General features: G+C 35.0%; 1 protein-coding gene across 1 annotated transcript; it reads left to right on the forward strand.

The window, feature by feature from the left end:
- Window positions 1-14,932: 14,932 nt before the first annotated feature.
- Window positions 14,933-52,607, forward strand: LOC149527850 (uncharacterized). The gene is made up of 9 exons (XM_089812066.1): window positions 14,933-15,362; window positions 15,549-15,734; window positions 16,201-16,330; window positions 16,478-16,567; window positions 16,723-16,907; window positions 51,442-51,537; window positions 51,709-51,802; window positions 51,937-52,053; window positions 52,179-52,607. Exons 1-9 carry the CDS (start codon window positions 15,246-15,248, stop codon window positions 52,280-52,282), a joined length of 1,119 nt encoding a protein of 372 aa, XP_089668192.1. The 5' UTR covers window positions 14,933-15,245; the 3' UTR covers window positions 52,283-52,607.
- The last annotated feature ends 19,482 nt before the right edge of the window (window positions 52,608-72,089 follow it).

Below are 72,089 nucleotides of genomic sequence, written 5' to 3' on the forward strand. Positions count from 1 at the left end.
ATATCATGTTGAGGACCTATCCATGATCCTTTTCCTAAGTGCGCGAGTTCTAATGTTTCATATTTCTCGAGTTTTATGTCATCCTTTATAGTTCATGTTTCTTGTTGTTTTCATCCAGTAAAGCATGTTGTTTCATTCGACAAAGTTTCCTACACTTACATGGCATCTTGCATAGTTGGGAGCCAACTCCTAACACACATGTAGACCTAACTTTAAGTGTGTGTGATTTTATATTTTCCTTTGCATGGGTTTTGGTTTACTCTTCCAAGACTAGACCTATACTATAATCAAATGCCTGACTAGTTGGCTTGTGGCTTAGCTGGCTATAAAAGAAGCTTGTTTAGATGGAGGAAGTAGAAACTCTTAGATTGGAGGGAAGGTAGAAGATGCGAGCTGAGACTTTGAAATTGTAATTATTTTTTTTTATAAGACAATAACCCAGAAGGCCTCACAACTAGTCATGTATTTGTTTTGTATGTGAAGTTAAATTATTACACCTATGAATATGTTGTATTTGGCCTTGTGGTCTCTATGGTTATCTAGTTTTTGTGTGTAACTCTGGGTAGGGAAGTGTTGATAGGTTGAGTTTATTCCACATGTTTTCACGCTTTTCCCTATTTCTCCATGTGTCAAGTGGTATCAAAGTGAAGTTCTTTCTTGTGGCTTGGATCATGAAAAACCTTGTTGGATTGGTTGCATGGTGCCAAATCTAAAATCTAACCTATAACTTGCAAAAGCTTATGATATTCCAAGAACTATTGTCAAAATAGTTTGTGGTAGAGGAAAATTTGACAATGCTATTATGGACATGTTGAGGTAGATTACAGCAAAACTTAAAGTTGTTGAGACAACACAATGAAGAGGTGTACATATAGAGGATTTTAGTAATGATGAAGAGGCAACATTGAATCCTAATCACGAACCTAAGGTTGAACAAGATGAGGAAAGGCTTTTGAGAGTTTTGTCTAGGGTGAATGTTAGACCTGCAATTGAAGTTGCTTTCAATTATGGAAGACTTTAGACAAATGTTGTATTGAATTAGATCATTGAGATGGATAAATATTTTGAGTATGAAGGTACTCCTGATAACAAGAAGGTTAAGATAATAGTCATAAAATTGAAGGCTCATGCTTCACTTTGGTGGGATCATTTACAAACTGAGAGACAAAAAAGGGGAAAAGAAAAGATAAAGTCATGGACAAAGATGATTGGAAAGGTGAAGAATGAATTTCTCCCTATTGATTACTAGGTGAATTTGTTGAGGAAGATGAAAAGTTTGAGGCAAAAGGACATGAGTGTGAAAGAATATATTGAAGTATTCTACAAATTGGATATCAAATCTAGACATGTGGATGATGAAGTTGAGAAAGAAGCAAGATACCTTAATGGTTTGAGGACATAAATTCAAGATGAGATCAACTATATTAAGATAGTCAGTGTGGAAGAAGCATATCAGTACGTTGTAAAGGCTAAAGAAAGATTGGAGAAGAGACATGATCAAAGACAAAGAGGAAGAGGTGGTAGATTTCAAAGAAGTAGAGGAAAAACATATGGAGAAAGTAGTAAATCTGACAATGTCATGCAAGATAAAAGAAAATCAGAATGGAAGGGAGAACCTACTTGTAAATAAGGTAATTACACTAGAGGTAGCTATACTAGTTACACAAGGAATGATAATGGTGGAAAGAGACAAGAAAGATCTTGGTTAGAAGGTACTTGTTATAAATGTGGCAAAAAAGGACATATAGCCTTTGAATGTACTAACTCTAGAAAGAAGATTGGAGTAAATAGTAGAAGCACCTTGGCTTGTGAAGAAGTTGTTGAAACACCTAATGAACTTGAAAAAAGCAAAAACATAATGTTGAGAAGGATCTTGTGGAATGAGGAAATTGATGGAAAGCCTATTCTAAGAAGAAGTTTGTTCAAAACCAAATGTAAGATAGCTAGAAAATGTTGCAAGGTAATCATTGATAGTAGAAGTTTTGATAATTTGGCATCTGAGGAGCTAGCTATCAAATTATAGTTGTTGAGATTGAGACACCCAATGCCTTATCATGTTGCTTCGATCCAAAAGGAACATAAATTACTTGTAAGTGACAAATACCTTGTTGAATTCAAAATTGGGAATTATCATGATGAAGTCTTGTGTGATATTATGCCCATGGATTATTGTTATATTCTTTTGGGTAGACCTTAGTAGTATGATAGACAATCTTTGCATGATGGTAGATTGAATCAATATACTATTTGGGTACATGGAAAGAAACAAATATTGTTGCCTTCGGTAGAAAAAACTTGATGAGAATCATAATACCATAGTCAAAGTATGTTTGGTTGATGGCAATCAATTTGTTAAGGATGTGAAGGAACACAATGTTTGTTTTTCTTTGATTCCTGGAAAGTTTGAGAAACAAGATGAGTTAGAACATACACTTGAGATTGAATTTTTGTTGGCAAAGTTCTAAGACATTATTTTTGATACTATACCTGATGGTTTGCCTCCTGTAAGAAGCATAAGTCATTGTATGGATTAGATACCTAGAGCTAGTTTGCCTAATAAAGCACCGCATAGATTGACACATGATGAAAATGTTGAATTGAATAGACAAGTGCAGGAGTTAATTGAGAAAGGTCTAATTAGAGAAAGTTTGAGTCCTTGTGTAGTGCCTACTATGTTAGCACCTAAGAAGAATGGAGATTGGAGAATGTGCAGTGATTCTAGAGCCATATGCAAAATAAAAGTGAAATATAGATTTCCTTTGCCTATGATAGATGACATAATCGACAGTTTGAGTGAAGTGAAGTATTTTACAAATATTGATTTGAAAAGTGGCTATCATCATATCAAAATTAGAGAAGGGGATGAATGGAAAACTACTTTTAGGACTAATGAGGGTTTGTATGAATGGTTGGTTATTCCTTTTGGTTTAACTATGCACCTAGTACTTTCATGAGGTTCATGAATTAGGTTATGTAGAGATTCTTGGGTAAATTTGTAATTGTATATCTTGATGAGACGTTGATATTCAGTAAAACTAAGGAAGAACATCTTGAGCATATTAGACAAGTTTTACGAAAATTGAAGGAGGAGAAATTGTTGATTAACCTGAAGAAATGTTCATTCATGGAGGAATAAATTGTGTATCTTGGTTTTGTCATTTCAGCTAATGGTTTGAAGATGGATCTTGAGAAGTTGAGAGTTATTCTTGATTGGCCTACACTTAAGAATGTTGGAGAGGTAAGATCATTTCATGGATTGCCAAGTTTTTATAGAAAGAACATTAGAAATTTCAACTCTATTTGTAATGCTATGAGACTATGAGAGGAGATAAAAGGGGTTTCAAATGGACACATGGGGCACAAAAGAGTTTTGAATATTTTTTTTTCAAAATTGCCTAAACTTGTTTTGCCTTATTTCAATAAAGTTTTTCAAGTTGAATGTGATGCCAGTGGAAGTGCTATAGGAGTTGTTTTGAGTCAAGAAGGAAGACCTATAGGTTTCTTTAGCAAGAAATTGATGCTAAGAGAAAATATTCAATTTCTGACGAAGAATTCTATGCTATTGTTTAAGCTTTGAAGAAATGGAGACATTATTTTATGCCTAAAGTTTTTGTGTTGTATACTAACCATAAAGCTTTGCAATATTTAGGAAGTCCAAATAAGTTGAATCAAAGACACATGAAGTGGGTTGTAATTTTGTAGAATTTTTCCTTTTCATTGAAACATAAGAGTGGATAGTATAACAAGATTGTTGATGCTTTGAGTAGAAGAAGGAATTGACTGACATAAATAATAGTTGAGCTACTTGGTTTTAATGATTTGAAGTATCTGTATGAAATTGATCTCGATTTTGTAGAACCTTGGAAAGCTTGTAAAGATCAGATGGTAAGAGATAAGTGGACTGATTATTTCATTCAAGAAGATATGTTGTTTAAAGGAATTTAGTTGTGTAGACCTAGAGGATCTATGAAATAGAATATCATGAAGGAGAAGCATAGTGGGAAACTTGCAAGACATTTTGGGATTAATAAGATAGTAAGGTTGATTTCAAATAGATACCGAATAGGGTAAAAATGGATCTCCAACAATGTGTAAGACATTCACCAATATTTTTTTTTTTTTTGAGTTGATATGGAATAAGTAATGGAAATTCTTGAAATTTAACAATATAATATACATACCTTGAAATAGCACCAATCTGGAAATACCTGTTTTCTAATGCCTATGCACAGTTTCTAGGAAATCTGTAACTCGTCCCAAATTGGAAATGTCAAGATGGAGAAAACCTAGAAAAAATTTATGCTTTTGAGGGTAGGTCAACCTTGACCTAGTTGGCGGGGCACAATCTTACCTTGGGGCACAATTATGCCCCGAAAAGTTGACCTTGACTTGTACTGCTCTGATGAAAATTTTGTTCGCAGATCTCAGAAGTTTGCCAAAAAGGGTATCCAAATTTGTACTCCAATCTTTGAAACAACACCTGCATATATTTGAAAATTTAGGGTGGCTATATAGGGTTTTGCCTTAGTCAAATCCCTATTTTGGGGATTTCTACCTCCACGAATAGCCGAATATAATAGAATGTGTGTATGTGTATTGAATGTGTAATGCCAAGATCTAATCTACTAGATTGAAACCCTAGCATGAATATGTATGAGCAAGAAACACACAGATTTGAATAAGATAAGAAAGAATACCAAGCCCCCAAGGCTAAAGTACTCCTACCAAACTCATAATCCATAATTGCTACCCCATGATTGTATCTTTGAATGCTTGAATATTGATAATGGCAGATCAAGGAAGATAGTTTCTCTCTTATTCCAAATAGATGTTCACAATGGTATAAATTTTTTTGATATCCATAATACCTTGATCTTATATATCATTCTCTTGCAATCTTGCATCTTCATAGTGTCGTCTCTTGATTCTATTTGTCCTTCTAGTTCTCTTCTTGAGTTCTAGATAGATGCAAATGAGAGTATTTATATAGAGGCTTCAAGGTAAGGCTCCTAGAGTAATGTGAGGACCCATGATTCAAATTTCACCTCGAATTATGGTCCAATCACAATAACCAACTAAGTATGGAAACGAAATAAATGAATCTCAAATTAAACCTCTTGCACATTCGAATATGAAAGCCTAACATTGATTTCAGGACCCTCCGAGACCAAAATCTGAAAAGGGGGATCAAATCCTAAAAAGGGTCAAGGTTGACCTCAACCTTGACCTAGGTCAGGGATGACCTCAACTCTACTCTAGGTTGGGGTTGACCTGGTGGACCTTTCCCTAGGTCAGGGTCGACCTAGGTGTCAAAACCCAATCGGAGCAGAAAGTAGAAAGCCCTGAGGATACCCAAAAACCTAGAAATGATATCAGAGTAGTATTGAATGTCAAGAATAGGCACAAAATCCTATAATGAATATGATGAAAGCTAGGAGGACGTATTCCTAAGACCTACCCAAAAAATAGAGCCATAGAGGAGGGAAATTAAGGAGAATCTTCGAGATCCTAACACTAATTTTATCTAAAATGAAGGAATCAAGTGCAGAATGCATCCTAAATACAAATATATCATGACAACTATTCTAAAAGAGGGTGATAAACCTACCAAGATGGAAGTGCTTCCATTTTAAGATGATACAAATACTTTTAGCTGCATATTTATAAGGATGTGCAAAAGATGGTTGGAAGTTGTAGAATTTGTCAAACAACAAAAGTGACTAGTCAGAATGTGGGATTGTATTCACCATTGCATGTACCTGATAAGCCTTGGGAAGATATCAATATGTATTTTGTTCTTGGTTTGTATAGAACTCAAAGAGGTGATGATTCTATTTTGGTAGTAGTTGACATATTTTCAAAGATGGCTCATTTCATATCTTGTAAGAAGACATGTGACACAATACACATGGCTAAATTATTCTTTAAGGAAGTGGTAAGATTGCATATGCCTAATACTATTGTTTTAGATAGGGATACTTTACTGGTTGTTTCTGGAGGACACTTTGGAAGAAGTCAAATACAGAGTTAGAGTTTAGTTCTACATTTCATTCGCAAACACGTGGAGAAACTAAAGTTGTGAACAAAAGTTTGGGTAACTTATTGAGATTCTTGGTTGGAGATAAGCCTACTAATTGGGATTTTATTTTGGCACAAACAAAGTTCACATGTAATAATTATGTGAACATGAGCACTAAGAGGACACCTTTTGAGATTGTTACAGGAATGAATCTAGAAGGAACTACTGAATTAAAGGATCTAAATATTGAGACAAAAAATGTGTTTAAGCTGAGGAATTTTCAAAATTCATGAAGACTTTACATGAGGAAGTGAAAATGAACTTGGAAGAGAGTAATTTGGGAAAGAAATAGAGAGTTGATAAAAAGAAGAGACATAAATCTTTTGAAGTTGGTGACAAGGTTATGATTCATTTGAAGAAGAACAAATTTCTAGTTGGTACCTACAATAAGATGAAGATGAAGATATTTGGTCCTTGTAAGATTCTGAGGAAGTTTAACAGTGGAAATGCTTTTGACATTGAATTACCTGAAGACATGGACATTTCACCTATATTCAACATTGCATATATCTTCGAGTATTTTGAATCAGATGGTGAGCTGAAAAAATAACTTGGACTATCCTAAGAAGAAGATGTACATCATTGAAAGGATTTTGAAGGGCAGAGTAAGAAAGAACACTTGAGGGAAAGACTACATGGAATACCTAGTTCAATGGAAAGACAAGCCGATTGAAGATAGTTCAAGGATTACACAAGTTGAGTTGGATCTTTATGATTCAAGTTAGGCTATCAGTAATGTCTAATGTGGACATCAGTTCTTTATTAACCCTAGGTGTTTGATGCAGGAGCATCTTGGGTCTTTGAGAAACCTTGCATCAACCAAAAATATTTCTTGATTTCTACACTAGTCTGTTGTTCGTGAAGTAGCCATTGTTGCTTTAGGTTTCCTATTGTGCATAGTTGATATCATGTCAAGGACCTATCCATGATCTGTTTCCTAAGTGTTCAAGATCTAGTGTTCCATATTTCTTGAGTTTTGTGGTGTCCTTTTTGGTTCTTGTTTCTTCTTGTTTTCATCCAGTGAAGTATGTTGTTTCATTTGGCATAGTTTCCTAGGCTTACCTTGCATCTTGCGCAGTTGGGAGCCGACTCCTAACATAACTGTGGATCTGCCTTTAAGTGTGCATGATTTTATATTGTCCTTTGTGTGGTTTTTCATTTACTCTTCCAAGATTGTACCTATATTGTAACTAAATGTCTGACTAGCTTACTTGTGGCTTAGTTGGCTATAAAAGAAGCTTGGTTAGATGTAGGAAGTAGCAACTCTTAGAGGAGAGGGAAGGTAAAAGATGCGAGTTGAGACTCTAAAATTGTAAATCTTATTTTGAAAACAAGACCACAACCTGGAAGGCCCCACAATTGGGCATGTTGTTATTTTGTATGCGAAGTTAAAACAATTACACCTATGAATATGTTGCGTCTGACCTTGTGTTCCATGTGGTTATCTGATTTTTGTGTGTAGCTTTCATGTATAACTCTGGCCAAGGAAGTGTTGGTAGGTTACGCTGAGTTTATCCCACATGTTTTCATGATTTTCCCTATTTCTCCTTGCGTTAAAAGATAAGTTGTCAGTGGCACCTTTTTTAAAACCTTGTTGAAGTATATTCTTATCCAACTTAGCATATTCAGGCCCTAGGGGCTTGTTTGACACCATACAAAGCCTTTATGAGTATGTACACTATATCTGGGTCTGCTGAGAAGTGAATCCTATTAGGTTTATCTATGTAAACTCTTTCCTATAAATACCCATTCAAGAATGTTGACTTGGCATCCATTTGATAAACCTTAAATCTTTTACATCCTACAAAGGCAAGACATATTTTGATTGCCTCAAACCTAACCACTACAACAAATGTCTCTTCAAAATAAATCCCTTCCAATTGTGAACATCCCTTACAAATCAACCTTTCTTTATTCTTTTTCACTTTTCATTTTTCATTCATTTTATTCTAAAACACCCACTTTACTCCTATATTATTCTTATATATAGGGTTAGGATCTAACTCAAGTGTTTCACTTTTTGTCAATTTGATTCAACTCTACTTTTGTTTCTTTCATCCATCCTTCATCCTTGCTAACATCGACAAAGGTGTTAGAATCTACCTTTGGAAGAAGACAAAGTTTAACTTGCTCACTTTATTTTGCAAGTCTTATCCTAGTTTGCATACCATCAATCTTATCAATAATTTTCCAATCTTTTGAGCATATCTGCTAAAGTTTTTGGGAAATCCTTATATTCCTTTTCTTTGTTTTTGTTTTCCTTTTTCTCCTCATCCTTTTCCTCTTCAATGTAGGGAACATCTTCTAATTTATAGTTCTCAAGTTCTTATGTGAGCTTGCTCCAGTCTCTTTCCACCTTAATACATGTGCTTTGAGAAGCCCTCTTAAATTCACCATCATAATATCTACACGCCTTTCTTTTTCTCTATTAACCAAGAAATATTTTTTCATCACTTCCTAAATCAAGGCTTTCTTCATCTCTTCTAATATTAGATTTCCTTCCAAAGATTCTGAAAGACTCAGTTGCTGTAGGTCTCCCATGCCACATCTCATAGGGGGTCTTGACCTTACTTGCACCTAGTTAAGAATGTGGAAAAAATTATGTACTGAATCTTTCCAATGCATATTATACGGGTTAGCATCTTTTAAAATTATTTTATCCATGTCTCAAACTAACCTATTTTTCCTTTCAACTACCCCATTTTGTCAAGAGGTTGTAGGGACAAAGAAATGTCTCTTAAAGGTAGGATCTTGACAAAAAATCAAAAACAAATTAAAGTAAATCCTTCTCCTCTTTTAGACCTAAGACATTTGATTTTTGCATCCATCTTATTTTAAACCATATATTTAAAGGTTTTAAATTTATTTAGTGGTTTTGGTATTTCTTTCAAAAAGGTCACCCATGTCATTCTAGAATAATGATCGTGCATTTCTCTATTTAGTCCTTTTGTCCTTGTAAGTATAAATAGATTGACATATATGCTAGCTCTAAAGGTTTTATTGTAGAATACTCTTTGTTCTTGAACTTTTTCTTTATATGTTTTCTCATTTAACATTCATTACATAATATTTTTGTAGGTTTAATAAATTTTAACATATCTCTCACTACATGCATGAAACTAATCTTCATCATCTTATCAAAATTGATGTGTTACAAAGGTGGTGGAATTCCCATGTTTGACTGCAGATGAGATTACTACTAAGTTTTATATTTCTAATATGGTTGAAGTCGTAAAGAAGAAACAAGCTCAATTTCATGGTAGATGGTGTGAAGGGTACCAAAGGGAGGTGTTCATGAGTGAGCAAGCAAGTTGCCAATGTTTACATCCATGTGTTATTAAGGCAAAGTTGGCGATGTGGTAACAAGTCCATAAAGAAGAAGAAGTAAGCTCGGTTTCCTAGGAAGAAACTCGCATTAGAATATATAGCGACCATGGTGAGTCATGGTGATTATAATGAAGGATGAATTCTAAGTGGAAGTTAATGAGAGTTTGAGAGATATTGTGTATCTCCAAGCGTTGTTCACTCAAGAAGAGCAAAGAGATAAGCCAATGTAATGTTAGGCTAGGAGGCATTTGTAGATTTAAGAATGATTATGATGAGTTTTGCAAAGTTGAGAATTTATAATGAAATAATTTACATCAACTGGTTCACCATATGCTTTGTCAATACGAGCATCACCCTGGTGATATACTTCACCACTAACACAGATGTATGCATAACATAAGAAACATAACTACTTCCTCACATTAACATTTCAAACAAGAATCTGTTATCATTCTTTTGTACGCCACTATCAAAACCCGATAGTTATGGGGGAATACGAAGAAATAACATTAACTCCACGACAATGAACACTCATATTAAATAGAAGAATAATTGTGAAACCAAACTGAAACACTATCTGACATAAACCAAAAACTTTAAACTTGAATGATTACATTCATGCATGGCTCTCTGGCTAAAGGCTAGAGAGCCGACCCTTTCTTCTTACTTGCACACCAAGAATTAGTTATTCCACAATTTTCCTCTATCCCCTCTCTCTCTCCCTTCGATTACATTCTTATCTCTTTTTAAAGAGATTCTAGGGTAGTTGCTATAACTATCCCTCTATCCGACTTTTCTCATAACCCATTTTAAATACATTATAATGCAATCTTTAAAATATTACAATTTTAAACCATTAAACCATTTTTAGTTCCTGCCTTTGGCAGGAAACTAATGGAATCATGTGATTCCATATTAGTTACATAAATCTAAAAAATTGAAGCTATACTAATGTTTGCAAAAGCTATATTAATTTGCATTTTTTTTAAAAAATTGATAAATACAATTTTTTTAAAACTGTATTGGCTCATGATAAAAAAGGTAATGAAAAAATTCAATTTTCTTCAACAAAAATACAAATATTTTCTAACAACTCTATTAATGAATGCATTAATCATAACTTTATCTTTTCCACATTTGTGACGAGTGGACTAACTTTTTAAAAAATAATCATTTTTATCTTCCACCTCACAAATGAATGTCTAATCAATATTAATTATCCCTATCTATTTTCCTTACCAAGTTCAAATATAGAGTTAAATGTTTTATATTTCTTATTTTAAATATATTTATTATTAGTTTTACATTGATGTTTAATTTTTGTAATTTGTAAAATGTTATTCAAATATAGATATTTTAATCAACTATAGAGTTAAATGTTTTATATTTCTTATTTTAAATACATTTATTTTTTAAGATAGTTTATGAAGAAGAAGTCATATGAATTTATAGAGTTAAATGTTTTTAAAGTTATATAATTTAGATATTTTAATCAATAAATGTCTAATCAATATGAATTATCACAATTTCAATTATAAGTTAAATATTTTATATTTCTTATTTTAAATATATTTATTAGTTTTACATTGATGTTTATTTTTGCCATTTGTAAAATGTTATTTTTTAAAGTTTACACCATGTTTTATTAGCTACTCTTTTACAGTCTTGCTCTAATACTACCCCTCAAACTTACTAGAGATTTTGGTAGTTTGAATAAATTAATCAACAATTTATTTTTTAAAATTAAATATTCAACTTATAATTGAATTGGTAGAAATCGGTAATTCATTCATATAATATAATTTCTATTGTTATTTATATATTTTTTAAAATAATATAATTATTAATATTTTTAAAATTCCCTTCAACTCTCTCTATCATTCTACCTTTACTTGTCCTTTACTAGCTATCTTACCAACTTCAAATATAGAGTTAAATGTTTTTTATTTATTATTTTATATATATTTCTTATTAGTTTTACATTGATGTTTATTTTTGACAATTGTAAAATGTTATTTTTAAAAATTTACGCTATGTTTTACTAGCTACTATTTTACAATTTTGCTTAATTGTAACATCTACACGCCTTTCTTTTTCTCTATTAACCAAAAAATATTCTTTCATCACTTCCTAAATCAAGTCTTTCTTCATCTCTTCTAATATTAGATTTCCTTCCAAAGATTCTAAAAGACTCAGTTGTTGTAGGTCTTCCATGCCACATATCATAGGGGGTCTTGACCTTACTTGCACCTAGTTAAGAATATTAAAAAAATTATGTATTGAAACTTTCCAATGCATATTAGATGGGTTAGCATCTTTTAAAATTCTTTTATTCATGTCTCAAACTGACCTATTTTTCCTTTCAACTACCCCATTTTGTCAAGAGGTCGTAGGGACAAATAAATGTCTCTCAATGGTAGGATCTTGACAAAAAATCAAAAACAAATTAAAGTAAATCCTTCTCCTCTTCTAGACCTAAGATATTTGATTTTTGCATCCATCTTATTTTAAACCATACATTCAAAGGTTTTAAATTTATTTAGTGGTTTTGATATTTCTTTCAAAAACGTCACCGATGTCATTCTAGAATAATGATCGTGCATTTCACTATTTAGTCCTTTTGTCCTTGTAAGTATAAATAGATTGACATATATGCTAGCTCTAAAGGTTTTACTATAGAATACTCTTTGTTCTTGAACTTTCTCTTTATATGTTTTCTCATTTAACATTCGTTACATAATATTTTTGTAGGTTTAATAATTTTTAACATATCTCTCACTACATGTATGAAACTAATCTTCATCGTCTTATCAAAATTGACATGTTACAAAGGTGGCGGCATTCCCATGTTTGACTACCAATGAGATTACTACTAAGTTTTATATTTCTAATATGGTTGAAGCTGTAAAGAAGAAACAAGCTCAGTTTCATGGTAGATGGTGTGAAGGGTACTAGAGGGAGGTGTTCATGAGTGAGCAAGCAAGTTGCCAGTGTTAACATCCAGGTGTTATTAAGGCAAAGTTGGCGATGTGGTAACAAGCCCATAAAGAAGAAGAAGTTAAGCTCGGTTTCTTAGGAAGAAACCCACATTAGAATATATAGCGACCATGGTGATTATAATGAAGGATGAATTCTTAGTGGAAGTTAGTGAGAGTTTGAGAAATCTCCAAGTATTGTTCACTCAAGAAGATCAAATAGATAAGCCGATGTAATGTTAGGCTAGGGGGCATTTGTAGATTTAAGAATGATTATGACAAGTTTTGCAGAGTTGAGAATTTATAATGAAATGATTTACATCAACTAGTTCACCGTATTCTTTGTCAATATGGGCATCACCTTGGTTATATACTTCACCACTAACATAGATGTATGCATAACATAAGAAATAGAACTACTTCCTCACATTAAAATTTCAAACAAGAATCTATTATCATAACAAGAATTTGTTATCATTCTTTTGCAGGCCACTATCAAAACTTGATAGTTATGGAGGAATACAAAGAAATAACATTAATTCCATGACAATGAACACTCATATTAAATAGAAGAATAATTGTGAAACCAAACTGAAACACTATCTGACATAAACCAAAAACTTTAAACTTGAATGATTACATTCATGCATGGCTCTCTGGCTAAAGGCTAGAGAGCCAACCCTTTCTACTTACTTGCACACCAAGAATTAGTTATTCCACAATTTTCCTCTATCCCCCCTCTCTCTCCCTTTGATTACATTCTTATCTCTTTTTAAAGAGATTCTAGGGTAGTTGCTATAACTATCCCTCTACCCGACTTTTCTCATAACCCATTTAAAATACATTATAATGCAATCTTTAAAATATTACAATTTTAAACCATTAAACCATTTTTAGTTCCTGCCTTTGGCAGAAAACTAATGGAATCATGTGATTCCATATTAGTTACATAAATCTAAAAATTTAAAGTTATACTAATGTTTGCAAAAGCTATATTAATTTGCATGTTTTTTTGAAATTGATAAATACAAGTTTTGAAAACTTTATTGGCCCATGATAAAAAAGGTAATGAAAAAATTCAATTTTCTTCATCAAAAATACAAATATTTTCTAACAATTCTATTAATGAATGCATTAATAATAACTTAATCTTTTCCACATTTGTGACGAGTGGATTAACTTTTTAAAAAACAATCATTTTTATCTTCCACCTCACAAATGAATGTCTAATCAATATTGATTATCCCTATCTATTTTCCTTACCAAGTTCAAATATAGAGTTAAATGTTTTATATTTCTTATTTTAAATATGTTTATTATTAGTTTTACATTGATGTTTAGTGTTTGTAATTTGTAAAATGTTATTCAAATATAGATATTTTAATCAAATATAGAGTTAAATGTTTTATATTTCTTATTTTAAATACATTTATTATTTAAGATAGTTTACGAAGAAGAAGTCATATGAATTTATAGAATTAAATGTTTTTTAAGTTGTATAATTTAGATATTTTAATCAATGAATGTCTAATCAATATTAATAATCATAATTTCAAATATAAAGTTAAATATTTTATATTTCTTATTTTAAATATATTTATTAGTTTTACATTGATGTTTATTTTTGCCATTTGTAAAATGTTATTTCTTTAAGTTTACACCATGTTTTACTAGCTACTATTTTACAGTCTTGCTCTAATACTACCTCTCAAACTTATTATAGATTTTGGTAGGTTGAATAAATTAATCAACAATTTATTTTTTTAAATTAAATATTGCAACTTATAATTGAATTGGTAGAAATTGGTAGTTCATTCATATAATATAATTTCTATTGTTATTTATATATTTCTTAAAATAATATAATTATTAATATTTTTAAAATTCCCTTCGACTCCCTCTATCATTCTACCTTTACTCGTCCTTTACTAGCTATCTTACCAAGTTCAAATATAGAGTTAAATATTTTTTATTTCTTATTACATATATATTTCTTATTAGTTTTACATTGATGTTTATTTTTGACAATTGTAAAATGTTATTTTAAAAAAATTTACGCTATGTTTTACTAGCTACTATTTTACAATTTTACTCAATTTTTTTTTATACCATTAATACTACCCCTCAAACTAACTTCTCCTTCATGCAATACTACTTCAGTCAACCATAACTAGTATAGACATCTTAAATAAATCTTGTTAAAGAAATTTCGATAGATATCCACTACAAAATAGTTATAATTTAATTTGCTACATCTAAAATTATTTATATTTCCTTTATTTCCATTTATTTAGTTTTTTACTAACTTAAAATTTTTATTTTTATTTTTTAAAAAATGGATGATTTATATTTCCAAATATTATAATTTAAACAAATATTTTATGTGGTATTTATTAAATTATTTTTAAAAGTATATTCTATTTATAATAAGATTTAAACTTTTGACATGTAGATGGTTGTCAAATTTAATACTCACACCATCTCACTCTCCCATTTTGCCATCGTAGAATGCCTACCAGCATTAAAAACATGAAGACATAAACTTTGGTGCATGCGCCCCTTGTCTAACATGATTTCACGACACTCTAATGGTGTAAATATTACAACGTAATGACGCCTGTCATAATGGTCCACGCCTGTCATAATGGTCCATTTGCGGAGTGCCTCCGCACTACTAACCTAGCCAGTTTGATGACAAACCTTTGGTTTTCTTCATAACAGCGTCCATTCAGGCTTCCGTTCTCAACGTCCACGTGTGCGGAAACGAAAGCTCCCACCGCGGGTTTTAGGCGGGTTTAGAATACTGCGATCTTTGCTCCATTTCCCTCCGATAACTTTTTTCCACTAGCGTTCAGAATCTTAAAATGACAGAGAAAAGAGTCTCGGCACTGGACATGCCAGATGTGCCAAAAGGGCAGCTACCAGCTCATCTCGAACTGCAAAGAACCAGAGTGGTTTGCGCTGCAGATGCTCCATCCTATGTACGTGCTTTGTATAAGTCTCTCACTCCTTACAACCTGTAATTTTATTTTATGGGGTTCTTAGATGTCACAACAGAGCTTTATCTTCTTCATCTAGTTCTCGAGTCTGGTCCTACAGTTAGGGTAGGCCATATCCAGAATTGAATGTTGTATTTTTCTAATTGATATTCAATTTTCGAATTATAGACAGAGGGCATCCAGTACTCTGGAGCATATGCATCTTCAGGGGTTGATAACAGTTTACGCCTTAGCGATTTTTGCAAGAACTTAAAAATTGAAGTAAAGACTTTAAATGAGGAGGAGATTGAGTTTGACATTGTTGGCATTGACGCTTCCTTGGCAAATGCCTTTCGGCGTATTCTTATTGCAGAGGTTCGTATTTACCAAGAATAAACATTATTTAGATTCGAATTTTATCTAAAACTCGACTTATAATATTTAATTTTATTTTGCTTGTGTTCTATTTTGGTATGTGAACTGGGTTCTTTACCTCGAACTGTTCCGTGGTTTTGATAATATCGCGTATAGCTGGTTCTATGGTGATGCACCTTGTTAGCTAGGTTATGGATTGTTGTCGTGGCAGTCCTTTTTGAGTTTTGTTACAGCTATTGCTAAATCTTTGTAATCAGCTGCTTGAATGAGCAATGTCTGTAAACTATATCCAGCATATTAAAAAAGAAGTGGATTGGTATTGCTAAAATAGAGGTCCAAGTTGCCCCCTTTATGAGTCCAATCAGTCAATAGTCTTAAAAGAGTTAGATTTATTCCTCCTGTCACGAATGAATGTGACAAAAAGTGAGTCCTACCTCTATTTTTACTTAGCTGTATTGTTTTACAGGTGCCAACCATGGCCTTAGAAACGATTCTTATAGCAAATAATACATCTGTTATTCAAGATGAAGTCTTGGCTCACAGGCTAGGCCTCATACCTATTAAAGCAGATCCAAGGCTATTTGAATACAGAGGAGGTAAGTTGGTCTAAAGATTACTTGCAAAACATTAAACGTGATTTTATCTCATGGGTTAGAAGCAACAGTTTGGTTACTTATTGGTATTATATTATGGATAGAAGTTTCTTAGTTAAAGGCTTTTTGTTCATATTATTGTCTCTACAGAAGGCGATCCTGCCAATGAGAAGAATACAATTGTTTTCAAGCTAGATGTTACCTGTAAGAAGCAAGCTGGTAATGTTGTCAATGCAACAGGTAAAGGTCTTGGTTTGGTCTGATAACGGTGTTATATATATTTTTCAAGTGATTTCATAAGGAATTAAAGGGCTGCTTTGATTAAAGTGGTTAGTAAAACGAGTTCGTGAAAATTCATGTTACTTTGTTATTGTGTGCTTTCCGTCTCAATACAGTAAAGTCAGAACAGCTGAAGTGGCTACCCAAAGGCAGTGAGTTTGAAAAACCTTCTACAGACTCATCTTTGAAGGCAACAACTTATACATCCTTCAACTGTAGTCAAGATTCTCTTCTAGAATTCTCCAACTCAATTGGTTCAAAATACCCAGATATAATTATTTCAAAGCTGCGGCCAGGTCAGGTAAAGGTTTTCTGCCCTTTTTTCCTGTATTTCAAGTCTCAAAAAAATTGATATCTGAATCAAGAAATATGTTACAATAAGGTGAAATGACCCTTGCTATAAAGGTCACTAAAGAACCAATGCTAAACTACAATAATTTGTAAAAACACCTGTCTCGTACTACGAAGATATAATGTACTATGAAATTTACCATGCAAAGGGAAGTATCTCATTTATTCACCAAAACAATAGGTAATAATGCCAATAATGTTTATGAAAGAATCTATGTTTCTTAACCCAATAATCACACAATGACCCAGATTATATAGGAATATAAACCTGAGATTGCCGGCTCCATCAATGATTATGAAGGGCTATTAATATCGAATCTGCCTGATCCCAAACTGATGCCTCTAACGAACTGCCAAGCCACTGTCCCGTCTGAGCTGGTGATTGCTATTCCTGTTGCATGAAATGATCATTGATATGATTTCAGTTCAGCCCTGTATTGTAATCTTGTGTCGGTTCGGCATTGTCCCGGATTTGGCCACCTGCTCATTATTGCTTGATTAATATATGATCGTCATCACTTATAAATCTGCTCCCAATGTATTTGGATCAGTTGAATGTGTACACGTCCAAGATCTCATCTATATTGAGTTTGTAGCAGCCGACAGTTGGATCGACCAATTTAAATCATGGGAGGTCATGTGAAGTTTCTTCCTTTGGCCTGATTGATATGGACTGGTTCAATTGGCGCGAGCTGGAATGAGAGCTTGACCTCTACATACACATCTTCCTTATCTTGGCATATATGTTCATTGCTAAGATCTGCTACAATACCAAGTCGGCTCGATTATATATTCTGATATCAACAACAATGTTAAAATTGTCTTTAGAAGGGACCCCGTACTCTGTGCAAAATAGGCCACCGACAAAGTGTGAGATTTGGGTGTGACCCGTAGTCGATAAACTTGGCTGTTCAGAGAAATCGCACTTTCCCGCATGTTAATCGTTGTCCATCGCTGCCGTCTATACCTTGGACTTCTGTTGCGGGTGGATCCTCAATTGGATCATGAAGGGCCCTGTTAGCTCGACCCGGCAAATTTGAACCCGACTCCTGATGAAGTTGCGTATCAATCCGTTCTAACCCTGGCCAAAATTCACTTGCTAAATCACTGAACCCGAGGAGCACGAATCTACTTTCGTTGCTTGTCAGGAGGACTGGAGACGCCGGGGTGAATGGAAGTCGTTATGCGATCTCTGAGATATCTCCGTTCTCTGCAGTGTTGTTAACGGAAAAACGGAAGTCACTAATGCACTTGTAAATAATCTGATTCCCGTCTTTCATGAATCGAAAATCTTATGTATATGCTTCAACTGCTCCTTCGGTTTTCAAGTCTGATTGCCGTCCTTCGATTCCAAGTCTCTGCTGCTATCAATTGGCTCAAAGATTGTTGCCTTGGCTCTGATATGAAGGATATTCTTACAGGCCTGGTTCTCTTCCTTCATGCAAATTTTTTATTGCTATCGGTCTCTATTAGACTGAATCCTTGAATCTGATGTCAACCAATATCCTGCAATAATTTGCGAAGATGATGATTAATTCTACTTCCACTGATCCAATCAATGAACAGTGATGCGAGAGCCGCAAAATTGGCCTTAGCCACAGATAATCGCCCTGATGAAATGACTGAATGTCACCTCCAATCTGCAATAATTCGGATGATATTTCACACCCTCAAAATTGCGTACCAATTGAGAGTTATTGTTCTCAATGGCCAACTGTGACAATTGCAGAAACCCTAGGTTCTACAATGCACCTGTGATTGAACCACAATCTGAAAATCAAAGAGAGATAATCAACTGCCTGCTTCGAATGGAGCCCCGGGGTGCCTATTTATTCTTTTCCCTCCATCCTCTCCAGAGACTTCTAGAACCTTTTTGATCTTATCCCTCAAGTGACTTTATTAAATATTTTCCAAGTCACTTTATTAAATACAAGGTTATCTTTTAATATTTATTTATTTAATTAAAATAATTAATTAGTCTTCCTTGGACAACCAAATTAATTAAATTAATTAAATCGAACTGTCACCAAAAATTGGGGACATGACATAAGGTTTGGAAATTGTTCTCTTGGGATTGTTGAGGAAAACATTAAAATTTGCATTTGCTTGTTGATTTCATCTAACTGATTAGTTAGACATGCAAATGATTCAATCTTTCTTTCCTATTCCAATTTTAGCAGCTAGAGGACTTCCTTTGGCCTGGAAACCATTACCATGGGGAATCTATTTTTTTTCAGACCTACCTAGGGCTTGCAACTGATTTTGTCTTCTTGAGAAATGTTACAACTGTGAGCATTCAAGGTGAATGGGACTTGCACCTTGCCTTGGTTATAAACTCAATTACATACCTTAGACTTAAGAGTAAGTAAAGCTATGGATGTTTTTGATGCAGCACTGCAAGATATGTCAAGATCACACAATGATTAGCAGTATGAGAAGGCATTAGTGTATTCTGTTTTGTCATAATTAGAAAGAAACATAAGGCAATTTTGGGCAATGTGCAAGAACTCGAACATTAGTGGCATTTTGTTCCATTTGAGGTATTCAAAGCTAGTGAATATGTGTACAAGTTCAGAAATTAAGATCATATCCAAATTGGCAGCAGTAAATAGTTCTAAACATTTTTGTAGTGCTTGTTTTGGCAAGATGTTTTTGCATCACTAGGATAGTACTTTCAATCTGATGGGAACGACAGGCTAACATAAAGGTTGCGATCTTCAACATTTAAAGAAATGTTATGTGTTGTTTCTGGTTCTCCAAGGAAGGAAAGTACACAGAAATGATAAGAGCATATACTGAATTATCTTAAAATGCATCTTGAGGCAGCTGGAAAACAGTACTGCAACACAACAGATCTTACAACTCCACTAAATCAGACAATAAGCTGTAAAAATGTTAGAGAACTCTACGAACAATCATCAACTATGGATTCTTCTTGTCAATTCTTTTCTAAAACTTCTAACAATTGAGCTCTTGCTTTTGAATGCTTATAATTACAAGTTCAGTTGTGAATGCTCAACAATATAATAGAACATGGATAAATGGTGCAGGAGCACCTAGGGTAGGCAAATTGAAACCCTAGTTCTCTTAGGTCAATTTTGGCTTGTAGTGACTCTAGCCAAGTCACTAGTGAATAATAGGACATTTGGGTCCTAGGGGTGTGTTGGTGTGGTAGAGTGATCAATTAGGTGGTTAGGAGGCAAATTGTCAACTTGTGATTGAAAGTTGCTCAAAGTGGACAAAAATTGCTCAATTGCTTCTTAATGTGCAAAATTGGTCTTGGAGCCCAAATGGTTGGAGAAACCTTGGAAAGGGTTAAAATGTGGTAAAAGGTCTAATGTGACCAAAAGGCATCAATTTGGAAGGTCCAAGACAAGTTTGGAAGGAGATGCAAAAAGTTGCAAAAGTTGTCATTGACAACATTTCTTGAAAAGTTGCTTTAAGACCCTTGGTAGTTATGGAACTGTTCCAACTAATGGAACTAATGGAGTTAGTGTATATAAGGTCGTCCATGATCTGTTTGAGGGGTTGGACGCTTACTTGCATGAGTTTGAATAGCAAAGCCACTCTTTTTGTGTGCAACTTTGTCACAGTCATCTTGCAATATGAGCATTTTCATTTGTGTGGATTGAATAGCACTATTGTACAGAATGGATAGATTAGTGTATTTCCTTGCTCTGTGTGCTAGATTAGGAGTTCTTGAATTCATTTATTTAAGGTTTGTAAAATCTTTCCTTCCTGGATAGTTCATTGGTCTGAACAGGATTGGGAAGAGTAAAATGCATCTCCCATAAAATCCAATTGTGGAATCATCACGGCCTGTTAGGACATGGGAGTGCACTCAATGTACTATGTACATATCCATTTTGGGGGTTGGGAAAGAAGGTTTTCTATTTTTAAACTCTTGCCCTAGGCGAGATAGCAGGGTCCCGGCAAGGAGCAAGAGCTATCATAGTTGCTCTTAAGAGCTTGGATGGTTTGGTGGGCATGAAAGTTGAAGCTGGATGTGCTCATGGGTGGTGTTAGACACTAGTGGAAGTGTGAGTAAGGAGATTGGAATTCCAATAAACAAGATTCAGATCCATTCCTAAAAGTGGTTGATTTCCTTTGTTATTTTGTGATAATTTGGGCTAGGGTTGTACAGACAGGTTGGAAACCTAGACCTAGAAAATCTTAAGGTTTGTCCAAAAGGGTATCTGAGACGGTGATCAGTTTTGGGGGTCATTAAGAAAGTTTTGAAGAAATTACCAAAACCATAGTTTTGGAGGCCTAATTGCAACTAGGTCTTGTAGCCCTATTTTCTAGGGATTTGCTAAGATTAGTTAGAAGTCCAATGACTGAGGAAGTAAAACCTATGAAAGATTGTTGAATTGAAATTGACTAACACCTAACCATCCATAGGGAGTCCAAGCTTGAGGTTTGGGAGTCTTGGTATGTGTTTGAACTTGGAAAACCAAGAGAGAGGATTAAGGAGTTGAACTTGGTGGGGAGTTTCTTGTGTTTAGGAGATAGAATTGAGTCTCCTGCGTGGTAGAAGTTTCTAAAGTGACCCCTAGGGACTAAAGAGGTAGTCCTAGTAGTAAAAGCCTGAAGAATAAGGTCTAGAATTGGCAAACCCTATCTAATAGGTTTAGTTTGGAAACTCCCTATCAATAAACAAGATAACACATTTAGAAAACTGCAAGCAAACCTAGAAAAGGAACTGAACATGTAGAGATCCTCAAAAGGGAAGAGACTTCCAAGATGGCAAACGTAATCCACGTGGACTCGTGAGAATCCAACACGAATTCGTCACAAATCCATGCGGACCTAGGAGAATTTGGCACAAATCTCTGTGAATCCCTAGGGACCCGCAAGCCAAATTTAAGTACACACAAATCCATATATAATGCATACACCCACACACGAACCCATACGAATCATAATGGGAAACAAATCACGAATCTAGAAATCAGATTCTCGTACCCGAATTGTAACATACCATTTTTACTAAACTGATAATAGAGAACATATTCTAAGATTATAACTGTTGGGTGGATATTTTGCAACCGACAGTTTTGGGTAAAAATTCAGTCGCAAAATAGGATGACCAACCACAACGTGTGAGACAGAGTCTTTCCTACCTTAAAGGGAAGGCTCCCCCTTCTCACCGTTCCTTGGATCAACTCAAGGTAAGCAAGAAATTGAAAGATTTATGACAGGGTGTTACTATTATCCTTTCTTCTTAACTTTCAAGAAAGGATCCACTTATTCGTGAGGCGAATAATGGGCAAGGTGAATCTCTAATTACACTTCTATCACGAGTTGGAAATAGTGATACTGATGAGTTTTAACTAACTCAAAGGCTAGCCAAAATGTACCAGTTTGGCTCGAAGTCCTGTTGTACTTCTATATGATAAAATCTCTACAATTAAGGCACAAAGACTCCTAAAAGTAAGAACAATCTAACTATTTTGCGAATCAAGATGAAAATACAAGCTATAGGCAAAGCTTCTTCCTATGGATTTTCACAATTGCTCCTGGTCAAAGCTCGGGCTTCAATTGTTTCTTAACTCTTTTCTATCAATCACAAGATACAATATCGATAACAAAATATAGTACGAATCAAAAATAACTTGAATGAATTATAGACAAAGCTTACAATCCATACAAGCAACAATTTCACTTAATCAAAGTTAAGTGTCAAATGCTCCTTTGTATTCACTTTCTTTCAAAATAGTGCTACACAAACAAAGTTCTGCTAGCACAATTTCTCCAGAGCTCTCTTGCATAAAGATAATGATGTTTTACAATAAGGGGGGCACTCCTTTATATAGGCAAAGAAGTTGAGAAAAAAGGGGAGGAAAAAATGAGAGCAATTCAACCAACTTTGACCAAGTCTAACTACAGAAACTAAAGGGTTACATGCAACTACACATGCAACTGGCATTACATCTTTTGCATACATGCAATTTGCATTACATGCAATTACACTTTTTCATGTAATGCATTCTGAACAACTATGAAATAGAAATTACACAACAATCTTAAAGATTGCTTCTTAATGCCTTGAATTTCACAATGACGTCATGTACTGTAGGAAGATCAACAATCTCCATAGTCTTTGATATGGCTTCGATTCTCACTACATTTTCATATGCTGATTGCACAACTTTGGAATTTGTTGTTGTATTATCTAACAAGTGTTTTGTCAAGGATTTGTACAAAATGAACTTGTTCATTGTGTGCGAACCAAAATCTTCGGAATCTACATCAGCATTGATCTTGATTGTATATTTTGAATTCACTCTTTCTGTTGCCAAAAGATTACCAAGATTATTAGTAATACGGCATCCCAATTGCTCCAAATCACAAGTAAGGCTTGTTTCAACTACTCGACAATCTTCAAGAGCCACTTGCAATTTTGTGATCAACTTTCTTAAGGTCTCTTCCTTGTAACCAATGAGTCCTTGAAATTTGAAAAACATTTCACATGATGGAAGAACATCACATTAGACCATAGCATTCAGATCAAACTTAATCATTTCATCCAAATCCTTGAGGATTTCCTTTAGGTTATTTGCCTCTTGAGTCAGAGAAGAAATTAAGCTTAGTTCCATTCTGTTCATCTTTTTAACATGCCTTAGAACTGCAAGTGTTTATGTCATAGCTTGATCTCATTCAACAATGATTTCCTGTATCCAGGACTTAGCAGCTTCAATCAACCTTCTCTCTTTAGATGTTTGTGATGCAACAACAACATTTTGAGAAGATTGCTTTTGGATGATCTCATTCAAACGAGCTATTTCCTGTTTCAACTGATTCTTCTTTTCCCAAAGCTCATGACTGTTTTTTGATACATTTGCCAATGCATCATGAGCATCTTGTGAAGAACTCAAACGAGATTGCTTTCCAACTTCAATCTTAGTAAATTTATAATCAGAGCTAGTGAGTTCTTCAACAAGTTTATCTACTAAGGGCTCAACAACTTCAACATACTTGGTTTTGTCAGAATCAACCAAAATTCTAGAAACAATCTTGTCCTTCAGAGATTTGGATTTAGTCTTCTTCACAGGAAGATTGTCAGGAGGAACAACCACCTTCCTTCTCTTCGTTGTTATTCTACTCAACCATGCAGGTAGGCTGAAACTTTCATCTGTAGAAGCAGGCATAGTGGAGACCATTGACATTGATCCAAATTGTATATCTGTAGTGACTGAACAGGATTCAGTTTGCACTGCTGTAGGCATAGGAACATGTTGTGAAGATTCTGTCATGAAAAGTTCAAATCCTGTCAAAGATGTATCAAGTTGGGAAACTTGACCACTGGTAAGAGTTGGAAAATCTTTAAACATATTTGCTAAGTGTTCAAACTGATAATGTGCAGGAACACGAGGGGCAGTAGATGAAATTGGAAGAGCCATGGTGTTAACCTCCAAGACTGGAATGGAGTGAGTGAAAACAGTAGAAAATGAATCTACATCATCATCAACCTCATGCAAAAAGGGCTCTTCATGTGGAGAAGATGTGCAAGCTCGTGCAGGCTTGGGAGGAGATGTGATTCTAATTTCTCCTTCTTCATCTGAATCTTCTTTCTCGGATTCTGTTTCCAATTCTTCTTTTGATTCTGTCATTGATTCTTGAATTGGTTCAGGAACTTGAGATGATTTAGTTCCTTTTCCGCTCTTTAATTTGAATTTGAGAGTTTTCTTGACATTTGAAGATGAAGCCCCATCTTTCCCTGTAATTTCCAATTGTGACTTCCTGCTAGGAGGACCAAAGCTTCAACAATCCAGACCCATTTTAGGGTTTACTCTTTTTAGGCCTTTACTTTTCAACGACTTGTTAGTGTTTGCTAAGATGAATTGAAACCTATCCATAATAGATGTACCTTCTTTTTGTTGCCATTGAATAGGAAAAGGGCACATTTTATCAAAACCGGCTTGATGGAATTCTGGATCAAGAATGTTGCCATCATCTTCAACTTGGAAATCTGGAGGAATTTCCAACATTGTAAGATCGATTATTTGTTGCAAGGTTAACCTGTAATAATCCATCTTCATAATTTCAAGCTCTGTTCTCATGTCAATCCAAATATCTTCAATGCGATGAACATGTGTATAGGGCCTCTTTATTTGAGAGTTCATCTCTCGATAATCAAAATGAAATCTAGCTTTGAACCTCTTCAATGTAATCAATTGCAACTCTACTTCCATATTCTTCGCTTTAGGCACAAAAACAATTGAATAATTGCCAATAGTTAAAGGTCTAGCTGAGGTGATGCCAAATCCGGGCCTATGTGACACATGCTGATCATTCTGCACATCCATGAGTTGTTTGGCTAACTCCATTAGAATGATTCGGTCTGTAGCATACCTAGGTAAGGTATACGGCTCTCCTTTGAAATATCCAACTCTCAAATATGTGAAAGTAGAAAATTGAAGAAAAATGCAGCCGTACTGGTTTACCTTTTCCCATGTTGCATCAGATACTCTTTTGATACATAATTGTTTGTCGAACAAACACCTGTAATGTCCAAAGAAGGCATCTTGGACTCTTCTCTAATGGTATTTACTATTAGCCAAAGTGATTTGGTCATAGTATTCCCAAATAGGTACTTGAAGACGATCACCTTTGGTAGGAAGACCTGAAAAAGACCCCATGGCAGCAGCAATGTAAACTAGATATGAATTCATGTAAAAAGGTACTGATGTTCCTACATTGCATATTTGCTGACAGGTCGCAGTACTGATAAGCTCTCCCCAAAAGATGTGTTCTTCGTTTTCTGTGATTTGAAACATAAATTTGTACATCCATGACTCAAAATCGGAAGAATCCTTAAGACCACAGATTCTACTGAGAAGGATGATGAGATCCTTGTATTCCTGTTTAAAATTAGACCGATGAAGAGTCTTTGGCTATTTGGAAAAATTGTTTCTCTTCTTGTCTAACTAGTAAAGTTTCACATATTTTTGATAACTGTCCTTTTGCTCATTCTAACAGGCCAATGATGATCCTTTGGTCAAATCAACACATTCTGATTTTCGAGGAACTTTGACGACTTGTTCAATCACTTTAGGATCAAGGCTAACGATAACCTTGCTGTTAGTGTCTTTAATATTCCTTGTCTTTGGAGTGAAGCGCCGAGCACATCCGTAGACAAAATTAGGTTCTATGGCCGCCATGGGAAATGTAGAAACCAAATGGATGTTGCTTCTTTTAATACATTTCATCTCATGTGTAGCTGGAGCTTCAATCCTTTGTAGAAAATCAGCTACATCTACGTGACCAATCTTGGTGTCTAGCACGTTATCAAGAACAAACGTAACTGAAGAAGGAACTGCATGTGCCAATTCTTTGTCATATTGGTATTTCATCTTGCCCTTGGATTTGGAAGGCGAGGACATTTCTTGTGCTCGTACTGCAACACAAAAATCCCAAAACACAAATACGCCATTAGAAGGAATCTCCATGCAAGTGAATACCAGAGCAGCAGTGAAGATTCGAAAAGGAGTGACTTTCGAAGAGAAAGCATATGCATATGCAATGGAATGAAAAGTGAAATGGAATAAACGAAATGTGGTATGAAATGAAATGGAAGTGTGGATATAGAATGAAAATGTGTGAAGTTGACATGCATGGGAATGCGTGCAAAGTGAAAGTTGCTGATTTCAAAAGTGACTTAAAGTTTTCAAGGCTTTATTGAATGAAACATGCGTATGCAATATATAATGGAAAGTGGAAAGTGAAATGAGATGTAAGTGCAAATGAAAGGTACACTTTACGTGTATATGCAGATGCAAATGAAGGGTAACTTGTAAAATATGTTATGAGGTGGAAACATGTATAGAAACATGTACTTATTCATGTAAGTGTGAATGCGCATGAGAAGATGGAAGTGAAACAATGGAGGTGAGATAATGAATTATATAGTCACTTTTGGAGGAAGAAGTCAAAGTACACAGAAAGTGAAAATGACATCTTTTTGTCTTTTCAAAATATGACTTATGATCAAAATCGGACCTTTTGGATGCAATTACACGTATGACATTTTGTGTAATAGTGTTGTGCAAATGGAAGCGAAAAATGAGATGGATGAAGATGGAAGCGGAAAATGGGATTACATGCATGTGCGGATGGCGAATGAAGTGAAAAACATGTAATCGCATTTGTCGGATGAGATGTGAGATGTAATGACATGGAAATGGAATGTGAAAAATGATAATGCTTTTGCATGTAATGAAGAAAAAACAAGTTTTTGGGAAAAAATTTGCAATTCCTCCAAATGGAGAAAAATTGGCAAACAAACACACAAAACCAAAACAAAAGAAAAAATATACCTTTGAAAACAACTCAAAACATGCCAAGATGCAAAGCATTCCAAAGATGAAATTTGAATTTAGAACTTGGGGAAGAACCAAAGACATCAAAATGAAGAAGAAATTCATATTTAAAGGAAAAATGCACATTCTAAGGCAAAGATTTTTACAAATGGCAACATTCAACGATTTCATGCATAAAATCAGCAAGGATAAGCATGAATTAAAATGCAAGAAAGAAGAGGTCCACTTACATGAAAAATATGTACCAAAAATGAAGGAAAAGATGCTCTTTGTTTGAAATCTTCTTCTAAAATGGTGAGAACTTTTCAAATTTTCAAAATTCGAATTATGAAGGGCAGCAAACAAGGAGATTAGTTAGCAAAATGCCAAAACGTGCCCTAGATTAGCTCCTCCTTGCAACGTTTTAAAGATTGCATGTTCTTGGGACGTTTTTGCCAAAACAAGCAAAAAAGGTGATCTTCCAAGTAAAACGTTTTGATGATTTAACACCAAAATAATGATTCTCAAGCAATATAATCACCTAATGAGGTAAAAACGACTTGATTCCATACAAAAACGTGATCAAACTTGGCAGATTTATGGAGTTTATGCAAACTCGTGCCCTAGATTGGGAGTTTCAAACACGTTTTTGGGTGCAATAAATTGATTTTTGATGAGGGCAAAATGATCACCTCTCCAAAATGTTTTAAATGCAATTGATTTCATCCAAATCCATGGAGAAAATCAAAAGTTATGATCAAAATAGGAGGTTTTTGAAGCAAGAACATGTTTTCTTCACATAATAGGACATTTTTATGTTCATTACATATTTTAAAACATGTTGAAAGGCAAAAGGGGACCTTTTAGAGTCCATTACATGTTTTAAAATATGTTTTGAGACATAATCTCACTTTTTGAGACTCATTGCATATTTTAAAATGTTTAAGATTCTAAAATCTCACTTTTTGGAGTCACTTACATATTTTAAAATGTCTCACCTTTTTGATGCACAAGCATAAAAACTCAACTTTTCATGTCATTGCATCAAAAAGGTCCACTTTTATAAGCATTTGATGTAATGACATGAAAAAAGTCCTCAAAATGAGTTTTTATATGCATTAGCATAAAAAGTTTCCACTTTTCATAGTTTTTTACATGCATATGCACTTAAAATGTCCACTTTAAGGCTTTTAAATTATGCATTTCACTTATTTTTATAAAAATGTCAACAATATGGGTCAAAAATAACATTTATACATTATATTAATCAATATAAGTCATAAACATTAAGTTAAAGTGACATTTATATAAGTATTTGATTTAAAAGTCAAAAATTTAAAAAGTAACTATATAGTTCTATAATCACTTTAAGTGAAAAATTAAAAAGTAACTGAACTTAAAATTATAACATAAAGTGCACTATAGTTACTTTAAGTTATAAATTTAAATGAAAAGTAACTTCAAAACATAACAAAGAGTGAGTAAATGTTATATTTTTGAAAAAGTGAATGTCAAAATGAAAATATAACATCATTTTTTAAAATTCGTGCTGTTGCACCTAAAATGTCCACTTTTGAGGCACTAAAATGACCATATGAATATCTCTTGACTGACAACTCCGATCGACCTCTAGGTTAGACCGAATCGAAGGGGAAATCGAAGGGCACGACATGAGCAAATCCAAAGGACCAAAAACAAGCAAACAAAAACTCAAAATCAAAGAACGGTTTGTGAAGGCTTCAAAAATCAAGCAAAGGCTCAACAAAAAAAAAACAAAAATGACTTGACGAAGGCCTTCAATAAAACAATTTGATATTCGAATTGAAATGGATCGATTGATCAACACTAAGCAATTGAATATCAAATTCAAGCTTAGAGAAATGTGAAACTAGCTTGAAAAAGTTTCGTGCTGTTCTCTGCATTTTGTGGTGACAAAATGCAGGACAACAGCTGGCTCTGTCTGGGGAATGTTACTCGTTTGTTCTTGGAAACAAAGAGTGACATAGAATCCAGTTCTCTAAGTGCTTTTATCCACTCCATTGGGTAATAGAGTTAGGCGACAAAAGTAAACAAAAACTAAGCTAAAGACTCAAAAACCAAAACTATGTACAAGGGGTACTTATCTGATAATCACTGGAAGTAATGTTTCAGATGCTGTCCACTGTAAGGTAGTGGCATTGGTGTTCCATCACGGTATGCGAGCCAGAAACTGTTTTCATCCACAATCTGATGAATTGTGAAAGGACCTCGCCAAAGAGAATCAAATTTTCCATGCATTCCTTTTCATTCTCACCTTGTGTCCCAGAGTAAAACAAGATCACCAATTTGAAATTCTCTATATTTGGCCTTCTTATCAAACAAAAACTTTCACTTGTTGCTGATGAGCATGAAGCGTATCAACCACTTCTTTTCTTTGTTCCTCCAACTGCTAAAGAAACATAATTCTCTTATCCAATGCATCTGAATAAGTTTCATCTTCAATAGCACGCACCAACTTGAGAGCGGGAAGCTCTAAAGTTATTGGAATTTCAGCATTAACCCCATCGAACAATTGAAAAGGGGACATTCCAATTGCTCGCTTTGGAGTTATCTCATTTGCCCACAAAGCATCAAACAAAGCTTTGTGCCAAGTTCGCTGATTTGCATCAATCAACTTCTTCATAATGTTCACCAAATTCTTGTTGCTTGATTTCGCTTGACCATTACCTTGAGGGTAATAATCAGATGCATGTGCCAAGGTAACTCCATGATTGAAACAAAATTTAGTAACCTCCTTAGAAGAAAAAAAAACTGCATTATCTACGATAATCTTATTCGGAACACCAAAACGTGAGATGATGTTCTGCTTCAGGAAGTCACAAATAATCTTTGATGTAGAGCCTTTCACCGGGATTGCTTCAACCCATTTGGTGAAGTAATCCGTTGCTGTTAGTATGTAAGTATGACCTTTGTTGGAAGGTGGATTAATTGTACCAATGAAATCAATTCCCCATTGTTGAAATGGCTCATCAATTACTACTGGTTTTAATGGAAGAGCAACAAGTTTCTGCCTACCAACAAATTGTTGACATAACTCACACTTCCTTACCCACTGATATGCAGCTTGAAAAAGTGTGGGCCAATAATATTGTGCTCTCAAAATCTTGTGAGCAGTGACAGGTGCCGAGAAATGTCCACCACAGGCTTGATTGTGAAAAGAATCCAAAAGTCGGATTTGCTGACTTTTATCAACACATCTTAAAAATGTTCCATCCAATGCTCGCTTGAAAAGACCATTCTCCCAAAGAATAAAGCTAGAAGCTTTCAACTTGAGAGTCCTTCTTTCTTTGTGTATCAAGTGACGAGGACATTCGCCATAACTTAGATAATAAGCCATGTCAGAGAATCAATCATCTATTGTACTAACAAACAATATAGTTGGAAGTGAAGAGGAGTTCTCATCTTCTACTTGTAATGGTTCATTTTCAGCCATAAGCTGACAAAGTCCCTTACCATGAACTAACTTGGTAGGGTGTATCTCCATATCATATTCTTGAATCTTGGCAATCCAGTTCCCTCTTTTTGTACCAAAATCCTGCTGAGTCAGGATAGTTTTAACTGTAGTATTCGGAACCAGAGCAATGATATGAGAATTTAAAATATAGAATCTAAAATGCTTCACTGCCTTGACAACAACATAAGCATGTTTCTTCATTTGGCTGTATTTCAGTTCATGAGCTTTCAGAGGACAACTCATAAATGAAATAGGTGATTCAACACCTTCATTATTTTTCTGCATCAGAATAGCAGAAAGGGTATGCTCTGAAGCATAACTATACATAATAAAGCTTTTAGTGTAATCAGGACATACCAGCATAGGAGCATGTGCTATAGCGTCCTTGATTTTTGCAAATGCTTTCCTTCCTTCTTGATTCCAATGGCAAGTAGTCTTGCCTTTCATCATCTCAACAATATGACGAGTAAATTCAGCAAAATCTGGCACAAATCTTCTGAGAAAATTCACCTTTCCGAAGAAAGAATGAACTGCTGTCTTACTTGATGGTAAAGATAGATTTTGAATTGCTAACACTCTCTCAGGATCAATTTTAATACATTCTTTTGACACAATATGTCCAAAGAGCTTTCCTTTCATCAAACCAAAAACATACTTCTTGGTATTCAAAGACACGCCATGTTGCTTGCACCTTTCCAAAACTTGTCGTAAATGAAAGAAATGATCTTGACGTTTCTTGGAATAAACAGTCAAGTCATCTAAGTACACAACAATACTATCATTGATTAAACCATCAAAAACAAGATCCATTGCTCTTTGAAAAGTCGCTCCAGTGTTAATTAGACCAAAAGGCATCCGCTTATATGCAAAAGTACCCCATGGGGTAGTAAATGTTGTCTTGTATTGATCATCCTCACGGACCTCAATTTGATTATACCCAGAAAAGCCGTCAAGCATAGACAACATCTCAGAACTAGTGACAGCTTGCAATACTTGATCCATGACTGGCAATGGATAATTTTCCTTAAGTGATGCTTGATTAAGATTACGGAAATCCACACATATGCGAATTTCACCATTCTTCTTTCTGACAGGAACAATATTGGCTGCCCAAGATGAATGATGAATAGGAAAAATGATACCTGCTTCAAGCATCTTCTGAATTTCCGCCAGGATAGTACCTGAGATCTTAGGATTGTATTGCCTCTGCTTTTGACGGAAAGGAGTTGCACCAAATTTCAGAGGAATATCATGCTGTACTTCTTTAGGACGAAAAGATTTCAGATCTTCATAAGAATAAGCTAGGACATCTTTATATTCACGAAGAAGAGCAATGAATTTTCCTTTCTCTTCCTCTGTGCACCAATTTCCAATGTCTCACATGTTGTGGCTTGTCATCCTATTTTGCAACTGAATTTTTACCCAAAATTGTCGGTTGCAAAATATCCACCTAACAATAACCGAATATCATAACGAAATGACATAAAGTAGTTGAAAATGATTACATCAAATAGAAAGGAAAACTGTCTATTGAATTTATCTTACAAAGATAAATAAGCAACAACTATATCCATTTCATATGAAAGACAACTAATATAACTTTCATAACCAACTTCTACAATTACTTTTTGGAAGAAACTAATAATTTAACTATATTCACATTTATGCACTTCAAAGTAACAAAAAATAGTGATGAAGGGGCTGAGAGGGCATCCTTGATGAAGAAGGCACTGATAGAGGTGTGGATGCCAATCTAGCTTGAAACTGGTACCCCTGCTGTGTGTGCAGCTTTATGTCCAGCTCAATCACCAGTTGTCGCTCCATAGCTGTTTTGACCATAAAAGCAGCTTCTAATATCTCCTTATCTTTGTTTGTTGTCTTTATGGCATTGGCTAGGCGAGTCTCAACCATATCCCGCTTTGTGCAATCCTCCAATTGTGCTGCCATAGCTGCCTTCCCTGCCCATTCTGGGTCCAACTGTGCCATCATAGCAACCCTCTCTCGAGCCGAGTCATCCCTCTGCTAAGAAAACTTTTCCTCCACCTGTTGGAGCTAGGTGGACAACTCCTTGTGGGTGGTCACTACTGCCAGCCATTGGGCCTTAACCCAGATGCCACATGCTGGGTCCTCTTCCACTCATAGTAACTTTGCAGAAGGTCTACTCAATCTTCCTCAGTAATGTTTGGACTTAACTCCTCCACACTCTGCGGAAGGCCCTAACTCTCTAACATATCCAAAGACTCTGTGGCTGGCCAACCTCGAGACTCAAAGCATCGATTAAACTCTCAGGTACAACCCTCACTTATAAATTCCAGCAATTGCTTCACTTGTCGCTCCACCACCATGTGACCCTATAATCGAGCAGTGGCCGCTATTCTTCTAGCACCTACGACCATCTCTGTGATACACTGCACTAAGTCACTCAACTCCCTCAAAGGCTCCAGAATGCCTACATCATGAGGAGTCACTGATGCTTGACTGGTGAACTCTACCTCTCCAACTTCGTAATGACAGGGGAAATCTCTCTTTTGATCACTTATCCTGTGAGGGGGTATCTCTCGCCGTAGTGAGAGGGTAGTAGGTCCAATTGGTGCCATAGGTGCCATTTGGAAATGGGTGAACCAAGTGCTCACGTCTGTCCATTCATGTGATGAAGTGCCACCTACCAACATCTCTGTCCATGTCGATTGCTCTACCTTTGTACCAACACTAGCCAATATCTCCACCACACCATCTTGCTGTGCCTTCTCACCTGTCTGTTGCCCCATGACTACCAACTCGGTTCCAACTGTCACCAACCTCAACTACCTCCATTGCTGTACTGGGTATCTCCTGTGTTACAAACTCCAATTGCTTAGTAACATCAACTACCTCTATAGGATGAGCAATTGTACCCATAACTGACTCTACTACCTCTAGCTTTGGTAGTGTGGCGACCACTGTTATGCCCATCCTAGAAGGTACTATGGAATTTGGGCCCTCAGTTGCCTAAATTAGGGTATTGAGACTTTGGCATTGCGACACCAAGTGATGTAGGTGGTGTCAACGGGGCTACTCCTGAGAGCAGCGACAGAGTAAATAGAACTTGCATTGTACCACCACCTAAGGGTGTGGTGTGGCCTCTCCTACATCTACCTTGAATCTATAGCCTCTCCCTCAATCGCCTGGCTATCTGTGTCAACCACCTGGAGGCTACCTCCATCGTCTCATTGGAGTCCTCCCAACCATTGTCGACATCGTCCTCCAACTCAAACTCTGATATCACCTGACGCTTTCTCGTCTTATTTGCTCACCACTTGTGTCCAAATATCGATAATAGAGAATTAATGGTGCATCAAGTTCTACACTACCCTACAACTCTATCTCTAGTGTGTCATAGGTTATGTGCATGTGGGTGGCGTAGATGAAGAATCTAGTAGCCTAATGTGGCATTTAGAATGCCTTGTGCTGGAGCATTGCTAATGTTTGGTAGCTTCTGTCAAATAAATCTTTATATAATTATATGAGATATAATTTATATATACGTGTTCATCATATATGAGATAAGTTTATATGAGAGAAATTAATATTATATATATAACTATGATGAAGTTTTATTATATGAATTATCTAATTAATGAATAGTACGGGTCATGTCTCTTCATCATTTATTCTCAATTTAAATAAGAGGTCGCTGCCATTTGGAAAACACACTACACATTATGGCAGTGCTTAGTACATTTGCAGTGATCCCAGAAATCCAACATGGTATCAGAGCCAACTGCAAATGTAACTAAGGAAATTGAAGAAAGGACGACAATTGGTAGAACAAAGAATATTGAGAAATTAAAGATAGAGGCACGGATAGCGAACTATAGATAGTTTAAAGATCAAAATGGCAACACTAATTCAGACAACAACTTCAATCCTTGGCTACAGAGATAGAAGAGGATATGGGAAGAGAATATACAGATATCAATAAGAATACGAATGGTGTAGTCAACAAACACACCATATAGGGACTAAGTCAATAGATAAATTATCATGTTAATTTGGGAGATAGACAATTGATTCTTGTTCAATGACCAAAACACCAAAGTTACAGTTCTGACTTAGCAATCTTTGAGCACATTTGGGTAGGAGCCGAACAGTTAACATTTCATAGTCATGGCACCCAATAATGTTGAATGGACTCAACGTTGACAAGGAGGCTATGGTTGGAGGAGAAATAGGATGGAAATAAGATGGACGCTACAAACTAAAAGACATCTTATCCAACACTAGAAGAATAAAATATAGAAGAAAAGTGAAATTAATATCTACAACCACTTCCAATTCAGATCAGTCTTACATGGATGGTGCGTACACAATAACGTCCACATAAGCAATATTAATATAAGGAGGCTATAGTTGGAGGAGAAATAGGATGGAGGCTACAAACTAGAAGACATCTTATCCAGCACTAGAAGAATAAAAATATAGAAGAAAAGTGAAATTAATATCTACAACCACCTCCAATTCAGATCAGTCTTATATGGATGGTGCGTACACAGTAACATCCACATAAGCAATATTAATATAAGGAGGTATATGGAGCAACTAGAATGGGTATGAGCAACGAATGTAGTTATTAGAGTTCATACAGAAGAAATCACAATTCATATCAGGGAGGATTCGTAAGTTATAGCTAGAATGAGAGATTGATTCAAGTTTTGAATATATAGAAAATAGTCAGGGAATACTTGCCGATATAGTTAAAGGTTACATTTTCAGGTTTGGATGTTACAAACAAGTAGCTAAACCTAGAAGGGGTTTATCCAAGTAGCACCATTGTGATTTGATAGTCTTTCGAGGGAGAGTTTACAAAGAGTACTTTTGATGGAGGAAGAATGTTTGACTTCTTAGTTTCAAGGGAGAGTTTACAAAGAGTACTTTTGATGGAGGAAGAATGTTTGACTTCTTAGTAAAGTGTTGGTCAATTATTTCAAAGTCACATGCTCTGAAGTTTTTGACGAGTGTTAATGAACCATGAATGTTGTAAAGAATTTTAACAACTCACCGGGCAAGTTGAGATCTATCTAAATGTCACACAAACGGTACATAAGTATTGCAACTATCATGTTTACCCAAGATGGAGCCTTTGCAGTGAAGTTTGAGTATTGCGTAATGTCTTTTGAAAATTGAGTGCTATATTGGGAGGCCTCACGAACAATGTTAAGGGAGATGGAATCCCCTCTTTCATCAATTGTTAAATCTGCTAGTGTGCTTTGAGCTAGAGTTGACTTGAAGACATATACAAGGCAAAAATCATATTTAAAAGAGGAAAGGAAAACACATAGAGAGGGGAATGAAATTGTTATAAAAGAACACAATCACCGATCGGGCAAGAACATACAAACCCCTTGTATAATGTGAATGCCACATAAGCAAATAGACAAACAATAGTACAGGGTGATAAGGACAAAAATAGAAAAAAAATACCAAATAAATAAATAGTGCGGAACACCTTTGACCCATTCCACACACGAAATAACAGAGGAAAAAGTCAAAAGGTAAATATCACAAGGATATTTAGAAATGTGCGGGCCATTAAAGGTAAGGAAAGAAGGTTTAAGACCACAACACTCTCCATCTATTGGTGGCCACGTAGGAAGGTGGTCCCACCATAAAATGTTAGGCAAATAGAATTTATGGATTGCACATGCCACGCGGGCCATAGAAACCCACTAGTCGAGCATGGATTAAATGGAACAAGATTAATATAATGTGATCCACTAAAAAAGATGTGGTTAATTATAACCTATTCAATTTATATAAAGATGTTGAAATAAAGTCTCTTTGAGAAGTTAGAGTATGAGTAATTCAAGTGACTCATGAAGAGGAGCCATTTCTAGAGAGACTACCTCTAAAGGATATTAAGTGAGATACGTATTTTCTGATTATTATATCTTGAGAAGTACCTTTATTTACTTTTTGTAGTTAATCTCTTTTGTATTTCTACACATACTTTAAAGAGCTGTATGCCTTGATCTTTTCCTTTCTCTCTGAGGATTTTTCTTGCAGGAAAAAGAAAATTGATATTAGTTTCAGAGGGGGTCTGACACTTCATCAGAGGCAACATTGGATGAGGAGCTCAAAAGATTGATATTCAAAGGGAGTCTAAAAACCCATATGTGTGACTGCATGGTTTTAATGGGCCTACCCCCTATGTACATCATGAGGAAGTGACAACTTCCCAATGATGTCACTTGTATCTGCAGAAGTTATTGAAAGGTGACGATCTTACAATAACTTAATTTTCTATTATAATGGATATCTTATGATATCTATATAGATCATGATAGATTATACTTTTGCATGTTGGATGTTTATATGGTAAGCATTATGAGAATGCATGTGCACATGCCTTATAAACATCTTTTGAGTACATGGTGAATGTTATATAACTTGATGTTTTGGAAGACCATTACACAAAGTACTTGGTGAATATCATGCAACTTGATGTTCGAGAGACCATTACTCATAGTACATGGTGAATATCTTGCATCTTGACATTCTGGAGGCCATTACTCAAAAGAGTATTTGGTGAATATCATATGTTGATATTCTGTAGACCAATACTCAAATGTGATATCAAGTGTTGATATTCTGGAGACCATTACTCAGAGTATTCAATGAATATCATATATTTTGAAGGCCAATACTCATGCATGTGTCATACGCCTCTTATGTTGTGATAGTCCCAATTGCATACGTTGTTGTTCCTGCATTGTTCTTATATGCTTGATCACGTGTGCCTCCCCTATTGTGTACGCCGGTTGCTTGAACTCATACGCAGCTTGGTGATCGACTATGTACGTTGTTTGCTTCCCTTCCTCTGAGGTCTGATGATTGAACTTGTACACTTGGGCTGCATACGTTGCTTGTTTTCCTTCCTTTGTGGCTTGGTGTTTGATCTCACACTCTTGTGCGGCGTATGCAGCTTGTTCCCTATCCTCTTATTCCTCGTATTGCAACAACACTTCCAACTCTCTTACCACCTCCTTCACTCCGGCCTACACAAAAGTGTTCTTTGTACTCCCACTCTTCATATGGCAATGTTGGGTTCTTCAATGCATAGTAATCTTTCCACTCGAACTCTACTCCACCTATTTACATATAAAGGAGCAATTCTAGGGTTACTTTTTGGTTTTATTATTCCCTCTTTAGTTTTCCCTTCCTTGGTTTTGATTATGTCTACCTTTATTTCCTTTCCCTAGCTTTCTTCTTCTATGTTTATGGAATACATCGAATAATCCCCCGTCTTGTCCTTATAAGGTTTCAATTTAGACCCATTAACTAGGTCTTTAAGAGGGTGATTATCTAAGGTTGATAACTTTATTGCTTCATTGTCTCTTACTTCCATTATCCTGTATGGTCCTAACCATCTTATTTTGAACTTACATGGTTTTATTTCATTCTTGCCATTATACTTGAGTACTAAGTGCCCTTGTTTAAAATTCATCTTCCTCAAATGTTTATCATGCTAGAGCTTTCGTCTCTATTGTGCCACTTCCGTAGCCCATTGAGCCATTGTCCTCCTTTCGTCCAATTTTTTTAAGGCATTAAGTCTTTCGGTTAAACTCTCCATATCCTGTAATCTGTGTTCAATTGCTACTTTAAGATTGGGTACTACATATTTTAGTGGCATCATAGCCTCTTGTTCGTACAGTAAGTGAAACTGGGTTTGTCCAGTAGTAGCCTTGTATGTAGTCCTATATGCCCTTAAGACTGCTAGAAGCCTTTCCTCCCAATCTCCTTTTTTCACTTCACACGTCTTATACAAAATGGTTACCAAAACCTTATTTGTGGCCTGAGCTTGACCGTTGGCCCTGGGGTAGTAGACGCTGGAAAAAGAATGAATTTTTTTGTATTCACCTGTCATTGTCCGAATTTCTTGGTTAACAAAGTGCACTCTGTTGTCACTTGTTAATTGCAGAGGTAGGCCGAACCGAGTCACTATTTGTTCATAGAGAAATTCGGTCGTACTTATTGCCATGTTGTTTGGGAGTGCCCTTGTTTCCACCCATTTAGTAAGGTACTCCGTTGCTACCACTATGTATTTGCATCTGTAAGTGTTGCTGGTCAGCAGAGGGAAATGTCTAAACCCCAATGCTCAAATAGCTCTTGTGGTTGCGAGGGAAATAATGGCACGAAGTCTCTTTTGAGTGGTTTCCCTACCCTCTGACAAGTATTGCAATTGAGGACCCATTCTCGGGCATCTACATGAAGTGTAGGCCACTAGAGTCTTGTTATGAGTATCTTCTGAATTGTAGCATTTGTTCCCATATGCCCTCTTGCCAGGCCTTCATGGGACTCCTTGAGGACCCCAGGGATCTCTTCCTCCATCACAGATCTCCTTAGCACCTCATCTGGCCCCATCTTATACTATAACCCATTAATCAACTGAAATGTCTTGCTCTTCAATACAATCTTTCTCCTTTCAGCCATTGACATTTCCCTTAGAAAGGTAGCAGTAGATAGATATTGGTCAATACCTTCGTAACATTGTAGGAGTACGACAATTTGAAACAAGTGGGCATCTGGGAAGTCTTCATTTACCCCATTTCTAGTAGGTTCTCTTGACTTTATTCTGGACAACTTGTTTGCAATCACATGACTTTTCCTTGGTTGGACTATGATCTTAAAGGTAAATTCTTGAAGGAGGATTAGCCACCTACTAACTCTTCCTTGGATAATAGGTATGTTAACCCGATACATAAGAGCTTGATGATCTACAAAAAATGTAAAAGGAGTGGCTAATATGTAATGTCTAAACTTTTGAACTGCATAGACCATACCTAGAGCTTCTCTCTCCGTGGTACCGTAATTCTGTTCCACTTTTGAAAGTAACCTACTAGCAAAGTACACCGGTTGGTCTTGCCCCTCCTTTCCAATTTGTACCAGAGTGACGCTCGTTGCATAGTAAGACGTGAAATCCCTTGTTCCAGTTAGGATATATGAGGATTGGAGCTCCCACCAGTCTCTTCTTCAATTCTTGAAAGGCCTCCTCTTGGTCTTTTTCCCATACAAATTTCTCCCTTTCTATAATTAATTTCTCCAAGGGTAGGGACGCCTCTGCAAATCCCTTTTTAAACCTTTGGTAATATCTTAGGTGTCCTAAGAATGATTTGACACCAGTCATGTTCGTGGGAGCCTCCATGTCCACAATGACTTTGATTTTGTCAGGATCTATTTTCAACCCTTCTTTTCACACTATATGTCCGAGGAGCCTGCCTTGGGAGACCATGAATCGTCATTTCTTTGGATTTAATGCTAGTCTAGCTCTTTTGCATCGTTCCATGCATTCTCCTATACCTATTAGGTGCTGCTCCTTTCCGTTGTAGATAGACCAATCATCTAGAAAGGCCTTGAAATTGCCTATCGACATCCCATCAAATATGTGAAGAATAATTCTTTGAAATGTGGTCAGTGCATTACACAACCCAAATGGCATCTTGTTGTAAACATATCTTCCACTATGAAGGTGGTTTTCAATTTATCGTCCTCGACAATGCTGATTTGGTTTTATCCATGAAGGAGTACATCTCCTGTCCGGCCACTACTTCCAAGATACTATCTGTAAAGAGAATTGGGAAGGGGTCTTTTATAGTTACTGCATTTAGGTACCTGAAGTCTACACAAATCCGGATTTGATTTCCTTTTTTTTTTAAGGATATGACTATTGGCGACACCCACTTGTTGGTTTGCACTTCGAATATTATGTGCGCCTCGAGCATTCTCGTAATCTCCTCTTGAACCTTAGTCACATAGTTCTTATTCATTCGATAAGGTCTTCTTCAACTGTTCTTACTCCCGGTACCAAAGGTATCCGATGGACGCACAATTTAGGTGGCACTCGTTTTAAATTCTTGTACATCCAAGCAAACACATCTTTATATTCAAGAAATATTTTGAATGCTGCTGCTTATAAACTAGGATCCAAGTCATCCCCTATAAAAATTTCCTTAGGCTGGTCCCCTTCGCCTAAATTCATCTTCTCCAACTTAGCCTCCTCATACTCTATTCATTTCTCCTTTTGGAATGTGTGTACTGGGGTATCGTCAATTAAGGTTGTACCTTCCATGTGCTTCTTGAAACACCTTGGATAATCATCCTCCGATTCCATATCCTGAATCTACAACATATTACATTTTGGTTGAAACACTTCATAATCCCCCATTTGCTAGTGAAATAAGTCGTTGAGTGAATTTGTTTCATCTTTTGAACATTCTCCCAGCTATAGAATGCCTTCTTCATCTGGCTCAATTCCATTGCCATCCTCTCCCTCGATTTGTGAATCAGAGGCGAGCTCTTGGCTTATAGAGTGCCTCCTTAGGTCAATTGTGTACTTTCGACCATCAACTTCAATTGAAAGGGTATTTTTCTTCCAGTTGTGATTAGCCTTTGCTGAGATTAACCATCCTCTCCCCAATAATGCATCGTACCCCTTCTTCTCCAAGGCAATCACTACAAAATCGAGGAAGAACTGTTGAGTCCCTATCACCACTTTTTGTCTCATTAAGGTTCCAATGGGCTTGATCCCATGTTGATCTGCTCCTACCAACTAGAAAGTGGGTGATCACAGAGTTGGTTTCCTGAGAACCTTCCAAGTTTCTTTAGAGAGAACATTAACACCTGAGCTTCCATCTACCATAGTATTGCTTAATTTGCACCCCATAATCTCCATCTCCACCACCACCGATGTTCTTCCCTTTCCTATGGTAAATATAGAGTTATTGTCTGTACCCGTTTTTTCTTCCCCCTTTAGTGGTTCTTCCTTAGTATTGTTTCCATGTGATATTGCCACCCTTAATTGTGGTAGGGTCTCTAACAAATCCCCAATCTTTACTGGTATAGTGGTCTCGAGAACTTGCTTCATGATGTAAGTTTCTAGGGTGGACTTGGTAGAGGACGTTTTAGGGGTACTTACCTTCCCTTCTTTATCCATCATCTCTTGGATCTCCCTCCTAACTTTGTCAAACCTCTCCTTTTCCGTACTTACATCCGAATATGTGAGTTTTTTGGCCTACATCCAGTGATAGCTAAGACTTCCTCTTCTGGTTCTGCCACCTCCAACATGTTCACTCTTATGTTTGGGGCAGTTGGCATCCTCATGATTTTGGGGTCTACACCATTTGCAGAGCATCCCCACACTTTGTTCTCCATTTTGACAATCACGAGCAAAGTGTCCCCACTCATTACATCTCCTGCATTGTATCATGGGCCTTCCTCTAGAGTCATATTGTATTCAGCTCCTTGGTGTGTTGTTATTACTGTTATTGTTGCTAGCCCTCTTGTTGTTTCAGTACCCTCTAGGTGATGCTTCCGTGTTTGTGTTATGTGGGGGGAGTAGAGGGAGGTGTGGATGGTTCTCCTTGAGTGAAAAATACTTGGGCATTGCGTGCTTTCAAATTGTAGGGACAATTCTTGATGGAATGCCCCATTACTTGACATATGTCGCAAAATGCCTTCTTGGGGCAAGTGTTCTTCGTGTGTCCCTCCTTTTAAGAATCTACACATCATAGTTCTTTTCCTTCCCTTTTCTCTTCCTTGCTTCTTGTTAGTTCCTTCATCATCCTCATCATATCTTTTTGAAATGCTTGTATGGTTTTAGAGTCACCCCCACTTCCTTTGGAACTCTTGCTTCCGCTTCTGTGCCTTCTTCCTTTAGAAGACTTTCTTTCACTCTCTGTATCCATCGCACGCGTACATGCCTCAACAAATGATGATGGTGGGACAATTTTCATCTTCCTTCGCAGGGATGGGGTTTACCCTTCAATAAACCACCTTTTCTTTAGGCCATTTGCGGGTTGGTTATCCAATTTCTGTATCAACTCCTTTAGTCTCCTACTATATGCTTTTATAGATTTGTTTTTTTCTTGTCTTGTATATCTCCATTACAATCTCATCATCATCTCATAAGAGCCGGAATTCCTCCTCAAAGGCAGTACGTAGATACTTCCATGTGGCCTTCTTCCCAACCTTCAAGTCTGTGTACCAATCAATAGCCATTCCTTGTAGCATGACAGGAAATGCCTTTAACCATTCCTCCGTGTCATTTTCTCCGTTCACCTGCCATATAGTTATGCAAGTTTTACAATGCCTTGCAGGGTCTTTCATCCCATCTCCTGTGAACCTCAAAAGTTTTTGTTTTTTTGTGGCCATCCTTTTCTCGCTCCTCCTTTGACTGTTGCCTTCCACCGGGACTGTTTTTCCTCTTGTCGAGATTGTGTTCCCTCCTGATGGGAGGGTTTCTTGGGTGCTTGTTCTAGAGGCTTCTCCTTCTCCCCCTAGTTCCTCCTCTCTGTGACTAGAGCTTTGTGCTTATGTACAATAGTGATCCCTATGCACCAGAGTCTCAGGATCTGTCCACCCTTCTTTCTTTCCTCGTCCTTCTAAGATTGCCAAATTGGCAATGCCCTTCATTGTCTTTTCAGTTAGATTCTCTTCAATTTGATTTGGCTCCTGGGATTGATTTTCAAGTTCTCTTAAGTGGCGGCGTCTTTCCTTCTGTTCCCTATTTCATAGGAGTCTTTGTAAGGTAGATTCCCTCTCACATTCTTCTTTTACTCACCTTGAGTCCTTGTTTGGAAGTAGGGGCATGGATTATGAATTATTTTATTGTCTGTTTGTCCTCCTTGGATTTCCTCTCTCCTAAAATCCTCATGTACTTCTAGTGAATTGTTGGAGCATTTGTTGCCTTCTCTGCTCTCTTTGTGTTTCAACTCTTTCTTCCTCCATGCATACCAAGTTCTTTGCTAGCAACTGAGGAAATTTGCCCAAGAAGGTCGTACACAGCTGGTGGCACTAAAAGTTTGTCCTGTATTATGCTCTCTAGAACCATTCTCTCTTGGGCTTCCCTTTGAACGTACTGGTCAACGAAGACTTCCCAAGCTACCGCCAGATCTCGTGTTACCAGATCCTCCCTTGTGATTTCCTCCTCTCCTTCGCTGTTTGTTACTTGTATTTGTGGGAGGAATGGTCTACCCATTACTCCATTCTATCAAATATTTGACCTCCAAGATCGAACTTAGGCAACAATGCCAAAATGTAGATTGGATATTAACCAGAATAATATAACATACATTCAAATGTACAGGATTTATAAGAACATTTAATACAATTATCATACGTACCAATGTATGTGAGGGAAACCATATATTTTACTGGTTACCAAAATAACCACTAGTCCATCATTCATATTCCAAAGTCATTAAATAGAGGACTGTTGGTTAGGAAGACCAAGTGACATCCCCTTGCTAACAACTACCTAACCCCAAACTAACTATTTTTAATTACAACATTGTATTATTAGGTCCTACAGCTGCGAGTTTGAGTGTTTTTCCCTCGTCACTATCATATGGTGATACCATCATATAGTGGTTGTCAGTCTTCGACTTCCATTTTTTTGGGGTGTTGTCGTACGACAACTGCCTCATACAGTCACACCATTGTACGGTGTGGTTGTTGATGAGTTCTCTCTCTATCTCTCTCTCTCTATATATATTTTGAATAATAATATAATTTACCTCTTCTTGGGCATTCTCGGTTGAAGTAGGTTCTCTAATGATGACGTTCATGATACAACTTCAATTTTAACTCATTCACCGCATTCAAAACCTCTTGTCCATCCAATGTCCATTACTTGATTGCTCTGTTTTCTGCAATTTCAAGAGCTTTGTAGGGACCCAACCATCTTACTTTGAATTTCTCAAGGTTTATCTCGTTTTGCGCATTTACTTCAACACAATTTGTCCTGAGGTAAATCGGATTCATTTGAAATGCTTATTATGCCATACATTTCGCTGTTGTCGGGCCACCTCCCCCGCCCACTGTGCCATCATATGTTGCTCATCAAGCTTGTTTACTGTGTACAACCTTTCTGTTAAACTCTCCATGTTACCTAATTTGTTTTCGATGGCTATTTGTAGGCTTGGTACCATGAACTAAATAAGTACGATGGCTTCTTGGCCATACATCAATTGGAATGGTGTCTAGCCAATGGTCAACTTGTAGGTTGTGTGGTAAGCCCATAATACTGAAGGAAACTTCTCTTTCTAGTCTTCTTGTTTGACTCCGCACGACTTATAGATTATGAGCACCAAAATCTTGTTTGTGGCTTTAGCTTGCCCTTTGGCTCTTCCATGACACATCTTTGTAGTACTTGGTTATGTCCTATTTATAATTGACCATTTATCAATTGAAATGCTCTACTCTCGAGGACAAGCTTTCTTCTTTCTCCCAACAACATGTCCCTTGGGATGAGAGATACACTCCAATGCTTGTATACTATGCTGACAATAGTGCAATGTGAAACAAGTGGGCATCAGGAAAACTGTTATTAACCCCTTTTGGTGGTTCTCTAAATTTGATCTACGATAGCTGGTTTGCGATCGACTCTTCCCAGGCCACACAATGATCGTGAAAGTTAACTCTCGCAATAGGAGTAGCCATTTGCTGACCCTTCCTTGGACGATAGGTTTATTTTACTAGGTACAATAGTGATTGGTGGTCCCTAGAATATAAACGAGGCTAGCAGTAAGTAGTACCTGAACTCCTGGATTGCTGTACCATCTTGAGAGCCTCCCTCTTTGTTGTGCTATAGTTCTTTTTTGCCTTCGACAACAATCTATTGGCGAAGTAGCTGGGATGGTCCAACCCATGTTAGCCCACTTGAGCCATTGTAGCACCTATAACAAAATTTGAAGCATCCACGTGGACGTGGAATTCCTTATAATATGGGTATGTCAAGATCAATGCACCCACCAACCTTGTCTTCAACTCTTTTAAGGTTTTTCCTTGTGTTGTCCCCGAAGTGTATGGTTCACCCTTCTGCGTTAGTTTGTCTAATGGGTATGAGACTTCAGCAAATTTCTTGATAAATATTTTCTAGTACCCAATGTGGCCAAGGAATGACTTCACCTTGGCAACATCAATAAGGGGCCCCATCTCCATGATCACCCTCACCTTGTCAAGGTCTGTTTTCAATTCATCCTTATAGATGATGTGTCCTAACAACTTTCCATGTGACATCATAAATCTGCACTTCTTCAAATTTAGTGCCAATCTTGCTCTTCGACATCTCTCCATGCACTCCAGAGTTGCTCCCAGGTGTGTCTCTTGCCCACTATAGATAGACCAATCATCTGAGATCACCTTGAAGTTTCCTACTGACATCTTATTGAAGATGTGTGGGGTTATCCTCTGAAATGTTGTTGGTGCATTACAAAGACCGAAGGGCACACTGTCCTCTACCACAAATATTGTCTTTAGTTTATCCTCTTCCGTGAGGGAGATTTGGTTATATCTTGAAAACCCTTCTATAAATGGGTACATTTTATGTTCAGCTAACTCCTTGAGGATGTTGCTTATAAATGGTATGGGGATAAGGTTGTTAATGGCGATGACATTTAGGCACTTGAAGTGCACATAGATGTGGATATGATTTGCCTCCTTTTCCAATGATATTATGATGGGATACCCATTCGCTGGTTTGAACCCTAAAAATGATACCCGCCTCCAACATTCGCTCTATCTCTTCATTGACATTCGTAGCCTATTTCTTATTCATCTGGTATGGCCTTTTCTGCACCAACACAACTCCAGGTACCACTGGAATGCGGTGTACGCACAACTTTGGACTCCCTTTAGGTCCTTGTACGTCCATGCAAATACATCCTTGTATTCCATGAAGATTTTAAATGGTCCTGCCTTCAACACCGTATTCTAGTTGTCCCCTACTAATATATTTCTGGGGTTTGCCTCATCTACGAGATTTGTGATTTGCAGTGATGGCACTTCGTACTGCATTGGTCTCTCCCTATCAAACTTGTGACTCGGGCCTCCCCTTACTTGAATTCTGCATGCTCCAACGAAAACAACTCCTTCGACTCCTCTTCTACCTGTGGCATTTTGCACAAGAATAGCTCATAGTTTTCCATTTGCCAATGGAAGAGTCCATTTATGGAGTTTGTGCCTTCAAGTTCCAAGACGCCTTTGTCATTCGGTTCCATTTGACGCTTTCCTTTGTCTACTCCAATCATTTTACCTTCTCACTCTGACTTTGAGCAAGATGCGAGTTTCTCATTGTTTGGATTTTGAGTTTGATGGCATATTTCCTTCCTCCACTCTCCATTGATAGGGTATTATGCTTCCAGTCGCGGTTCACCTTCGCTGTAATAAGCCATCTTCTCCCTAGGATTGTGTTGTACTCTTTCTAAAGGGTATGAAGTCCAAGACGAACGGTTGGGTACCAATTGTCGCATGTTGTACCACCAATGTTGCAATTGAGTTGATGTTTTGTTGATCGACACCCACCAAATTAAAAGTCAGTGGCCATAGTGTTGGCTTCCCCAATTTCTTCCATGTCTCCTTAGGTAGTACATTCACCCTGACTCTCCTTCAACGATGGTGTTTGTGAGGATGCTTCCTAGGATGCTCATCTCCACCACTATGGGATGGCGACCACTGTTTATTGTGAGTAACATTGGGTTCATTGAAGGGCCAACGAGAATCTCTATGCGCTCTACCATACGGGTTGGTACCAGTACGATGCTTACCAAGGCTGATATAATCGTGGCATGGTTCAAGGAGGTGTTTGATCTTTATTGGTACCTCCATCTGCAACATTTTGCCTCAAAATGTTTTGATCGGCTTATGTCCGAGATGAAGTGCTTGTTATCTCTTGCATTGCCCTCCGTTGGGCCATCGTTTGTTTTACAATATCTACCTTAGCTTCTCACGCTCTCTACTTCTCCATACAGGGGTCAAGGCACATTGCCTTCTTGACTTGTGCTCGAGTGATTTCCAATACTCCTTCATCCATGCCTGTCTTCTCAATGTTTAGTAAATTAACTCCATGCTTTAAACAACTGGCATCCTTGTGGTCACCCTAACCACACCATCTACACAAATATTGTGGGGTTTCCTCCTTTGGGCAATTAGGAGCAAACTGCCCCCATTGAGTACTGGTGTAATACTGAATCATTAACTAACCCTTGCATCATATTGTATTTGACTTCGATTATTATTATTATTGTTATTGTCGTTGCTTCTCCCTTTGCACTGGTTGTTCCTGTATATGCCTAATAATGCTTTGGTGTTTGTCTGTTGGGAGGTGTCCACTGCTGCAGACGTAGATGACTGATCCTGTGTGAAAAGCACTTGTTGACTCCTTGGTTTCATGCATTCGTTGGTGGAATGTCCCACAAGTTGGCAAATTTCACAAAATGCTTTCTTCTGGCATGTGCCCTTTGCATGACCCTCCTTGTAACTTGTGCACCATAATTCCCCCTTATCATTCCTATTGGTGCTTCCCTTCATTGCCTTGAACTCTTTCATCATTCTATGCATATATTTTGAAGGGCTTGTACCTTCTTGTTGGACTCCTCACTACTTTCGTCTGAGGAGTAATCATCATTCGATGACCTGTTCTTTTTGTCCAAGGTTTTGTTTTCACTTTCGAGATCCATGGCTTGTTTGACATATCTACATAAAATGTGGGAGGAACAATTTTCATCTTCTTCCTGTGGGAGGGTTTCAATCAAGGTATTTTTTAGTGGCTAATATTTGTCAATTTTAGAAATATTTGGCTAATAATTTAAGATTTAACGCAACATAAATCGCCATATTTTTATAAATTTAAGCTCTAAGATATTTAAAATTGCTCAATAATTTATTTTATTAAAAAAATTATATTCAAAGATAAACCATAATATTCGATATATGATTTGATTTGATTCACCTAAATATTATATATTATTAGAGAAATTAATATTAATTCACCAATAATTATCATAATTATTAGTTACTTTAGGGATATATCACCCATATTTAGTTTTCACTATTGATTTAGCCGCATAATATTCCATGAGTTTAAAAATATTCAATTTTCATTTGTAATATTCTATGGTGATTAATGAAATTTCTATTATTATTGAGATTCGCCAATATTTTCTATACAAAAATTATGATTCCAAAATAATTGCCTGTATAAATAATATTTAAAATTAAAAATTTGAAAGATTCGTGAATAGAAATAAAGTTTTTTTTTCAAAATAATGAAAGATTTGCAATGTTTTATATCTTTTTTTGGAGGGGGGTTTCTTAAAGATTACCCTGGTTCAATCCTTCTACGAGCCACCTTTTCTTCAGGTTGTCCACTGGTTGGTTGTCCATTTTCCCTAGCAGTTCTTTTAGTCACCGACTATATGCTTTGATGGTCCCATTCTTTCCTTGCTTCATACTATAGATCTTGCCACAATTTCATTTTTGTCCCGAAGTAATCAGAATTTGCCTTGAAATTCTTTTTTCAAGTCATCCAATGTACTTTTGTTTTATCAATGTTGGAGTACCATTCTATGGCCACTCCGTGCAAAGTTGCTAGAAACTGTCGAGCCCATTTGTCATGATCAGTCACCCCATTAGCCTACCAAATTGTTTCACACGTTCGACAGTGCCGTACGGGAGCGTGTTTCCTGTCCCTTGTGAATTTAGGTAACTTCTGTTTCTGTGACATTAGTACGGTTTTGTTTGTCACCAGTGCCATTTGAGCTCCCAAACTGGATGTATTGGAATCAGACAGGTTGTTTTGACTACTGTTCCCTTGTGTCCCTCCAACACTCCTGGCCGTGTCGATATTCTCTATGTACTTGTCCCTACTCTCCTCTGCTTCCCTTCAGGATTCTCTGGCTTCTGTACGCAGTGTAAGGGCTAGGTTCCTTAACTGATTTCTAGTTTCATTGATTAGTTTATTGTCATTTACTTCTGTGTGGTATCCTTCTTCCATACCATGCACATACCCTTTGCCTTCAACTGGTTCACATACTCCAGTGCCCCATTGGTTCCCCTTGGGCAACCCTTCTTCCAGTCGTTCCTTGACAAATCTTCCTAACCTTCTTCTATTTCTCTGCTTTTTGTTCAAATCTCACGGCCCTTTGGATGGCCTCATCTCCTTCTTCTTTATGGTGGTTCCCCCCACGTGGGCACCAAGCAGACGCTTGACCCTCCTTCAGGATCTCCCAGGGCTGTGAGACTGCATAGATCCTCTACTCAGCAGCGGCTTTCTTCTTTTAACACTTCGAGGACCACTTCTAGTGGTCCTCGAAGAGGTCTTGGGATTTCTTGTCCTACAGCATATCCTTTGATTTTGGACTTTTTCTTGTGGATCAGGGCAGCTAGTTCACGGGCTGTTGGGCTTGGTTTGGTGGCTTCCTCTTGCTTTAATTCTTCGGTTATTTGCTTGTTGTGCTGTCTTTTTCCGGACACTGTTTGGTGCTCTTGCTCTTTGTTTGGTTGCTGCTCTGTTTCTAGCAATCCCTTAGACCCTCTTGTTGATCTCTTGTTGGACATTAATAAATTTATCTCATCTTATCCATGACAACTTGGATACTTGTGTTACTCCTTTTAACCTCTCTCCACATCTCTAGCCACTCAAGAACGTCTAAGAAAATTCTGAACTAAAATAGGCACAGATTTGAACATTTCTGAATACTAAAGCAGCAAAGCTTAAACTAATGTATAATGTTATCATTACGCACTGGCACTCCTGACCTTTGGTTCTATATCGATCAGATGGAAAATCAATTTTAAGCATAAATGTAAATGCAGTTTGACACAGAAGAGGAAAATTTAAACATCAAAATTCAAAACAATACCTTTATAGCAAACTGAAGAACTTATGTTATTCAGCAACTTAAGAATTTTCCAATCTCTTGATGTTCATAATGATGTGTCTACTTTTCTCAAGATTACCTTTATTGTATTCAAATTTCAAATATAATAGCTTTGAGAAATACAACAAAGCTCCAGTTCACTTTTTAAACATGAAAGATATCATAAAGCCGACACAACCATGTTGCAATGGTACTGATAGATTTACTCAGAAATCTTCTGTAACATTCCTGTCCTGTGCATTGCTTATGTTCCCAAACTAATATTTTAATCATGCATCACATATACTGACAATCTAAAAATGCACCCTACGGGCTGTCAGATGACAGTGCTGCAACATGATGGATCCACATCTTCATTAGATCACAAGTTTGTTCTATACCATTATCCTTTAATTCTTGCTGGCCACGTTGCTTTTAATAGAAAACAAGCATATAGTTACCTTAATCTCATAATTCTATTGGTACAAGCATTCTATTGGTGGGATGGGCAAGTAAATTGGTGGATACAAACAGCATATGGGTTCGTTGTCAGGCCTATGTTCAGATCACATGTATGTGGATGACCAGATATTGGTGATTCTACCTGATGTGGATGCACAATTAGTCAACATGTGGATGTATCACTGTGCTTCATTGTTTCCCATCACAAACCAATGTTTCTCGTCTTATCAGTGCAAGTTGTTCATTTAAGTTGGTTTGCACCAAGAAACTTCAGAACACAATCGCCTATTAGGCTTTGGAAGTAGCAAATCAATGAGTCCGTATGACAATAGCAAAATTTAATGCTTATGTTTATTCCTATATGCTTGATAGCAATAAGCCATAGATTTGCTGTTCTCAATAATTGGCATATGATTTTACAGCTGAAACAAAACATGTACCATCTTTAAGACAAATTTTCCAGACTTGTATGTTACTGGTCAGAACTAGGTGGATTGTTATGTGGTTTGCGAGATGTCTCAGCATCTATTTTCTTGTCTCTTTTGCTTTTCTCAGAGTATCGAACTTGAAGCTCATGCTGTAAAAGGAATTGGAAAAACTCATGCCAAGTGGTCCCCCGTTGCAACTGCAAGATACAGAATGCTTCCTGAGGTAACAAATGAGATTATAACTCTTTTGAATAGAAGGTTTAGGCTGTTCGCATTGCATCATAGCAGTAGTACATTTTTCCAGATTCAGCCGTGTCGATGAATTTATGTCACATTATATTTTAATTCCAAAAGTAATATTTTTCTACACATCGGCAATCTACATTTTTTTCAGGTTGTTTTATTGGAAGAGATTTATGGTGACCTTGCAGAGGAGCTCGTTCAGAAGTGTCCTGTGAATGTTTTTGATCTTGAAGATTTTGGAAAAGGTAGCTTTCTTAGGAAGTTATATCTTTTATTTTGTACGGCAAACAAGAAATGTATACAATGTATATTATTATAAATCTGTTTTGAGTCAACTCTAATATGTAGTAACATACATGTGTGACTTATATGTTAACAGGCAAAAAGAAGGCAAAGGTTGTATATCCAAGAAATTGTACATTATGCCGTGAATGTATTCGTGGTGATGATTGGGACAAGCGAGTACAGATACGCCGTGTAAAAGAGCACTTTATATGTAAGCATCTTTGTGGGATATCATTTAATTGGGATTTTGAATTTGATATTTGGTTCCATCTCTTCATCTGTCCTCAGTTTGTTTCAAATATTTAAGTGTTGAGGAAATGCATTTTGTTTTTGTAGTTTCTGTTGAATCAACCGGGGCATTGCCACCTGAGGTGCTTTTCATTGAAGCTGTGAAGATTCTCGAGGAGAAATGCGAGCGAATATTGACTGAGCTCTCATAATTTCAAAATGCATGTCAACGTATTTATTTCAGAAATCAATTGCTTATTAATATTGGGTTTGTAAACGAGTTTGGGTGTTTTGATTCTGAGGTAGCTAAAGAGGCAAATTGAGTTGTTGTAATATACACCTTTGACCAATTTGTTATTGAGGGAGTAAGGGACTGAGTATCTTAAACTGATAGTTCTTTGTAGCAAGCTTCTTAGTGTCATTAGATGTTTGTTATTGGGAATGGACTATTTTTTGCCACAGTTGAGTGAGGGACCCATAAGTGGAATAATATACATTCTTTTCTAAATTTTGTACTATTTATTTGGATTTCGGACTTACCCTTGTGCAGTTGGTTGTAAATGACTCAGTAAATATTGTTGACTGTAAGATCGTCATTAATTTAATCTATATATTATGCTTTGTCTGTAGCATGCAAACATTTCATGAATAGGCACTGTCAGAACAGGTAAAAGGTTGAATGAAATTGTGTAATTTTTATGCTGGTTGTTTGGGAAATGCTTAAGTTACGCAAACAAAGTTATTAAAATTCACGCAAACATAGTTATCCATCTCGAGACCCACTATGAAGGCCACCAGTTTGAAGTTTTCAATTTCCCGAGTCCCTACTATTCTAAATGGCGCATATTAGTCAGCACCTCTATCAAATAAAGATCTCGTTAACTCTGAGGGTCACCAGATTCTATACATAACGTGCCAACCCCAACGATAGTTTCCCACCCAACTTGACATACCCTATCCCTTTGCCATAGGAGGGCTAGAGGAAGGTAAATAGCTCAACTATGTTTGGGGGGGTGGGCGGTGGCGGGGGCGCGGTGACAACGGGGGATTCGGAGTTCTATTTACTGCTAGATTAATGGCAGAGGGGCACCTTACTATTCTAAAGGGCTTGTCCCTACTATTTTAAGGGGAATTGGAGAGGGCTAGCGAGATGATTAATCTACTAATTATGTGTTCTTCCCATTCAAAGAAAGGCCCAAAGATCTCCTTTTTCTGGTCAAAGTGCTCATTTTGTCCTTAATGCCAACCACACCAATGAAGCACTCATGATGTAGCCTAGTTACAATCACTTAGATCAGTAATAAAGATTTGTTCAAGGTGGACTCATTGATCCCCCATGAACCATAGCTAATGGACATACCACACCAACGAAGCACTCATGATGTACCCTAGTTACAATCACTCAGATCAGTAATAAATATTTGTTCAAGGCAGACTCATGGATCCCCCATGAACCATAGCTAACGAACATCATGACTATTGATTGCTCCATTCTTTTGAAAATACCAACAATATGAGGGTAAGAAATGAACTCATCATACAATTATGGTGTGATAAACAATGGGGAAAGCGAAGAATCCCTCGTCCTAATTTAATTCTTAGAATGCCTAGATAAGGTATTCTCTATAAAAAAATGAAAATACATCATTTTTTCTTTTTCGAATGGCCCTCGTTCAAAAAAGCTAAAATATGAGAATATCTTTGGCGGTGATACGATTGAAAAAGAAATGAATTTTCTTGAAAATCCATATGATGGAAGGCCCATATTAAAAAGAAAAAAGGATTACGCTTCTATCATTTCATTAAGAACAAATATGATCATTATAAATGTGATTTAAATTAGCTTGCTGAAATACTTTTATTTCAAAATGGCAAGTTCTCCATTTTTGTTTAATAAAAATTAGGTCACACTAATTTGCTTTTCTTCGAATGGTCAAAGTAAATTATCTAGTAAGGGAACTATTCATGCAATACCTAATGAGAATAAAGAAAATCAATCTTTTACGATTATTTCTACTTCTAATTTGTTTGCAAATACTTTTGTTAAAGGATTTAGAATGCTTAAATACACTAAAAAAAGTCGGATGCAAATAAAACAAGGACGCAACGTGTCTAGTTCTTGCGATAGAAGAAAATAATATGAATTTTATGCAATAATAAAATGTACAAAGTCTCGAAAATAATATGTTGCATTTTGTGTATAAATAATTAAAAGCCCTACAAAATAACAAGTCAATTTGTCAATAAATATATTTTTATGAATTATTTTAAATATAATATAGATGAAAACTTTATAGTTGCAAAATATAATTGAATAATAAATTGTTTTGATTGGACAAACAAATAAAGGTAAATATATTTTTATGAATTATTAGTTCTTTCAAGTATAATATAGATGAAAATTTTATAGTTGCACAAAGTAATTGAATAATAAATTGTTTTGATTGGACAAACAAATAAAGGAAAAAGTTGCACTCCTTGTAGCACAAAAGAACCACTCAAATTGTCAATAAATATATTGTGTTGAATTATTTTAAATACAATAAATATGAAAACTTTATAGCTCAAAAAGTAATTGAATAATAAAGTGTTTTAATTTGACAAACAAATTAAAAAGTAAAAATGCATTGAATGCTATAGTTTCCTGCCTACAAAAAATGCAACCAATATGACTGCAAATATCTTGTAATAGAAATTTGATTGTAAAAAATATAGAACTCTCCATAATGTTTTCATTTAATAATATTACATTGTGAAACTCTCCAGAAATTTATCTTATAAAATTATTAATTTCTATTACTTTTCTCCTCTCAAACATTCTAGACCTTTCTAATGACTTCTATAAACAAGCCCCTTACATTCTACAACTTAAAATTCTTCATTTTCTAATTGGCGAGATTATGATTTTCCAAGTTAGTATTTGATTCAATATTTTTTTTGCATTTTTGGTTTCCATGGAGCAGGGGTCAATTGGCTTGGGCAAAATAAATTATGGCCGAAAGTTTTTCCTATTATACATCACATTTAGCTAAAAATTTTCAAAGGTTCTATTTTTGGAACACAATGTTTGGTAGCTTCTTTCTTCAACAGTGCCCATCATATCCAAGAAAGAAGTGTCAACAACTTCATAAATGAGGGGCGGGCAAGGGAGTAAAGCCTATCCCTCAACCTTTTTAGAAAAATAATCTTTCCACGGGCAACACTTGCCTGGTTTGGAAAAACCGTTTAAACCCTCCCAATGAACGAATAGGTACCTCCCCTCTTGATTTTCTTTATTTAGCTGGGGTGAGATACACATCCCTAATAGAAATAGATAGGATTGGAAGCAGTACTTTATCTAAGGTTTCATTTTTGAAAAACCATGTCTGGTAGCTTCATGGCTTTATAGTATTTGGTATTTGATGATGGTATAGGGGTTTTTCCTCCTGATTGATAGATTTATACCATTACAGAAAATCTCTTGTAACTACATATTGTGATATATGCTGAGGATTCTTTCTATATTTTCCTCTTAAAATTGTAAAAATCTTCAAAATGTTTTCTATTATGGCCATGGAGATGTGGATTCCCTTAACTATTGAACAAAATACTCTTCCTTAAAAATGACAGGAGGGTTTCTGAGTTTTTATATTTAACTCTTGATCATGTATTTACAATTTCATAGTCCTTAGTTGATAAATCTAGGTGTTGTATTACTTTTTAGCAGTAGTCTTTACAAATAAATAATGAGCACTTATGATTTGATATTCGTGGGATTGAACAATATTAAAACTTGATAATAAAATAAAAAACTGAACATATGACAACATCAAGATTAAGCCTTCCAAAAAAAAAAAAAAGAGTTCTAAAAATCCTCATCATATCTAATATCTCCATAATCCCATCATAAAGAGTATATAAGATGCATTCATATATTATATCAAAATTTAGTAAATTTTCTAATATAAAAACAAAATGACAATTTTCATTTGTTTAAATATCATTGTAACTATTTTCTATTTTTTTAAAAAACTTTAATATTACCTATAAAAAAATTAATATTGTTTAGAAGTAATATTATTTGTTAGACAACTTAATTTAACAATAGAACAATATTTTAAATTATTAGATTAGGTAGTAATTCCAACATACGTTACTCTCATTTTCTTATTATTTTTGACTAATTGCAAAATAAAATAAGTATTCATCTTATTTTATTTCTTTTTATAGAATGTGTTTTTCCTATTTTTGTTATCTATTTTTGATCGGTAAACGACTGAAGCCTTTATATTAAATTTAGATGCTAAAAAGACAGTTATAATGTTCTCCATTCAAATGGGCACTGGTAGGAAAGAATGGAGTAACAAAACCTCTAGTCTTGCCCAAGACCGAGGTCCTAAATTATACATAGTTTAAAAGAGGCATTTCCCAGTATATTCCTAATTAATGAGATCTTAAAGTGTCCAATTATTAGATCTAAAATTGACGGTAATAATTTACTTTGCATTATTCAACTTTTCTTCCAAATTTAGATTTATGATGCTATTCGCGACTGCTTATACCTTCTGAGATAATCTTTCTACTAACTTGCAAATCAAAGACGCCTTTTTTTTCCACAAGTATTAGTAGCATTAGACCAACAAAAATAAATGAAGAGATTCAACAAGATTGGATAGAACCTTTTCTATAACAAATTTAACACTTTTCTCCTTAGCTATATGTAGTTTATTATGAGTTGGTAGACTACTATCTAATTTATCAATTTTTTAATGTTTGTGTGTTGAACCCTTGGTATTTGGTCTTTGATTTTTGTCATTGATGTCAACAATGAAATTATAATGAGCATATGATATGCTTAACATCATGTAATTATCTTATTTGATGTCCTTCAATATTGTTCAAAACATATTCAAAACAAACACTTAAGTGTTATACAATTAACACTTAATGTTTACATTGGTTTAAAAAATGAATAAAAAAAATAGAAACCCCAACTATCATACCTTTTTGGAAAGGTCTCTGAGTTAGCTAAAATTGCTCTTTGTTAGTTTTTGCATAACACATGTACAAAAAGAGAAAAAGTTTGTTTATCAGAAATAGTTACCAAATTGTTATGACAGTTTTAGTAGTTTTGAGCGGTTTTGGTCTAATGGAAGTTTGGGCTATGTACCTGCCTCCAAAATTTTGACTTTTTTGGTTTATAAGTAGAGGATACATTCCTCTAAAATATCCAACAGGTGGTTTTAATAGAAGTTGCAGAATTCGTGTGGAATTCCTTGTAGACCGAACAGTTTGCAAGCAAATTTTTAACAACAAAGAAGAGGGTAATGCTTTATGTTTCTTATTTCATATTTGTGATTTGATTTTCATTGTAGAAGTTATCAGAGGTAGAAGAAGGGTTATATATTTCTTCTTCATTCATTCATATCAGTATTTGATTAGATCTTTTAATGGAAAAAAATAATATATTTGGATATTGAATGTTTTGAGAAGAATCAAAGTGTATCCTGCATTGTGTTTTCAACAAGAAGTTGAAACTAATGATTCATGATTTGTGTTGTAAAATAGATGATCTTCTAATTTTATATCTCATTTTTTCATTTTTGAAGTTGGTGCTTCTTGTATTCATGAAGTTGGTGCTTCAAGTGTAAGGGATTGGTGTTCCTTGAAATTAGTGTTTCTAAAACATGGTGTTGGTGCTTCCTAGAGTTGCAGCTCTAAAATATTTTCCCAAGAGGCCAATAAAGTTTCACATTCAAAGTGGTTTTTTACGCTAAGGGGTTTTCCACATTAAAATATTGTGTCACTTTGTTATTCATTAACTATCTTGCTCATGTGTTAAATTTTTATAACTTGTAATTGTTTCAAGTTTTTAAAAGTATTTTAAACCACTGATTCACCCCTCCTCTCAGTGGTGTTTGTATTCCAACAAGTGCTATCAAAGCAAGGTTTCCTATACCAAGTTTAACAACTTTGTGTAGATTTTGCTTGAGTGGAATACGTATCTTTTATGCCTCAAGATAGTTCTTCAAAGGTTCCTATTTTTGATGGATCAGATTATGCTTTTTGGGAAGTAATGATGCAAACATATTTGTTATCTATTTATATTGATGTTTGGGCTTCAATTGTTAATGGGTATAAATTTCCTAATACTTTACCTACAGATCCTGATGAAAAGAGGAAGTATGAAATTGATATGAAAGCTAATTTTGCAATATTTAATAGTTTATCTAAAGATGTTTTTGTTAAGGTAATGCATTGCAACTCTTCTAAAGAAGTATGGGACAAATTGAAAAACACATAGCATGGTAATGAGAGTTAAAGAAGCCAAGATACAACATTTGAAATCAAGATTTGAAGACCTTAAGATGGGTAATGATGAAAAGGTAGACGGGTATCTCCTTAAGATAGATGAAACTGTAAATGGCATAAGAGGACTTGGTGAAAAAATTGATGATATTGATGTTGTAAAGAAAATATTGAGATCTCTCAGTGATAAATTTGATTCTAAGATATGTTCTATAGAAGAAACTAGAGATATTAACAAGTATACCATGAAAGATATTCATGTAGCGCTTGTAGCTTATGAAACGAGAAAGTTTGGCAAGCAAGAATCCACAAACAAAGAAGCAACATTCAAGGTGGAAAAGAAAGTGAACCAAGTCTCTTCAGAATCAAAAGATCTTGATGTTATTGAAGCACATTTATCAAGAAAATTAAATAAAGGAGCAGGTAAATACAAAGGTAAACTTCCTTTCAAATGCTTTAATTGTGGTAAAATAGGACACTTTGCATATAAATGTCCTTATAATAGTCATGATGAAGTAGATGATGAGAAAGAGAAATTAAGTAAAAAGAAATTCTATAACAAAAAGAAGTTCTTTAAGAAGAAGAAGAGTTTGATTGCTGATGTATCAGATAGTGAATCTAGTAGTTTTGAATGTGATGAAAATGAAGTTTCATTCATGGCTATAGAAACTACTTGTCAAGAATCAGATAGTGATGATGATGTTGAATTTGTTAAAGCTGATTTAGGATATGAATTTCTTTATGCACTTAAAAAGATCAAGGAATTAAAAAGGAATTTAAGTGTTTAAGAAAATCAATTCTTAAAAGAAAAAGAGAACTTTGAAAAAGAAACTAAGGACTTAAATCAACAAGTTATAGAATTGAAATTACAAGTTGAGGAACAAAAGAGAATTGTCTTTGTCACTAAGGAAGAGTTAAGTTCTAAAGATCGAGAATGTACAAGGTTAATGAATGACGTAGTATCATATAGAAGAAAGTTAGAAAAATATGAGAACACTACTTTGGATGATATGTTAAGGAAACACAGAAGAACTAATGATCTAGCAAGAATTGGTTTTGAACTTGGACAATGTTCTAGTGACAAGAAAGATAAATCTTTATTCAAGATATTTAAAGCTGAAAGTAAGGATACAAATCAGAATGCTACCACTTAAAATGTAGGTAAAAATGCATATTTTAATCAGATTTATAATGATAAAAACTAGGTTATATCAAGCATTTCATTCATGGGTAAAAGATACTCAAACAGTTTCACTTCTTCTTTGATGGGTATTGCTTCATGTGTCATCAATATGGACATAGAATAAGTAATTGCAAATACATGTCAAGGAGGCATTCAAAGTTTCATTTTGGTTATTCCTTTTCTAAAATGAATGGTCTAAGATGTTAAGAATGTAATCTCTTTGGTCATGTTATGAGTAATTGCAAAACTAAGTCAATTCAGAATGATCAATCTAATGCTAGTCTACACGTTGATAAAGAATTTGATACTAAAGTGATTAAGATATGGAGGCCTAAGATTAATAAGTCTATTTTTGTTCAAATGGATCTACATTCTGAAGAAAAGGACTTTTGGATAATTGATAGTGGTTTTTCTAGACACACGATAGGAGATAGAACGAAGTTTGACAATTTGATTAACTACAAAGGTGGCAATGTTAGTTTTGGTGATGATTCTTCAAGGCAAATTAAAGGTTTGGGTTCTTTGATGCTTAGTGACAAAATGTCCATTCATGATGTGTATTATGTTGATGGATTAAAATACAGTCTTTTAAGTGTTAGTCAAATTTGTAATCATGGATATGAAGTTTTTTTTGATGACCATGGTTGCCAAATCAAATTAAAATTTGGATAGTTGGTTGCATTAGGTAAAAAATCTAAAGGGAATGTATACAATTTAAAAGAGATCACAAATACTAACAATCATGAAGGTGTTTGTCTTATGGGACAGGTGAATGAAAGTTGGTTATGGCACAAAAGGCTTGGGCACTTGAATTTTGACAAATTGGTAAAAGTTAGTAAGCATCAGAAAGTAAGAGCTATGCCATGTATAAGTAAGCCAGAGAATGTTATTTGTGAAGGGTGTCAACATGGTAAACAAACAAAGGCACCTTTTTGTTCAAAAGAATATTTTGCTTCTAAACCATTGCAATTAGTACGTATTGATTTATGTGGTCCTATAGGGACAATGTCGTTAAATGGTGAAAAGTATTTCGTGCTTTTTATAGATGATTATACAAGAATGACATGGGTAACATTCTTAAAGCATAAATCAGAGACATTTAACAAGTTTAAGATTTTTAGGAAAATGGTTGAAAATGAGTCAGACATGAAGATTAAATGCTTACGATCAGATAAAGGTGGTGAGTTTACTTCAGATGAATTTGTTGATTATTGTGAAAAACATGGCATCAAAAGACAATTTGCAGCATCCAGGACACCTCAACAAAATGGAGTTGTTGAGAGAAAGAACTGAACAATGAAAGAAATGGCAAGGACTATGTTAGATGAATCTAAAGTACCAAACATGTATTGGAAAGAAGAAGTTCAAACAACAATATATATTTTAAACAAGGCATAACTAAGGGTAAAAACTAAGTACACTCCTTATAAGTTATGGTATGGACATCCTGCATCTGTTAAGTATTTAAATTTTTTTGGAAGTAGATGCTTCATTAACAATTCTGATGATAAAATAAGAAGCTTTGATTCAAGATGTGATGAAGGAATCTTTTTATGATATTCTTCTCAAAGTAAAGCTTACAAATGTTTAAAAAAAAGGTTGAATAGACTTGTTGGAACTGTACATGTGAAAGTGGACGAAGTTGTGCAGGATAAAAATGAAATAAGAATGGATAATACTTTCCTACAAGATAGTGATAAAGACTTGAAAGAAGCAGATAATAAAGTTGTTGAAGGTGAAGAAGAGATAAAAGATCAAATAAGAACACCAGAATCCATAGGTTCAAAGGCTACAGGAACAAGATTGAAGAAGTATCATCCTCAAGAACAGATTATAGGGGATAAACATGCACGTATTCAAACGAGAACAAGAACTACATCTAGTGAATGTGCTAATCTCTGTTTGTTATCTCAAATTGAACCTAAATCATATAAAGAAGCTAGTATGGATGAGTTTTGGGTTAATGCTATGAAAGAGGAACTAAGTCAAATTGAAAAGAATAAAACTTGGGAATTAGTGCCTAGACCTAAAGATAAAAATATAATAGGTGCTAAATGGGTCTTTAGAAATAAACTTGATGAAAATGGAAAGATATCAAGGAACAAGGCTAGATTGGTTTGTAAGGGTTATGCATAAATAGAAGGTGTGGAATTTGATGAAACTTTTGCACTGGTGACTAGAATTGAAGCAATTAGAATCTTTCTTGCATATTCAGCTTTCAAGGGCTTTAAAATGTACCAAATGGATCTTAAAATGACATTTCTTAATGGTTATCTTGATGAAGAGGTTTATATGGATCAACCTGAAGGATTTGAAAACAAAGACTATCCTAATCATGTCTACAGGCTAAAAAAGGCTCTTTATGGTTTGAAACAAGCTCCAAGGGCTTGATATTCTAGGTTGGATCAATATCTTATCAAAAATGGCTTCAGAAGAGGTGGTGTTGACAACAATTTGTACATATATGGTACATGTGATGATGTTCTCGTTGTTCTTGTTTATGTTGATGATATAGTATTTGGATCCAATGATGATGCTTTAAGTCAAGGTTTTTCAAAGCTTATGCAATTTGAATTTGAAATGTCCATGCTTGGGGAACTATCCTATTTTCTTGAGTTGCGAATTTCTTAGTTGGAAAATGGTATATTCTTATCCCAAACTAAGTACGCAAAAGAAATGTTAAAGAAATTTCATATGGAAGATTGTAAGCCTATGGAACACCAATGATAATAGGATGTAATCTTACTAAAAATGACGATTCTCCTAATTTTGATCAAACTACTTATAGATCCATGATTGGTAGTTTACTATATTTGACAACTTCAAGGTCTGATATCATGCATGTTGTATGTTTAGCTGCAAGATTTCAATCTTCACCTAAAGAATCTCATGTTATGGTAGTTAAAAGAATTTTTAGATATATTCAGGTACTTTGGATTATGGGATTTGGTATCCTAAACATGATGATTTCAGATTTGTTACTTATACTGACTCGGATTGTGTAGGTTGTCTAGATGAAAGAAAAAGTACTTTTGGAGCAACATTTTTCTTGGGTAATAGGCTAGTGTGTTGGCATAGTAAGAAGTAAGAATCTACTACACTTTCTACTGTAGAGGTTGAATAAATAGCCGCATATTCTTGTTGTCAACAGGTTCTTTGGATGGTTCAAACTTGATCAGATATGAAAGTAATAGTGTCTAAACTAGTTCCTATCTATTGTGATAATAAGAGAGCAATTAGTATTTCTAAGAATCTAGTTATGTATTCACGCACCAAGCACATTGATTTTCATTATCATTTCATAAGGGAACATGTCTTGAATGGTAATGTTGAATTAGAATTTGTTCCTTCTTCAGATTAGCTTGCTGACATATTTACAAAACCTCTCTCAAGAGACATATTTGAAGGGTTAAGAACAAGATTGGGGGTTTTATCCCTCTCTTCTCTTGCATAAGTTCATAAATGAGTGATAGGTTTTGGGGGGGGCATATTTTTCTTATCATTTTGTTATATTGAAACCTTGGTATATCTCTTTTGTCATTGATGTCAAAGGGGGAGAAAATTGAAGATGAAGATGTCAACATGATGGATATACAAGTACAGGTACACATGGATAGATAGGTATAGATACAATTATATATAAGTACAGATACAAGATATATAGGTACACATGGATATACAGGTATAGATATAGGATATACCGATACACATGGATATATAGGTGGAAGTTGGTATTGACATCAATGCCAAAGGGGAAGTATATTGAACCCTTAGTATTTGGTCTTTGATTGTTGTCATTGATGTCAATAATGAAATTATAATGAGCATATGATATGCTTAACATCATGAAATTGTCTTGTTTGATGTCCTTCAATATTTTTCAAAACATATTCAAGACAAGCACTTAAGTGTTATACAATTAACACTTAATGTTCACATTGGTTTAGAAAATGGTTATAAAAAAATAGTTTTGGTCTATGAGAAAGTCAACAAGGTTTTTTAATGAGATAGACCCCAACTATCATACCTTTTTAGAAAGGCCTCTGAGTTAGCTAAAATACCTCTTTGTTAGTTTTTGCATAACACATGTATGGAAAGAGAAAAAGTTTGTTTATCAGAAAAAAAGTTACCAAATTGTTATGACAATTTTAACAATTTTGAGCGATTTTGGTCTAATGGAAGTTTGGGATATGTACTTGCCTCCAAAATTTTGAATTTTTGGGTTTATAAGTAGAGGATACATTCCTCTAAAACATCCAATAGGTGGTTTTGATAGAGTTGCAAAATTGGTGTGGAATTCCTTGTAGACCGAATAGTTTGCAGATAGATTTTTAATAGCAAAGAAGAGGGTAATGCTTTATGTTTCTTATTTCATATTTGTGATTTGATTTTCATTGTAGAAGTTTATCAGAGGTAGAAGAAGGGCTATATATTTCTTCTTCATTCATTCATATCAGTATTTGATCAGATCTTACAATGGAAAAATAAAATATATTTGGATATTGGATGTTTTGAGGAGAATAGAAGTATATCCTGCATTGTGTTTTCAACAAGAAGTTGAAACTAGTGATTCATGATTTGTGTTGTAACAGAGATGATCCTTTGATTTTATATCTCATTTGTTCATTTTGGAAGTTGGTGCTTCTTGTATTCATGAAGTTGGTGCTTCAGGTGTAAGGGATTGGTGTTCCTTGAAATTGGTGTTTCTAAAAATAGGGTGTTGGTGCTTCCCAAAGTTGTAGCTCTAAGACATTTGCCCAAGAGGCCAATAAAGTTTTAGATTCAAAGTGGTTTTTTACCCTAAGGGGTTTTCCACGTTAAAATATTGTGTCACTTTGTTATTCATTAACTATCTTGCCCATGTGTTAAATTTTTATAATTTGTAATTGTTTCAAGTTTTTAAAAAGTATTTTAAACCACTGATTCACTCCCCCCTCTCAGTGGTGTTTGTATTCCAACATCGTGTCCTTTTAATGTTTATATGCGCTTGTAGTGTCTAGATTAGTGAATAATCCATGCATGTTATAATGTACTATATTGGGAAAGATTAGGAGTGATAGACATTTTCCATTAACTTATTTTATACCTTTTTTCTATTGCTCACTATAGATGGTTGATTTATTTCTTTATATGTTTCTATTACATTTTGAACTTAATTTAAATCTGAGTGTTCCTACATGAATTGCAGTGTGTGGAATGTAAGCTTGCAGATTGATATTACCAATTTCTGAAGTTACTACCAAGATTCTAACATTATTCTAACATTTATAATAAGACCGAGTTGCAGTGCCAAAAATCATCATATAGATATTGCAAAAACTAAAATAATAGATTTTCAAGGATTAGATCTAGGTATAAGGGAACTTATAGGATTCAAAAATATGTTCCCTTATAGCCTTGCTAAATTCCTTTCATATTTGAAAGTACTATTGTCTTAACTCTTTTAATTTTAAATTCAAAGACCTTTATTATTATTATTTTTTAAAATAATATTTTAAATCTGTCAAAGTCTTGATTCATCCCTAAAATTTTCTTCCATCTACCCCCTTTGTTTGCAATGAGAAGCCAATGCTTTCAAGTTTATAAATGTTGATATACCTATGTATATATAGCTTTTTGTGTATTTATATACATATATAGGAATGTATGCATATATATTTAAAATTATGAAGATATTATATTTGTTTGTATCTTTATTATCTAAATTATCCACCAAGGCTAATTTATCTAATAAGATTATGAGTTACATTATCTAGTTTTGATTAAGATGACTATTCAATTTCTGATTAATTTACTTATAATCATAGATTAAGATATTTTCACCATCAACACCCTTATTTGCTAACTGATCTGCCTCTTTATTACCTTCCCATAAAATATGCAGAATCTAAATATCTTCGAAGAGGTCTAGGAGATTTAGAACCTCTTCCAATTTATAATTGAAAACCCAATTTGGTGTCTCCCTTTTCCTAATGGCATTTAAGACAATCTACGAATCTCCTTCAATAATAATTTTAGATATACTTAGATCTCAGTAAATTTGGATACCTTCTTGAAGGGATTCTAATTCAATGAGGTTTTCACCAGAATCATTGTTAACGATGCATCCTATTTTGGCAATACCAAGATTGCCTCTCGAGGCTCCATCAAAATTTAATTTGGTCCATCCACTAGGGGGTGGAATCCAACTACATTTGTTCCTTGCTTCTTTATTCTTTATTTATACATAAGTGGGGGGTTAATTAGGTTTTTCCAACTTTTTTTCATTAGACCGTCCCATTCTAAAAATGATCCTTCCTCTTTCACTATTTTCCTAAGGTGAGAGATTAAGGTTTCAACAATACATGCCTCAATTTTATTAGTAATCTCACATACCGTCATATCTTGATTGTGAAATATTCTTCTGTTCCTTTCTTTCCATACTTCTCAAACAAGGATAGATGGAAAAATATTCCAAAGTTTACCATAGATACATCTAATATTATTAGTTGGCCAACCCCTAAGTAGATCGTCCAGAGATTCTGGCAAGGGTGCGGTCCAATTCAGCATAAGTCAAAGCCATTCCCAACAATATTGTATATATGAACACTTATATAATAGATGATCAGTATCTTTACTATCATTCTTAGATAGCACACATCTTGAAGGTCCCTCAATGCCCATCTTTTTCAATCTGTCAATAGTTAGAATCCTATTCTGAGAGGCAGTCCATAGAAAAAAGCCTGCCGAATCCCAACAAAGTTTTAGAGAAGTATTAACTTTTTCTCATCTTTGGGAATGAGTGATTACTCTATATCCATTTTTTACGTTATACCCACCATATTTTGATGTTGTCCATATGAGTTTGTCATTTCTCACTAATTGCTCTATTTTCCTCTTATGAATGATGTTTTCATACACCTTTTAAACTGTTGGTTCCACGTCAATATTATCCAAGGTTTTCCACTCCCAACTTATACTGCCATTAATATCTTTTTTGATTTTATAATTACTGACCTTACACCCCCAAAGATTGACTAATTGGTCTTTAAGACTAGCTAGGATACCCATTTTATCTAATGGGGGGAGACCATCCCACGAGTCCTCCTAGAATAGAGCTTCATCACCATTACCAACATCCCAAGTGAGATATTTACTAATTAGGGCTCTACTGTGAACTATAAAATTCCATCTATCGGATCCTTTAGGAAGGATCCTCATTCTAAACAAGGAGTAAGGATTGGCTGCATTTAGGTATTTGTTATAAATAATTTTTGCCCATTTTGATTTCTTTCTATGAATAGTCTCCATGTCAGTTTGGCCCCTAATGCTTCATTTTTCCAACTTAATTTTTTGATACCAAGACCTCCTTATTCCTTTGGTTTACATAATTTCTCCCATTTTATAAGAGCCATTTTTTTTTGATCTTCAGTGTCATTCCAAAAGAAACTTCTAATTTTTGCCTCAATCTTCTTATTAAGACTTTTAGATAGAGGTAAACAATAAAGATGGTAGGATGGAAGGGTTAATAAGACTGCTTTGATTTTTATCACTTTACCTAATTTTGTTAGCCATTTATCTTTCCAACCTCCCATCTTTGTATCCATTCTATCAAGCATATTATGCCATCCCTTGTTAGTTTTACTACCTTTTTCGAACTCTATTCCCAAGTATTAATGTTCCTTTTTCTAACTCTTTTACTACATGGGAATGTTCCTCTTTTATATCCCAAAATATTACAAATCTATTTTTCTCTTTCAGGTTTAGTATTAATGAATTTTTTTTAAAATTTTTTAGCATTCACTCTCTGCCCTAAAGCTTCCATATATTGTTGAATGATTGACTTGAAGTTTAGGGCCTCCTTTATTAAACTTTCTCCTGGCAGAATGGTATCATCTACATATTGTTGATGTGTTATATTAGGAACATTCTCAGTTACTATAATTCCACTAATTTTATTGTCAAAGTGGGCTTTGGAAATTTCTCTACCAAAGGTTTTTGCCATGATGATGTATAGGAATAGAGATAGGGGATCTCCTTGTCTTATACCTCTTGATGTGTCAAAGAAGCCTTCAAGAGTTCCATTAATAAGAACTGAAATTTTATTTGTTGAGATGCATTGGTGTATAAGGTTAATCCATTGGTGCAAGAATCTGAAGGCTTGTAATGTTTTGCATAGAAACCTCCAATCAAACATGTCATATGCTTTCTGAATATCCAGTTTCATGAACATGCTTTCCATTTTATTCTTATTGGCTATGTGTAATGTTTCTTGTATAATGAGTATCCCATCTATAATTGATCTTCCTGGTACAAAATCGGTTTGTTCTTCTGATATAATCTTATGGAGAATCAATTTCATTCGATTTGCTAAAATTTTGGATATGATTTTATAAGTGGTGTTGCAGAGAGCTATAGGTCTAAAATCCCTTGGGATTTCAGGATCATCTTTTTTGGGTATCAAAGTGAGAAAGGTATTATTGATTTCTGAAAGTAATGATCCACCATTTCTTGATGCTTCAATGGCTTTCTAGAGAACTCCTAGAATCCATCTGGACCTAGGGAACTATTAGGACTCATGTTGAATAGATTAGATCTGACTTCTTCCAATGATATGGGTGAATTCAATGCTTTATTTTCTTCTATAGACACTAGTTTTGGTATATTTTCAAGTATTTTTTCTTGTGCTATCATATTCAAACTATCAAAATTATTTAATAGTTAATTGAAATGATCTACCAAAATCTTTGCTATATTCTTAGGATTTTCAGTGATAGAGCTTGATGCGTCTTTACTTTTTATAATTTTTCTTTTAGCTCTGTTGTACATAGTGCTATTATGAAAATATTTTGTATTACGGTCTCCTTCTTCTATCCATCTTTCTCTTGATATTTGCCTCCAAAAGACTTCTTCCTTTGCTAGAATGCTTTCTTGCCTGGCGAGTAGTTCTTTTTCTAAAAAAAGGTCTCATTATTCATACCTTTTTTTTTTAAAAGAGGGGGAAACACTTTGACGTGGAGCTATGAACCAGGAAGGCCACAAATGGGGGACCTCATCCCCGTGAGATTTGAACCTTGATGGAAAGGATAACAACTCAACAACTTAACCATCACAACATGCCACTATTGGCATATCATTATTCATACCTTTTTAAATTACTTCTGCGCTTAATTTTTTTAGGCTTTCTTTGATATCTATTTTTTCTTTAAATATGTTGTTGAATTTTTCTTTATTCCACTTATGTATTTTTTCTTTAATCATTTTCATCTTAGATACAAATATGTACATTTTGGAGCCTTTAAACTTGCCTTGATTCCACCATTCTCTTATGAGTTCCATAATTTTATTGTCTAAAAACCACATTTTTTCACATTTAAAAGGATTTATGATAGGTGTAGTAGGTTCAATAAATTCAATTCTAATAGGATAGTGATCAAATCCTGCTATAGGTAAAATTGAGGCTTGTAAATCTAAATCTAATTCACTTAGTTCTCCTTTGAACAAGAATCTGTCCAGTGTCTCAGCTATAAATGAAAAATCTTTACTTCTATTATTCCAAGTTATTTACTGTTGCTAATAGGAATATCAATTAGGTTGTTAATATCTATCCACTTTTAAAATTCCACAGATGCTTGGGAACTTTGCTAGACTCCTCCAAAATTTTCATCTATATTCATGATAGTATTAAAATCTCCACCTATAAGAATGTGTTCATTACTATGGTTTTTTATAAATAAACTTATTTTTTCCCATAGAATTTTTTTATCTATGTTATGGGTTGGTCCATATATGTTTATTAAAATTAGTTGTAAGTTAGTCTTTATGTTTTAAATTCTGCTACTCATCCATGAATTATTTGAATTTAGTCCATTTAGAATTATTTTTCTAGGATTCCAAATCATTCCTAATCCTGCCAAGGTTCCTCTCAATTCATGTAAGTTAATGTTCCAACTAACTAGTATCTTTTCTAGCTTAATTCCTTCTTCATTATTCAATTTTATTTCTTGTAACATTATAATTTTAGAATCAAATTGTTTTAAATTATTTTTTAGTAATCGTTTCTTGCTAGGCACATTTAAGCCCCTAGTATTCTAGGTAGTGATCTTCATGCTGCCTTGGGAAGGTTCTTCCCCTTCCCTATGTTAAGTAACTGACTAATCTTTTGCTATTCTTTTGCCTACCCATCTACTTCTCTGAGTTCTTTAAGTGACTTCCTTCCTCTTTTGGCTTTCAATCTTCCATATTTAGGAGTATTTATTCCTTCTTGATTCATCAAAATACCCAATTTCTCTATGTTGTCCTATGCATTTAAAGCACTCTCATATTGTTTTCCTTCTTTCTCACATTTTTCTTCATTTTCTAATTCTTTCATTATCTGTTCTGCAAGTCTTATCTGATTTTCTATATGTATATCATCTGCTAAGTCTGGTCTACTCCATGTTCTACCTAAATCATTACCATCTCCTTGACCTATTATTGTTCTAGATTTGTTTGTCTGTAAATCTTTATTTATCTTATCTTCATCCTCAATGAATAACATATCTCTTCTCAAATCTTCAAAGGTGTAATCATCTCCACCTATTTTTAGTACTCATTGTATTAAATCCTCTTTTTCTAAGTCACTACTTTTATCAATATCATCGAAGTTAAAAACTTGGACCAATTCATCAATTAATAGTTCCATGTTCTCTTTCTCTATCTCATCTAAAATTACCATTTCCATAACTTCATTCTTTGATGACTCATTATTCAGGACGTCATGAAAATCTTGTATTATAATTCCTTTTGTCTTACTCTAATCCTTCTTCCTTGCATTGTGCTCACTTATCTTATAAATAGGTGATTCTTGTGCTGTGGTTGGTGTCTGACAAAATTTGGTGCATCGATTTATTGCCTCTTTTTTAGCGTCTATGTTCTTTTTCACCGGCTCTTCCATCTTTTGGAATGGAGTTTCTGTTATTACCATTTCCATAACTTCATTCTTTGATGACTCATTATTCAGGACGTCATGAAAATCTTGTATTATAATTCCTTTTGTCTTACTCTAATCCTTCTTCCTCGCATTGTGCTCACTTATCTTATAAATAGGTGATTCTTGTGCTGTGGTTGGTGTCTGCCAAAATTTGGTGCATCGATTTATTGCCTCTTTTTTGGCGTCTATGTTCTTTTTCACCGGCTCTTCCATCTTTTGGAATGGAGTTTCTATTATTTCTTTTATGCAATTAGCATTTCCTTGCTCTAGAGACTCATCAAAGAAAAGATGTTTGTTTTCTATTTCTTCAAGAGTCTTATTGTTATTCACCAAGATCTTTTTATCCTACAATCTGAATTCCTTTTCAAACAGTTTTTCTTTTCCACTTATTGCTCTTATATTCATAGTTTTTTGTATTTTCTTCTATTTTTTGTTTAGTCTTTTGCTACTGTTGACTGTCCTTAACTTCTTTATATTAGAAATATTATATTTTGTTATTCCTTCTTTTCTCATGTTGATTTCTTTATAGTTTTGATCTTCACACGTAAGATTTAAAGTAATCTATAGAGTAGTGTCTTTATAGTCTTTCAAATCTAACAATGGAATAATTTCTTTATTGTTTTTTGGAGTTAAAACCTTTTCCTTTTCTTTTCTCTAGGATTATTTTTCTTTTGAATCTTGTAGTGTCTCCATTTCTTTCTTCTGATCTTCCTTGGCGTTAGGAATGAAACTGTTTCCCATCCTTGTATTTGCAGTTGTAGATGTTTTTTTTAATCTGATTTCACCATCCTCCAACTCTGTAGCTACTTTTCCTGTTGTAACCTTACTAGGCTCCATAAGAGCTATCTCATTTATGATCTTCCCTTGGTTTTCTTTTTTATTTCTAATGTACATCATAGGAAAGGTATCTTTAAGATTTGACATAAGTTAAACAATTTTAAATGAGATCTTTCTCTCATTATCTAGTTTGACTATTTCTAAGATTTTGCCTTCAAATTTATAATATTTTAATTTATATATAGAGTTGCTTGAAATTAACTTAATAGTATCGAGTTCCAAATTTTTGTTCTTATCATTAATAATTTTTTTAACATTATTACAATATTTATAAGAAGCACCTATTCCTATCAAATTACCAATTGAAAGTCCAATTTTCCTAAGTATCTCTAAATGTATAAGTTTAGGAGGGAGGTGTTGAATGGAAATCCATGTTGGCATAGGGAGGTTTAACTGTTCTTCCTTACAATCCGGAATTCATTCAAAGAATTTAACAACATAACCTTTATAAAAAAAATTTATTGGTAAGAGGCTAAAACCATGATTAATTATTATGTGTTATGATTAAGTTATTATTATTTATCAAGTTCTCAAGTAGATTCAAACCCAAGACCTCTCAAATAAGAGACTCACAATTTACCATTGTGTTGTAGGCTCTTGCCTTGCAACATAACCTTTATAATAAAAATCAAAGACAAAGAGGAAATCTTTTTTCACATATTCATTACTATAATGTATATATATCAATTTATCAGAATGGTGACATATACTTACCTGAATTTTGCAAAAATCCTTTAACCAACTATTGAGATTGGTCATT

This window comes from Cupressus sempervirens, unplaced genomic scaffold (genome assembly GCF_028749045.1).
Source record: "Cupressus sempervirens isolate cs-2001-9-10 unplaced genomic scaffold, ASM2874904v1 CseChr00s100002_01, whole genome shotgun sequence".
Taxonomy (NCBI): Eukaryota; Viridiplantae; Streptophyta; class Pinopsida; order Cupressales; family Cupressaceae; genus Cupressus; species Cupressus sempervirens.

What these genes read in the sequence shown, in the direction of transcription:
- LOC149527850 (XM_089812066.1), top strand. Translation starts at nt 15,246, where the DNA reads ATGACAGAGAAAAGAGTCTCGGCACTGGACATGCCAGATGTGCCAAAA. An exon ending in GCTATTTGAATACAGAGGAG is followed by an intron (nt 16,331 to 16,477) that starts GTAAGTTGGTCT and finishes TTGTCTCTACAG; the next exon opens with AAGGCGATCCTGCCAATGAG. An exon ending in TCTTGAAGATTTTGGAAAAG is followed by an intron (nt 51,803 to 51,936) that starts GTAGCTTTCTTA and finishes ATATGTTAACAG; the next exon opens with GCAAAAAGAAGGCAAAGGTT.